The following is a 71937-nucleotide window of genomic DNA, read 5'->3' as shown; positions in this document are numbered from 1 at the left end:
TTTAGTCACCCCAGCCTGGATATTAGATCACTTGAGGGTGTTGGTTTTTGGGCACAGTCTCATTAACATCTTAGTTTGGGTGTTGGTGTTCCTCTCCCATGTTCAGGTGCCTAATATGGGTTCTTATCACCCCAAAACAGTTACTTTGGATCCCAGCCCAGCGTGCGTGGGCATTGGCAGCATTTGGATATTTATAGGGATTTCTACTTCCTTCTTTTCTTTGGGCCACTTTCTTACTACAAGAATTCCTTATTTCTTCCATGTGCCAATGAATTCAACTCTCCTAGGGTGGTGTCTGGGCGGTGGATGTTCTGTATGTACCTTCCCAGCTGCCAGGGCCAGTGCAAACAGGCACAGGACAGCACTCCTGCAAGGCACTGAGGAAAAAAAGTACTACCTTTTTCACACCCTTGGATCTAGTTTTGGGAGATTACTTAGCCTTGTTGATTTATTGTGTCATTATTAAACTCAGACATCTTGACATCTCAAGCACCATTATAATGTGTTTAGAGAGAGAGTCAAATGCCCTGAACTTTTTTCTGGTTGGTAATTTCCTCATGCTCTATAGGGTGGCAGAAGGGTGGATCTTTCAAGCAGTACAATACTGGTTTTGTTTTGAACCATTCTTTGAAAGGTGAATCAAAATCTGATTCTTACAGAAATCTTTACAATTGCCACTTAAAATTTCATCTTACTTCTTAGGTGCTCGTGGTAGAGAAGGGCATCAGCAGAGGTAGTTACTTGACAGCTCCATGTGCGCAGAGTAGCTCAAGGCATTTGCTGACAGACAAGCCAGCTGATGATGGGGATGCAGAGCAAAAAATTCCATTTTGTTTTCCCTTGCTGGTGATTCTGGCTGGTTTTCTCTGTTCCACTCAGATGCCATTTCCCTCAAAAAAACTGTGGGATTCTGGTAACTCTGCCTCATTCTGAAATTCAGTTGAAATCTGTCAGTATGTCTCTGTTGGGAGTTCAGCACCAGAAGTATGATTTTAGAAGCTTTGTTTCCTTTGGAAGCCAGAGGAATAATGTGAATATTAGATCTGAGCTGCTGTAATCAAGATTTAGAAGGACTACGTGGAATGGAGCAGAACCCTGAATGTGTGGCTGGAGAAGGAAAACTTGCAGTGGACATATTTTGAGCATTTCTTATCAGAAGGCACTAAGAGACTAGATTAGGAGCCATTACTTGAATGAGTCCATAGCATCCTCTGTGTCTCATTAACAGATGGTTCTAAAAGGCAACTGTGGAAATGCAAACTCATGCATGTTTGTGCTTGCTCTGCTTGTGCCTCTCCTGGCAGCATTTGCTGGCATAATCTGTCAGAAATTAACCTTTTGCTTGAGGTATTGTTACAGAGGCTGGTATAATTCATCCCATTGCCTGTGACAAGTCTTTGTCAAACCCCTCCACACACTTCCCAACAAGAAGGAATTATGTCAGAATGGTACAGAAATGCTGGATATAGGATCTCACACTTGTGACAGGCAAACTTTCTTCTCCCACTGTAAGTTTTTCTGTGCTTTCATTGCCAGGATTGTCCACACAATCCTCTACCCCAATTACCCCATTGATTAGGGCTCCTCTGGTAATCTGCCAGATGCAGGTTTGTTACCAACAGATGGCAGAAAGCATTTGAGGTAATGAGAGAAAGGATAACGATTGCTGATCTGCATAATAATCAGCTTGTGAACAGGTTTCATGTTTTTTTTTCTGTTTCCACTGGCTCAAAGATTGCACTGTCAGACAACCAGGCACCTTCTCTTGAGTTAAAGAAATATTAAGGGAGGAACCAATTTCTTCCAGCTACTGTTAAGATTTCTGGAGATATGCACACTCTCCACTGATTAAGATTTTAGCCAGAGTCAGAGATTGCACTCAGAGTGCTAGGAATGGACATTCAGTCCTCTTGTGATCAAGACCTCTAACTAACCAATGTGGTCAGAAATACTTCCCTTTTTCTGGGACAATTTCCTCCACTTCTACCATAAGGCAGGAAGCTCCTCCTCTCCCTTGGACCAGCATCACCTTTGCACTAATACCTAGTCTGAAAAAAAAAAGGCTTCCCACTGCCATGTGTTTTGGAGTTCTTCAACCAAATTCTGCTGCTTTGCACATTGAGACAGCCACATGCAAGTCTACTCTAAGCTATTCCAGAGTCCTTGCAGGAAGACGTCTTCTCTGGCATACTCTAGAGCAGTGTTACTGGAGTTATAATGCCAATTCCTATGCTGCACAAGACCTGTAGTGCAGCTTTTTGCTGTTTGAAATCTATATGTATTTAGACTCTATTACTAACTGTCCTTATCTGCAACAAGCCATGTAACACTCACTCAAAAATTGTCTTGGTGCCATTTACTGTGAATTTTGGTGAAAGATTTGGACTGAAGAACTTTTCTCAAAAAATAACCTTATGCATGTGGGTGCTAATGCTGGGCTGTTCTCCATAAATCCCCCAGGTGGACTGGAAGACACAGCAGACAAGTTTCCATCAAACCCCTTTACTTGGTGAAATCCCTTCCTTCATTTAAGGTCTAGATGAAGATTTTTGAAATTTGGACTTGATTCCATGGAGTAGTAAATGCAGATGTTTTCAGTGATAATCCTTGCTGTTTACCCTGGTGCTGATAATGCCTCCTGCCAGTTCTCTGCAAGGATGGTATTTATCACATTCTCAGCTGTACCATGTACAGCCATGCATTTGTCACTAATAATTTTAGCATCTGAATCCTACAAGGCAATCATTGTCTGCTCCTCTCCATGTATTTCAGGTGTATAATCTGGAGGAGAGGGAGGATTTTTGGTTTTGACCTCACACTCTAAAGGCTTCACTACTAAGTCTTGAGGCCCTGCTACAGATATTGCTCTTGGTTACAGGATTTTCCTGTCCTTAGCCTGGTTTCTAAGGAAACAATGCCTGGGCATCTGAGCTCGTGCACATTTGTTATATCCTTTTTTTATTGTGTCTGTGTTTTTTCCTCTATGATTTCTGAATTTATTTGCCAAGTGCAATTTTATTTGATATGTACATTTAAAGTTACTGACTTACTGTAAGTTTCCTGAAAATAGATGATGGGGAGTGGCTCTATAGACAACACCCATGGTGTATGCTCAAATTTTGAGATGCTAGAGAATCTGTGTGAGAAAAATAGGGGAGGCTGTGGCCAGAGGAAAAACTCCTTCTGATGCTGAAGCTTATTGGACACATGAGAGTCCAAATGCTAATTCATGTAACAGCCATCTTCTTTAATTTGACTTCTGCAATTGTTAGTGAAAACTAGTCACAGTAGTTACTGTGAGGGGAAAAAAAGCAAGTTCCTTGTATTTTTCAGAGACTATGTATGACTGTCCTAATTAAGCACCACTGCAACACTACAGGCTATCATTGTAAATGCCTGTGGGACACTTATTAACATGTTCTATTTATTTTCTGGAAAGAGAATGGCTGAACCATGTCCTGTGTTAGAGAGAGTGATGTTTGTGAAGAAAGATGGAGCTTATAGCCATTCTGTCAAACAGGTGACCCCTGATTAAGTTGGGTCTTGCCCAGAAGCCCTGCAGGGAGACAGAAAAGCCTGAGGCAGAGATTTCATGTGCATCTGAGCTGGCATTTGTTTCTTCTGGCTTGTGGATGACACCAGTGGGCAATAAGATCGGACAAGGTATGTGTAGGGAGGGAAAAAGTGAGAAAAGGGAGAAGGACTTTCATCTCTTGGTGATAGTGAGCTATTTAGTTTACTGTATCTCAGGCTGCTGTGAGCTTGGATATGTAAAGATAATGTGTATTCCTAAGGCAGGATCTCTCTTGGTGGAAACAATAATCATGACAAATGGGAGTCAACTGCGAGACTGTGTGTATCCTGACAGCAGCATGCTGGGTGAAAAACAGACTTCTTGGAACTGATCAGAGTGTAAGTAAAAACAAGTGTGTGGGGGGTGGAGGGGAGTTGGTTTTAGTTTTTATGTTTCTTCCAAAGAGCACTGTGTGTTAATACTTCTTTCTTTGCTGGTACCCAGAGAGCTGCCTGGTGTTAAGTGATTGCAGGGTAGTGGGCAGACTTTAAGGTGCAGTATCATTGCAGAGTTAGGGATTCTCTGCCATGGGAAACAGAGGCACACTGTGGCAGGACTGCTTCCTTGGGTCTGCCCAGGCCACTGGGGAGACTGTGACAGCACAGGCTGCTGGTAATGGGCACAGCTCTGTCAGGCAGCAGAGACTGGGGAGGTGTCCCTTGTTCTTAAAGGGCTGTCTTTAGCTGGGTTAAGGGTACGTGTGTGTGAGGAAGGGGGGTTTTCCAGGAGAAGAGATGGAGTCTGGACTGTGTTCATCTCCCCCTACCCTACTAATCTGTGCAAAAGACAGCTGCATTTGTTAGCTGGTAGAGCTGAGTTACCTGACTGCTGGCAGAGGGTAACGCTGCTGAACTTGATTCCTTCTGAGGGACATTGAGCAGGACTGCTTCTGCCACTGAATTCCCAGGGACCATGTGTAGATTCAGGCTGTCACACTAATTACAATGATTCAGAGGTAATTACAGAGGTACCAGAACTTCTACATCAACCTTTTAAGTCAAGGAATGGAGAGTGAGGGTTTAGTTAGGGGACAAATAGAAGTGCATCTAGAGTACAGAAATAAATTCAGAGGGGCTTTAATATTTTTTAAGAACATCCCTTTCCATAAGTTTCCTTGAAATTGTTCTCAAGGCTGCTGTCAATTCAAGCCTGTACAAGACCAAAACTACTTCTCTTTAGCAGGTGAAACAGATGCTCAGATGAATGAGGCTATATTGCTTAAGGCAGCATGTTCAATGAAGTGGTATCCAGGACCTTTCCTGCTGGCAAATGTGAGGCTAAGCCTAGAAGCCACTGAACTGCTGTTAATAGCTTATCACTGTTATTTTATCTGCTGTTATCTTATCTGCTGTTATCCTTGCTTTGACTCTTGGCTTTGACCCACTTAGTAATCCTGTGCATCTCCTGTGAAAGATGTCCCATGCTCTGTTTTTTCAGATAGCAGAGAGGTGCAGAGTTTCCTGCTCAAAAGCAGATGATTTGTTATTGATCACAGTATACCTAACTGCTTTCTCTGGCCTTAGTCTTTTTTTCAAATGAACATAACCAAAAGAAGTAAGAGGGATTGGAGAAGAGGGAACTCACATTTCTACATGTCTCTATCTCATCCTTATTTGCATGTGCTTGTCCAGAGTGCTGAACACCTGTGTTTGCTCCTGCTGAAATTGTTGCTTGGGACTTCTTGGAAACAAATTGCAGGGATTTTATTATTTATGCAGTACACCTGCTTTGACTTTCTTCCTTCCTTCCTTCTATGGGAAGCCTCATCAATGCTACTTTTAAGGCTTCAAACTACCACAAAAACATTGCCAGTGGTTTCATAGAAAAAAGCGGCTGGCACAAGGCATTTCTAATTCCTTGTAGTGCTTAACTAACTAGTCTGAGAATGCTGAGCTATTCATTAGCCCACATAACAACAGTACTGTGTGCTACTTCAAAGGGGGAATTTAAACTCTGCAACAGTCCTACTGAGGTATTTTATTGCCTTTGACTTGAGAGCCTTTATTCCTAGTGAAGATGTCTGGCTTCACAAGTGCAGGTTGCTTTATTTACAGATGGCACGATTTTTAATTCATCTTTAAAGGGGCTTGTTCATAGCAGCCCCAACTCTAGAGTAAATCTGAATGTGTCTTGTGTGTGATGTTGTGGGTGATTCTGAGAGAAGACTGGATACTTGTAGAGGCTAATTTTTAATATGAGCTAGAAAGCTGTGCTGCCATGGAGAGGTGTAAGTTTTTGGGTCCCCCACAAAACATTCCACTTCACTAACATCCTCAGTTTTGGTCAGACTGTGGTGAGGCAGGAGACTTCATAAGTCTGTCAGTGCTCCGAGGATCTAGAGAAGTGCTAAGAGCTGCAGAGTAGGGATGATGCAGGTAGTGTATAGGCAACAGATTAAGCTGAGATGTCTGAACTGATTAGGATCCTCAGCTATTCTGTCCCTTCCCGGAATTATTGCTTTGCAGTGGTGTTAGCTGGGGAAGATCTGACTAGAAGAAAAAAATCAGTGCTCACTCTCCAAGAGAACAACTTCCTTTCTTGAGCCAGCCTGAACAGCCCTGCTAAGTAGGAAAGAGGATCTGGTGGTGAGGAGCATCTTACCCCTCAATCATTAGCAGGAGACAGCAAAAAAGCACACTGTGAACTTGACTTTGATACATGATGGTGGTAGAGGAGCTACTATGCCCCTTTACCAGCTGATCCTGCAATGAGGATGCTGCTTCCCACTCCAAGGAGACATGGTGGATAGTTGTAGGAAGAGGAGGGGGGATTGTTTCATAACCATCATGCTTTAATCTGCCACCACACATGAGAAGTGCCACAATTTGAGGTTTTGTTTAGCAGGGTTCTGTTTTCTGCTCTCAGTTACTGGGTTGACCAAAGGAAAGACTGGGAGTCTATTTTTTACTGAGTATTGATGATTTTTGTCTCTTCCCCTCTTTTTATAGCATATCATGAAAGACTCTTCATGTAGTCAAAACCTTTTTCTTAAAACTGATGCAAACCAGAACCAAAATAAAATAGTTCATGAGAAGTTACCATCTGCTTAATGCTGTTGTTCTTTGAAGGTGTAAAAAACTCAGTACATCTTCCTGGTTCTGATATTTGCCTACTCTGTGGCCTTTGAGTTGCATAATGGTATGATACCTGAGCCAGATGGCTGTGTGGCTATCTCAGGCTCTCAGAGTCCACGGGAATATAAAAAAGGCTTATTTCTGAGTCAGGAAAAGCTCCATCACAATGTCTATGAAGTGGATAGAGAAAAGAAGGCTCCCAAAGAAACTGTGTTGGAGGTTTTCTGTCCTCTGCCTGGATTGCTGCCAGAGCTGGTGATGGAATGAATACTGCAACAGATTAAAGTTACACTAATCCAGATCATCCAGAAATGTGAGACCTCCAATCATGCAAGGGGAGGCCAGAAAATTACACTGTTGTCATTCTAAAAAAGCAAATACTCCTTCCTACTGTTCCACTGAGACTATCATATTGCAATCCAGTGACCTTACAGTGAGCACGTAGAAAGTCCTTGGCAATTTCTTGCTGCTCCTGGTTCGTGTCTTTATTCCTCAGGAACTAAGGAATAATTTAAAGTCTTCCATCTGGGGGCAATGTACCTATTCAGTATTGCATCTTGATTAAGATACCGTTAAGTCTTTGAAAATTGTTATTTATAAAAGCAGCACCTGCAGTGGTTCAGGGTGCAGATATATTGCTTGAGCATTGTCAAACAATTACCAGCACGCAATCTCAGCAGGGCCTGGTCCAACAGAGTGCCTCTGAGGCAGGCAGTGCTTGTATGGACAGCTTTCTTTCAATCACAGCACATTTTAAACAATGAAACAAAGTTGGTCTGTACTGGAATGACACCAGCTGAGCTTCCTTTCCCTGCCTAAAATGTAAGCTTGTGGTCAGTTTGCCCAGCTTGGTTTTTTCCTTCACTTTAGTTTAGCCTCTTCTTGGGGTATTTTCTGTATTACATCAGGGCATCACCTTGCATAATCTGAGACATCTCATGACTGCCCTTTTTTGTCCTTTTTAAATCTGTCCAGTAGAACTATTCTCTCTGGCATGCAGAAAAGTTTTTGTGTCAATTTGGGCTGATGCCACATATGAAATGCAATTGCAGTGAATCAAAATTCAGTAAGGGGGAGATTCTTCTCTGAGGACCAGGCATGCTGGGACTGAAAAACTTTGTGTATGCAAGAAATAGCACTGAGTGATTCACTTGCAGTCAGTCATGTGAGTTTCTTTGGCAGTCTGCTTCTGTTTTTCCTTGTTATAAAAAGTAGCAAATGCACTTCCACCAAAAATCTGTGCAGGAGTGGTTAACTTCCATTTAACTTATAACATCACATTCATTAATCTTAGGTAAAAACAAGAGCAACAACACTCTGGTAAGATTTTTCCCCTGGGAAAAAGACAGCCCTCATGGAGAGTTAGACTATTAATCTCATTTGTTAGCTTTCATAAAATACAAATAACTATAAGAGCAACATTTGTAGGAAAGCAATGAAAGAATGTGTTCCTGCATGTTTGTTTAGATGTTGCAGGTCAGGCAAGCTCCTGAGGAAGAAGCCCTCAGGGCTTTCAAGCAGTGTTGCCACCTGAAGAGCATGAGACCAAGAAATTTTGACACTTACAAAATGAGGTTCTACTGCTTCTGTTTTGGACCTCCAGCATTTTTTACACTTTCTTCTATAGCGGAGAACGACAGGAGCTAACTTTGAAAGTACAAGTATTCCATCATTGTCTTCTTTCAGAGTCTGGGCTTTAAAACAACATTTGAAAAGAAGGATGTGAGAGATTTGACAGTGACCATTCCATCTTGCTTTTTCAAGCTCTTCTGTACAGCTGTCATGTAAAGAGACACAGCTGTGATCTAAAAGTGAGGTCATACTGCATAGCCACCACTTTGCCATGTGGCATGGCTGCACATGCAGTGTGCAGATGCCATGTGGCTCTCAAAGTTGCTCAGGCTTTTCTATCAGGCCCCATTCTCAGAACTTCATGTCTGTTTTCTGTGTAACTGATATCCCTTGCCTTTTGCAAGGAGAAAAGTTAATGCCACTCCTTGTCTCAAGCAGTGCCATTTTTTTCCTCTAGCAAGCCCCTGCCAAATGCTGTATCTGAAAAGAATCTTTATTGTGTGCAAATTTTCATCTGTAGCTCGCAAGCTGATTGATCCCCTGTGGGTCAAGGGGAGAGTGCCAGGAAAGGGAAGAATTTGATTCTGCCTTTTCAAGACTAATCCTGAAATGCAAGTGTTTGCATGCTGGAAAGTGTTTCTGTACATTTCTGAGAATTATGAATATAATCCAATACAGCTGTTGTGCTAGCGTGTTGCTTCCTCTCCTCTGGCACCAGATGTGGGCCCCTGGATTTTGAAGACCTGTATAGGAAACCTCCACACCTGGTTGTACAAAGTGTTTCTGCTGGCAATGTAACTCAGCAGGACTCAATACTCTGTAAATAGCATTATTGCCTCTTGTGCTACAGAAAGTCCTGTTGAATTTTGGCCAAGTGTAGGGCACTCAGTTTGGCTTCTGCTGAAGTGCCACAAAGAAAAAAGAGGTGCTTAGAAAAAAGAACCTCACCTTTGTTTTGTTGGGGGCACTGTAGCTCCTTGGTCTTCATCTGGCATCAGGACAGTGCTACAATTGAGTGTTGTTCTGTCTGCTATAGACTTTGTCCTGAATGAGATTGATTTGCAAAAAGCAATGACAGTGGGGGAAGAGGGAAAGAGAAATAAAATCTGTGTGTGCTATTTTATCAGAATGTATTTGCTACAGTTCTATGGGAACTTCTTCCTTTCCTGGAAGGGAGGAAAGGGCAGGGGATGGGGGGAGAGGGGAGGGGAATATCTACCATTTTACTTTAGTTTAGCCATGTTTTTTAAGCTAAAAGAGAGATTTGGAAAACCTAACTGCTCTTGCAACCCCCACTATATAACAATTCAAGCTGCTCACAGAGCTTACAGGCTCCTCTACCTCTCCAGGGCTGTTTTTTAGCCATGGAGAAATCTATAGTTCTGGCCCTGTGGCATTTTTTAGAGGCATAGGGATGTTAATGCCAGAATCTTGGCAACTTTCCAACCAGAGTAATTACATTCTGCCGACCTGAAATTCTTCCTGCTTCTACACAAGGTCACTTTAGGCACCAACAGAGCCAGTTGGTTACAACCCTGTGCCCTGCTTTGCCCTCCCCTCCATCCCTTTGGTCTATCCTTCAGCCGCCTTCTCCTCAAAGGCACAGAGGGCTCCTTGCTCACTCTAAGGTACCCAGTGCCCCGTGAAAATTGAGCTAAGGAAATGGGTCTGATCAAATCCCCTGAACGGCTGTCATTAGGTTTTGAAGTATGACCTGATACCCTGTTTCCTTTGATAAGTCAGGGGCTGGTATTTTAACAGACAGTGGCTCTTTTCTTGTTCTCCCTTCGATCCCTTTGGAGCCAGTGTGGCACAGCTAATTCGTGGAGGAAATTACATTTATTACTTCTCCTAGCAAATGCGCCCTCTCTGCAATGCTGTTTCGTGCAGCATAGGGCAGATGCAAGTCAGCCAGCCCATTTTCCTAATTTCATTTGGAAGGATCAAGAGACACCATGCTGGTCTCGCAGGCTGGGGGCTCAGTCTAGAAAGAAAAGGCGCAGCAGGATCCCGCATTGATGGAATCTATGGCATCGCCCCAAATGTTGGTTGTCCAACAAGAAAAAATCTCAAGGACAAAGCATATCCTTCCAAAACCAAAACAAACTGCCCCAGCGAAACCAAACCTGCCTTTGTGACAGCCCTGACTGGGAGGAAGGGATCTGGTGTTGAGGCAGTAACTTAGCTGTTGTTTCAGTGTAGATCTACTTGTGCTGACTTTGCCTTCCCATCCTGCAAGGCAAAGCTGACAAAACCCTTGATCAGGAAACTCTGATATTCAAGGCAAATCTTTTCTCATGCCCTGTCTGCACAGTCTCCACTGTGACTGTGAACAGACCTAAATCTCCAGGCACTAATCCTGCAGGTCTTTGTGTATTAATTCTTTACAGTGCCTCCATGCTTGCTTTCCTCTTATGCCTAGACTCTCTTTGATGTCTCAGATTGCAGGTTTTTAAAATGACACAACCTAGGAAGAGTATAAAACACATGAGAGAGACTTTCTGGCCAGCTTTGGAACTGTTTCAGTTGTAAGAAAAAAAAATTGAAGTTTTCCTCATCTACACACACTGTTTTCTTTTTACCCTCCTTTGCCTCTCTTTGTTTTTCTTACGGAGATGGTGCTACAGAGAGAGACACGGTAATCATGTCTGATAAAACTATACAAATGTGGTTTGAAGAGATATCAGGATGGTCCTTCAAGCTTTTTTAATTCAGCAGTGCTGTCAAAACAAATGTTACAGGACTTGGTCTCAAATTTGTCATTCTTATTTGAAAGTGGAAAAACATGAACAATCATTCAGAGCAAACATCTGCGCCAGCTTCACCGCAGACTGAGTGTAACACTTGTATGGGTTTAAAAAACTTCTGTAAAGAGTCAGGAAAAGAAAGTATAATTGCATTTCTACTTTAATCATACCTAAGGCAGGTCTCTATGAAGATTTAATCTTTTCAGTAGATGAGACTAGATTTGAAGCTGTCTCTTGAAACACGTTAGATAGAAGTGCTGGGACAAGGTCTGGTTTTCAAATAACTGTGAAATTGCATGAATAGCATGCAGCTAAATAGCATTGCTAAAGATTAAAAAGCCTGATCTAATAGAGAAAGCAGATGACCACCTAATATTAAAGCTGTTTTTAAAATGTATTAACCCAATTTCTAACCTTGCAGTCAGCTGCCTCAAAATACTACTGCGTTTGGCTTCGAGCCAAAGCATCGCTGTGCTACACAGAATTACAATAACCTATAGACAAATTTAGAAAACAAAAGAAAAATAGAAATCAGCATATTTGAAACCCTGTTTGTGATCTCTTGCTATTGTGTTTGTATCCTCAGTATGCAATACAGTCCACCATAAGCCAAGGCAGAGACAAGTGGTATGGCATTGCTCTCGTTCTTGGGTTTTCAGGTGTGCCCAGCTGTGCCTCTGAGTGCCAGTCAGAGGTGGGGTGTGGACAGGCTTCAGCACATCACACTGTCTTAATCACTGCAGCATTTGGCCCCTTCAGCTCTTCCCCTGATGACACCATGCTTCAACAGAGAATTTGCTTGATAAAAAGCACCAGTTTAGGAAGTGGTGGGGAGACTGCAAGACTGACTAGGTAAAGAGAGGGCATGTCTGCTGGCAGGCAAGAAAGCAAGGCAAGGAAAAGGGTGAAGCCTGCAGATGGGAGAATTAGTGCCTGCTGTTTGTGGGGCAAGGGCAGAAGGAGCTCCTGCCAGAAATCTGGTGCTGGCAGAGGGATACATAGGCACACGCACGCACACGGAAGGAAGCGTGTGTGTATTCGTGGGTGCATATGGCTGAGTCCATGTGCTTAGACATGTGGCATGTTTATGCAGATTCTCTATATGTATAAACACACCAGGAAGAGGTCTGCCTTTTCAGAAGTGATTCACAGTTTGGGGTAAGCTAACACGTTGCTTCCATGCAGCTTGCTTTGTCGGGAAGGGTGTAGTCCCTTCTGCCCCGCAATTGCAACCCTCTGAGGAGCAGGCAGCAGTTACCTTGGAAAAACGCTTGGTGTGGTGTATCCGGTGTGGGAGCAGAGCGCGGAGCCCTCGGTGCTGCTCAGCACACGTGCAGGGAGCCAGCTTCCTGGGAGATGCAATGCTAAAGCTGACACTGTCGCCGCATCGACGCTGAATTTTAAGAGCAGCCTCAAGGCTGGGCCTGAGGCCAAATTTGCCGACTGTCCACACGCGGGACTGGGTTGAGGGTGAACCAGTGAGTGTATTCAAGGAAAGAGCCTTGAATGAGCTCTGTGTATTTACTTGTCGCACAGGCAGGTCCCTGCGTGCCGTGCCTGCCCCATCTGCTCTCGTGGCGATGGCACATGACTGACAGGCACACAAAATACCCCAGTCTCTGCCTCAGTTGTCACCTGCCACGGGGGCAGCTGGGATTAGAGCTCCATTGCAGCTCAAGGCTAGTCCAGCTTCCATCCCCTCCCTGGTTTGGCTTGCTCAGGTGCAGGTTTTTGCAACTGTGTCATGTCAGGGAGTGCTTTTATCCCTTTTGTGTTCATTCACCCCTCCTGAGCCTGGTTCCTACTATCTATCTATCTGCTGCTGGGACTTTTGAGATTCTCAGGTGGAGGACCTGGTGGGACACAGCCCAGTGCCATGGAACCAAGCTGTATCTACACACACACGCAATGTGGTACTTGAATGGCAGGATGCACTGTGCATCAGACAATCGCTGCTCAGACATGCTGTAAAGTTTTCTAGTGACCCAGTTGAAAAGTTTCTAGTACTGAGCTAAGCATGGAAGCATAAATATGGTCATTTACCCATAAGATGTGTGAACTGGAAAATTTGCATGTCAGCCAAATCTTCTCTGGCATCAGCTTGATGTACTGCATCAGCAAATTGCGAAATGAGTTTTTTTCCTCTAAAATTCGGTTTACTTTGAAAAAATAGGCACCATACATCTGGCCACAATTATACTTTTAAGAGAGCAACAAAACAGAGACTTGGTTTTGTTGTTATAGTTATTTAAGCTCAGAAATGAAAGGCTCTAGTTTAGGTGCCCCACTTTTGTTTTTTTAAATCTTTGAAGCTCTAAATGCCATGTATCAATGTTCATATCAAAATGGCATTGCACAGTGTTACACTGGATAGGAATCAGTCTACAAGCAGTTTACTATACTATGATTTATGCAAACACTTTAAATACTTTGATGAACTGGGCCTGAGTTCAATTTCAAGTGCTTGTCCTACAGATGTCTCTAAATTTTTCTTATTGATGGATTTGCCATGAGAAAGGGGAAACCTTGGAGCCAAACACATAGCACAGATTAACAAACACAAACCTGAGCAACACAAAGGTTAAAAGAGCTAAATCAGGAGTTAAGCACCTGTAAGGCAGATGATAGCAATAGGCAGGGATGGCATGAGAATATGTGACACATCCCTTTCCAGCCCTATGATGCACACTCATCCTTTTCTCATGCCTAAATGGAAGCTTTGTCACCTGTCAAGAATCCAGAGAATCCTTGTGTGCTCCAGACAGTTACACTGAACCATCACCACCAGAGTTTCAAGCTGCTTTCTGGATTGTGAGCGAAACTGGAGACTGCACACTCTGCTTGTTTGTCCACATGGAGAATGCAGCAGCAGCTTCCTGGGTCTTGGTGAGATGGGCAGCTCTGAGCTGTCTTAACAGCTGTGTGTTGTGTGGTTGCCAGCTCGTGATATTCCATGGCCCAACAGCCAACTGATGATTGTGAAAGAGTTGTCCCCTCATGAATGTAGGATTGCCTGACACGTGGAGTGCAGAAGGTGCATCCTCCAGCTTCTTCTCCAATTTATGCACACTGTAAAGCCTGTCCTCCCCAGCATCTGAGAAAGCAGTGGCCCCATATTCCATTGAGGGCAAAAACCACAGAGCACCAGCCTGTTCCTGTGACAGTAGAAGGATCAAGGAATTCTGTCAGTCCCTTTTTTCAGGTAGAACTGGATTCTTTGTATGAGTCTTGGTTAGAAATTTATGCTGCTGGTTTTGGTTTGCTATAGGTTCAACTGTAGCATGAATTTGGCCATGTTTATTGTTCTGGGCACAGATTTTCTGGAGGACTGCAAATGAGGGGGTGCAACAGAAAGAATTACAGATGTTACTATACATCTCCTCTAAATATGTGAAGTCCCTAGGGTCATTTGAAAATCTAGAATTAAGGATTTTGTGTTTTCTGTGCCAAGCCTCAGTTAAATTTGCCAGCAAGACCCCCCGCTCTCTGGATCACTCTAGCACAAAAGACTAAAGATGTTAAACCAGTGTCAGAGTGATTTGCAGCAGCATCTGTCTTATACTGCAGATTTGGAGGGAATTCTACAAAATTGGATATTGGAAGTGCTGTAGAAACTGTGAAGAATATTGCCACCCACCAGGCAGTGGGTAGAGTCCAGTTGCTGTTTCTGGCACCTGGCAAAACATGACAGATGCCCTTTGGCCTGTGGGTTCTGCAGGTTCTTGCTTTGAATACATAGGCATTAAAACCTAGTTTGTGGTAAAAAAGAAAAAATGAAAACACCCAAACAAACAGGAAATATCTGAAGAAACTGTTACAAAACAAGTACCAGAAAAACATCTTGCCTGTATTTAAACAGGGAGAAGAGGCCAGACGTTAGCCTGGCAGAGGAAGATATCAGACATGCAGGAAGCAGTGGGAGGCTTAGCAAATTTAAATGGCCAGTGAGCTGGAGACAATGCTGGGCTGAGGGAATGCTCCCACCCTGCCTGGGAAAAGGGGCTTCCAGAGATCAGTGCATCTTTCCCTGTAAAGGGCACCATGGGCTGGATTTCAGGAGAGGGGCCAGAATGGAGTATTGCTTGTGTGGTTTGTTCCTGCCTTTGAGCACATCAAAAGAAATCCCTCTGAAACAGTCCCCTTCTCACTGATTGCCCTCAAGTCAGGGCTACAACAACATATTCTGCCACCCAAGATATGTGTCACATATTTCCCATCATTTCTTCCTCCTCTTTTTCTAGGCTCCTGCCAGCTGTGTCCATTTACTCCCAGTCCCACTCCACAAACCTCGTCTGGGACAGCCAGTATGCCAAGAGCAGCTGATGTGTTCAAGCATATATGCTCCCCCCAGCAGTCCTTGCTTGAACTGGCACCCAGTGGAGGGTGGGATGCAGAGCTGAGAAGTTCCACATCACCAAAAAATGAGACGCTTCCGTTCTGTGTAATTAATCTTATGTCAAACTGGAGGAATGAAGGGAAATTTTAATGTGTAGGCCAAGAACAGATAAGTCTGCAAGTCTCTGCATGACATACTCCCTCCCACAACACATGCACAAACGATTCCCAGATTGCAAATAGAGCTGATTAACTGTACTCATTATTTGTTTGGCCTAAGTAAAGAGTTAGGTGTTTGAACAGGTTGTTTGGTAGAATTCAGTTCAGGTTGTGAACCCAGAATTCCCACTCTCCTCTCCCATTAAAGTGAATTCCACTTTTTTTTTTTCCCCCACCCTTAAAAGAAATCACCGTGCCCAGAAAAAGCTTTGTTTGTGTTGGTCTGAACAACTTAGTACCTGCCTTGCTCAGAGCTCACCTAACCCATTCCCAGGTGTGTGTATTTGCTGAGAAGAGACACAGCATGCTGGGGAGAAGTTTTGATGGCTCCAACTAAAAAAGTTTTACTGTGTGTGAAAGAATCCAATACCCATCAAGCCAGAAGATGAGTGCAAGAGGGATCCCTGCTCTGCATCGTCTTGGGAGCCCAGATCCCCTTCTCTGCTGAGATGCTTTTCTCTGTGGGAAGTGCACACTTCCCCTTTAGCCTGTCTGAGGGGTCTCATTTACATCTGCAAGGTGGAGCAGTCTTGTGAGGAGACTCAGAGTGCCTTCCCAGCCTGTGGATCTGGACTCCTTTCTGGATGCTGGGCTTCAGGGAACTAGATGTGGCTGCACCAAGTCCCTTAACTTCCTTCAGATGGGGTTAAAACCCTTTGCACCTGGTGCTGAGTATACCCTGGTGGCATTTCAGCTGTGTTTTTAATAGTGTACAGGTAATAATAAATCTAAATATACTCTTGACCATTTTTCCTAAATCTGATATGTAGGACCCCTCACCTGTTTCTTGACATTGTCAGCTTCTCCTGCTCTCTCTCTCCCTATTAAAACCCTTCTCCCCTTTGCAGTGGTTTGTGATGAGAGTTTGAAGGGGCTTTCTCATTCTGGAATATATGTTGCTGGAGCAAACAGACCCTTCTCCTATCCCAAAGTAGTCTTAAATCAGGCATACAACACCATCAGATTAATTTGTACATGATAAATGTCATGGAGCCAAGCTCAAACACCGGCCAGGTCTGCAGCAGACTGAATCTGTCCAGAGCACTGTGCTGCAAAGGGAGCCCAGGTACAGCTCTGCCTACCTTCTCCTTTTATCAGACCCTTGTTCTATGCTCATCTGGTCTATAATGTGCTAGTGTGGCACAGCAGCACTGCTGTGTCCACACCTGATGGGACTGAGAGTGCAGAGCAGCATTTCAAAGCAATGATGGATCATCAGAACACTTTGGCTAAAGTCATGCAGACTCCCAGAGCACAGATTGGTGCTACTGAATTTCATGCAAATCACCATGTTTAAATCCAGAAAAAATCAAGAGGAAAACACATGCAATGATATTAAGGCCAGAGGAATGTAGCTCAATTCAAAGTGAAACTTAGAGGAAGGAAATACAGTAGTAGTGAAAAATGAGAAGTGAGTTTAAATTCTTGCAAACAAAGATACCTTTTGTGACCATGGCCCTTCCTTCTGCTATATCAGCACTTTGTCAGTAACAGCTTGGGAGTCTGAAATCAGTTTCTAAACCCTTGACCTCTTAGTGTGAAAAAGCAGCAGCAGGCGGAGGTGGATTTGCTGTGGATAAAGCCCTTTTCCACAAACTGTTTATCATTTAATATCAATCTAGGGACAAAGATAGCCCTAAATCTATGAGAAGCACCCATAGAATGTGTCCATTCTAATACTGAATGGGATGTGTGCCAGGCAAGTGGACTGTGGGTCGGCTGGACTCTTACTGCATGAACAGTGTTGCCAGAAAATCAGCAAAACTGCATTAGGCAAAAGTCAGTTTATTCAAGTAGGTACTATTACATTTGTTTATCATTAAGGCTCAGACTTAAATGTAAAATGTAATCAATCTTCTCAAATTAGTTTATCTTTTAAAAATTGACACAAAAAAGGCGAAGAAAACATGAAATGAAACATTTTGAGATGTGATTTCTCCTGCCTTTATTTCTACTTTCCCCTCTTTGTCTGAAATGTCCTATTTTCCATAGGATATATATATAGGATAGACTTTTTTTTAAATTTGGAAGCATAGAAACAGGATTGAGGACTGGAAAGTTCAAGATCATCAAGAGATCACTTTTTTTCCCTTTGCAATGCTGTAAAATTTCTTGCTCAACAGGGTTTACTCTGGTCCATGTGGATTCTAAAATGTAAACCCCAAGGCAGGTATCATGCTCATTTTTCCTTATGGGCTGCCTATAGAAATGGTTCTGGGGATGCAAACCCCCCAGATCATCAGGTCTGATCCTCTTCTGAAAATTTCCAGTCTCCCCTTTCTTGGAGATCAATAGTGAACTGCACAATATCCACCTCTAGCCTTCAAAGGCCGTTCCCTCTCTTGAGGAGACCTGTCTATCTCTGTTTCTGGGAGTTTTTCTAGAAATATCAACTACTCCACAGTTCTGAGTCCTGTACCAAGGAGGCCTGGATGACTGGTCTGTTTTGTGGCTGGATGCCTGGACTTGATGGGAAGTTATGTGCTAGAGAGCAGGAACTTTGCAGTTCTGGTTAGGGGGTGTTGTGCTTGTGGCATTGTAACATGAATGTATTGCTGCTCTGAGGCTCTGCTTTCCTGAAGGAACTTAGAGCCTCAGAAGAATGGGAGGGAATGTTTTTGAATGTCAGCAGTTGACAGCTGACTATAGCAAGGGCCCCAGGAACCACCTTCAGCTTCAACAAATTCAGTCGCAGTCTCCAGCCTCCCAAAGCTCTATGACAGTGACCACTCTGGGTTTGGTGGCAAGAAATCTGAGCATCAGATGCTTCTTGAAGCCTGGTCTTGCTTTCCCCAGTCATCTTTTTCTTTTTCTCTTTTTCTTTTTGTTTATTTTTCTTTCTTTTTCTTTTTCTTTTTCTTTTTCTTTTTCTTTTTCTTTTTCTTTTTCTTTTTCTTTTTCTTTTTCTTTTTCTTTTTTCTTTCTTTTTTTTTTCCATTTCTTTTTTTTCCCCTAGCGTATTTCACTGCATTACAGGGGAAATATAAGCAAAGTGAGTCTCAGTGATCTTCCATGGCAGGGCAGGATCATTACAGCTTCTGGTGACTGGTGCTGGGCAGAGTGATGCCTTGGCAGCATGGATGTCTGCTCTGACATCTCTTGTCTCTTGGCACTGGTACCAGGGCATTTATCTGCCTCTATGGAGTGTGCTGAGGCAAAGAGTTGCTCTTACAGCACCCTGTCCCTGAAATGCTGCTCTAAATTGTGGAAAAACACAAGTTGGTCATCTGAGGAGAGTTCATGGATTCCTCCTACTGCTGCTTGCCACCTCACGTGACAAAAATCCTTCAACTCCTCCATGACACTGCAGCAGCATTCACCTACCAGCTTGCCTGTGACCAGTGCTGCGTTCTTGTAATGGAATTTCACCAACCCACCTTGTCATGCTAACAAATACTCACCTTTGCCAAATATGCCACGAGATCTGTGATCTGCCTAGAGCTATGTACATCTTGCTTTCCAGGGAGCCTGGCAGGATTTTGTCTCACTTTAGTTTCCCCAAGCAGCAGCAGACATTCTTCAATCTCATATTGCCCCAGCTGTTGGTCTTTCTTGTCCCAGACTCACCTCTTCCCTCCAGGGCTTCACATGACCCCAAACACCTGGGGCATCTGGCACACCCATGTTAGCAAGAGAGGACAGTCCTGGGCTCTGCAGGGTGAGTGTGTTCCTGACTTCTTGCTGCTTAGGAAGCATGGGGCTGGGCTGCTGAATGGCTCGTTGTCTGCTGTCTGCAATGCAAGCAGCATCTCCCCCTCCCCACACCCAGACAGACCCAGATGCCAGGGTCGGCAAGCAAGGGCACCACGAGGGGACCTGCCAGCTCTGCCACTGCAGCTGCTCCCTCTGTTGCTGGCAGCTGGGCTTGAATATTCATGGCAACAAAAGATTAGCGCTGTGTGTGCTTGGCACTGGAGACAGATAAACTTTCTTGAGGTGCCGGTGGCTCTGTTCTCATCCCATTCAAAGAGCTTGCTCTCTCTCCCCTGCTCCACTTGTCTGCTTCATCGACCAGCTGATTCTCTTGCTGTATAAATGGCCTCTGTTGGGAAAGGGAGGCGAGCAGCTTGATTAAGTATTCAGCAAAGTGGTTCGGAGTCCAGACAAACTAGCGTGGATCTTGCCAACACTTGCACTCAATTGGCACTGAGGAAAGCCAGGGAAAAAGCTCATTTATAAATACGAAAAATTTTGCAAGGTATCAGAGTGTACTTATCAGCTGCTATCCCCTGATCAAGTAATTTAGACATTTAAGACTATCATTTCCTCTAACTTCCACTGGGATTTAGGGTTTTGAGTATCTAAAGAATATTCAAGGGAACTTTTACCTTTCAGTTACTCAGAAACTTTTCAGTTTCATCTCACACCATGACTGATAGGTTCAAAATACTGTCTGCCACTTCTTCCTCCCTTCTCTGAACTCGTCTGGAAATGAAAAAAAAAAAAAAGAAAGAAAGAAAACCAACAAAAAAAATCTCAAATTAATGATTGAATGATTGTTATTAAATTGATGTTGCTCAGATGTGGAAGAGGAGAACTTTGTTCCTCTCCTCCTTTTGCCACTAGATTATTATTTGTGAAAAGAGCCTGTAGTCGTGAAGTTGAGAGCACAGGACAACTGGCAGCTTTGAAAACTGTCTCAAATGAAGGGATGACCAACCTGGGCAGACAGAAGATGAGATCTGGGAGTGATGTGCATGCTCATGTGACCATCTAGGAAATGCCCTTACTTACCCTACATTTGAACCACTCTTTGTTCCTTTCTTGGTATATTCCTTGGCAATTTTCAGTCCTCCATGGGCTGGCAGGGCTGGGTCATATTTAGCCCAGAGAAGATTAGTTGCTCATGTTTGGAAGGGAAACCTGGAAATGTTACAGACAAACAGTGTCTGGAGGTTGAAGAAAAATTGGTTACAAATGACTGAGGAAAAACACCAGAGTGATAGTGGTAGCTCTCCAAAAGCATTCAGAAGTTACAGAATCACAGAACAGTCTAAGTTGGAAAGGACCCAGAAGGATCATCAAGTCAAATCCTTAAGTGGATGGCCCATACAGGGACCAAACCTACACATGCAGAAGTTGTTTGGCTATTGGGCTACCTTGCTCTTTCACCAGGTACATCTCCCTTATCCCACCCAATAAAGGTGGTGGCAGCTGGTGGCAACTGAGGTACTTTGGTGCTTCAGTGGTCCTGCTGGGGCTGTGGTGCTGCAGCTCTCCCTTGGGAAGCATGTTGCTCCCATCACATTTTGTGCTGAGAGTCAGGGTGCCCAACTCAGGCTGATCTGCTTCCCCCCAGGACTTCATATTAAAAGTCATGTTTTATGACCTCCAGATGAGTGCTTTGTCAGAGTTAATTCTTGGTAAACAGAACAAGCCTATCCCCCCAAATTTAAGAGACTGTATCTTTTCAATCAATGGAGAGAGAGCAAATCATCTGAGCTGCTCCAGCTCTCTGCTTCAGGCTGAGATGAACCATACCTTAGAAGTGCCTGCATCTTTTCAGGTGTTAGATGGGAGTCTCGTCAATGAGATCAAATATAGACATCTGTGCTCTAGATGGATACAGCAGCTAAACTGATATTCCCCTCAGCCAGGGACAGCAACACCCCAAGGATCATCATCACCTCCAAAACTGTCTGAGGCCAAAGGGATGAACCATATTCATGCTCTGAAGAACTGTGGGTATAATGGCTCAGCAACACATAATGTAGACTTGTGCTGACAGCAGAGTGAGAGGAGTTTTCTACTTCTTCCCCAGGGCACCATATAATGAGGCTTTGGGGGCCCAGCAGTAAATGAATGTCAAAAGACTACCTGATGGGGTCTGCTCAAAGTAGCCAAATAATTATCTTGCTCTGGCAAACCACACAGATCTTCAACTCAGGATAATATTAATAGTTTATTATTTGCTGCTTTGTGGGAAACTGGAATAACTTTGAATTTTCAATAATTTGCTAGGAAATTAAATTCTGATGCCAAAAGCAAGGCTGCTGCATTGATAACCATTCTCCAAGGGGTGACAGTGGGGGAAGAAAAGAGCTTAAGGGCATGGCCACCTGCTCCTTCTTCATCTGATACTGCCATAGTCACAGTCTGCCCAGATTTGGCTTGACAGGTCTCTGCTGAGGACAGTTGGAACAACCTCATTAGAAAAGAAGAGTAAACTACTCAGAAATGAAAGGTAAAATTTGTGTCTGCCACTTTCGTGAGGCTGGTTGGAAACAGGATCCTTGCAATGCATTAATTCATGTTGTAAGGCCAGTGCTGTCTAAAAATCCACAAGTTTTTTTTCTATTACGTGAAATAGAAAATACATTCTCAGTTGGACAGGTCTGTTCAAAGCTGATGTTTTTCTCTCATGCCCTCATGAATGAATTCCTGGTAGTGATGATCACCCCTTGGCTTTTTAAGTGGCTGCCTGGGTTGGGAGACCAGGCCACACTTCTCAGCTACATATTGCTCTCTGGTTTTGCGATTTCACTTGAGGAGATATCACTTGAGGAGATATGACATTGTGCTGGTTCCCAAGCACCAGAAGGACTTTTCTCACCTCTTCCGTATTCTTTTTTTCTCTCAAGCCTCCAGTTCGGATCTCAAGAGTTTCCTTTAGCAGATTGTTACTTCCTTCTCCTTTCACTGTTTTTAACAGAGTTCTCCGTTCTTCATTTGCACACACAAAGCATCTGCCACTCCACACATTAGCTGGAGCCTTCCCTCATCCCATATTGTCACACTGTGCAGCATTTGTCACTGTTACATTCTGGGTCATGGAAATAATGCTCACCTTCTCATCCATGCTGGGCATCACGAGCTACTCTGACTCCTTTATTCCCCTCAGAAAGGGAAAGGAAAGCCAACACTCAGCACACCAATTTTTATTGAATCCAGAAACAGAGACAAGTTGGAATTGACACTTTCTCATGCCAACACAGAGCAAACTGCCACTTCTTTGCTTCCAGCTTCTCCTGAGCTGTCCACCTCTGGGGTCCCTACTACATATTGGTATATGTAGACGACACTGTCTCTGCTGGTACCAAAGCCATGAGCATGCCCAAGCTGTTCACTGCAGCATCTCAGGTGATAAACTGCCATCTGCTTGGGCACCACAACTTTTTCACTGAAGTTACATCTGAAGTTACATCAGAAGAAGAGAAATAAGAAAGCATCTCCTCCATGGCAGCACTGGGACACTGTAGCTCTTCCCCAAAGAGCACCCTCAGGGCAGCCTTGCCTCATTCCTAGATATAATCACAACAGCAAGTGTGTGATTCATATGGAGACCAAAGCCAACTCAGCCTGGCTCCTTGCATGAAGAACTGACCCAGGATATTAGGCCTTCCCCTGCTGTTCTGATTTTAAGTAATAGCTGATAAATCCTTTCCTAATATAGACCGAATGTCTGGGAAGGTCCATAATTATTCGTTAGCATGAGAGGTGTGTAAGTAGCTGGTACAACCACTCCTCTAATGTGTGAAATATATCTGATGGCCTCAGAGAAATGGGCACAGGGCAGAGCTGGGATTCAGGACTCCCTGCTCTGAACTCTGCTCTGGCAGGATCCTTCCTAAGAGCTAACCCTGCTGTTGGTCACTTCAGTGCCACTGACATACCAGATGCTCCAGGATCTCAATGCTCAATAGCTATTGCAATAATAGAACATTCCGGGGGCCCCAATCCTAGGTATCCTTAGAGATACTACCTACTTCTCAGTAAATTTAGCATCTGGAGTTTGTCCCAGGGAATGTGTGTTGTTGCTCGAGTGACTTCTGGATAAAAGCTGTACTGGCAGCTACATCCAGTGCTCTTATGCCATTGTTGGCAGCTGTTTGGGATGCCACTGGAGAAGTAACATCATTGCCTTGCAACAGAAGGATACTTGTACCTCTGAACAGACATAAACAGGCATATTTATTCAGTGCCAGAGTAGAACTCAGTAAGAACGGATTCTTGATATAACCGTATTTTTAAAGCTTCAATTTCATACAGCTTCCATGCAGAGACACCCAAGTACAGGGGTAGGGAGACATTTAAAACTAAGGAGGATCTCAGAAATGAAGATTTTTTTTACATTAACTTTGAATGTTGACAGATTTTCAGTGAAGTTGAGAAATACAGTGATGTCCTTGCTGTTTAGAAGAACTACAATAAATTGAGGCTCTTATTTCCTGAGCATAAGTATGATGTAGAGGCCCAGAAATGAGGGCTGTGCTCAAAAAGCAAAAGACAAAACAGACCACAGAAAGGCAGAGAGACACACTTGCCACATCCCTAGGTATCTCACTGGGGCATTTTAAGAACTTTTCTAGGGACTTTTAAATAGGGCAACCTGGTGGTGTTAATTTGGCCAAAATTATAGAGGCAGAGAGTTATTTGGAACCTGCAAACTAAACAAATTGACCTAGTGAATTTTCTGACTAAGTGCCCCACGACAGTCAGCACAGAGAGACTGCTTAGTCCATAGAAATGGCCTGGTTTGTAAAAACACAAACAAAAATCTCCTTGCAGTCTGCATGAAGATTGCAGAGATAAGGCTCTCCCAGAGTACAACAGGAAGCTCTGAGCTGGCAGCAGACCTTCTCCTATAAGGAATCTTGGAAGAGCTTTAAAGAGGCAGAGTGTTGGGACACAGGAGAGGAAATGAGTAACAAACAGGAACCCTGCACAAAAACAACTGCCTTCTGTGGGCTGTGATGCCATTTTTCCTCATGCAGCATGGGGAGGCGAGGACATTTCATTCTTAAACTTTTCCCTTAGATGACAGCAGACTAAGCATCCATGTTATGTACCAAACCATTGCATTTTACAGCAGTTCTCTCACTGCCTGCCCTGTTTCTTTTGCATGAATCAATTATTATCTGTGAATTCATCTTACTGCGAAAGAGATGATGGTATTCCTACCAGATGTGCATACACAGATGTTTGCAGATTATGGGACTATGTTTTTTTGGGGGTAAGCCCAGAACTTTCCTGGTGATACTGGCAGGCACAAGTGCTTATGTCCCATTAGGACAGAGACCTGAAGACACATGTATTAAATGTGCAGTCCAGCATTGTTATGTAAGCTATGTGGTTGTCTCTATAACTGGAATATGATTGGTTGGGATGAAGAAAATTTACTACCAGTTTACCTGGTGAGGGTAGTAAATTGCATGCATGAATAGAGATGGGGACAAAACCTGGGTACACCATGTAGTCAGATGGATCAGCTCTTGTTAGCCACTGCCTTCTCGTTTGTTTATGGAATGCCTTGATTAAAAATATGAGCATCTACTGGAATGAGGTGTAGTAAAGAACTAGGGATGCACACTTGGAGTACTGGTCTGCACTGCTCTTTGTAGACAATGTTGTTTCAATTGTAAAGCATGTCCTTCCTTGTGAGCCAGCTGCCCAGCACTGGGTAAGCTGCTGTGGCAGCATCTCACTGCTATGATTCAGATTTCAGCTGGAGGACACAAGTCCAAAATGGTCCAAAAAATGAGTCTCTATGTCTTTTACTAGGAATAAAGGGAAACTATCTTCCAGGCTGTCACCTTGATTACACAGCTAGTTAGTCATGTTCTGAGGAGGGGAAGGAATTATAGCAAACAGTGGGTAAGATACAGATCTAGAACAAAGAATGGGCATCTTCATCTGCCTTATGTTCTCCCATAAAGTGCTGTGCTACGGGCATTTCTCATGCCTTAGCAGAGAGGACAAACTACACCATTCTGCACAGCCACAAAATGCTGATTCAAAGGTTTGACCATCAGACTTGTGCCAGCTGCCTGCCCTGCTCCTGTGCCAGAAGTTACCATCCCTACACCATGACATGTACCCAGTTCCACACTGGGGAATATAATGTCTTAGCTTAACCCACACACTGTGGCACTGTGTTAAGCACTGGGGCCTGCAGCAGAGGAACTGGAGAGTGAGGACAGCTAAAGCTTTAACTCCATGCCATGCACCAAGACCAATCACAAAGCCTTTGCTTACTTCTGAAGCTGAAGCTTTAGGAGAGGAAAATCAAGCTCTAGCTAGTCTTTTCTAGGTTTTTAATGGCGACAGTAGTGATAAACCTTGAAAGAATGTCTAAAAATACATAGAAGTAATGAGCTTACATGGTGCAGTTTAATGCTGTGCATGCTTCTGCTTGAAAATTGGAAAAAGCCCACAGGTGTCACTGTCTGTTTCATCCCAAATCAGTTTAAGCAGTTTGACATGAAGACTCTGAGGAATGAAGCTGCGGAGCACAGGCAACAAACCTTATATAGGAAAATCTACAGGAGCTCCACAATTTTTCCAGGCTAACACTTTAAAAAATATTTTCCCAGGCTACCTGCCTCTTACCAATGAATGAAAACAACAACTTCACCTTACAGTTTTTCTCATGGCCAGTATAAATCATCATCTTTCCCTGACTGCATTGAGGGACAATATTTTACGCCAGCCAATCACTTGGGTTTACAGGGTGGCTGGTGTGGGGTCATGAATTGTCATCTTCTTAACACTGATGGATATTTTGTAGCCACAGGAGCATTTCCAAGTTACCTAAGTGACTAAAGACTGAATGAATGGAAGCAGTTTGGGTCAAATGGATTGTTCATTAGTATCCCAAAGGAGACCCTGTCATTTTCAGATCTCAGAAGAGCAGAATCTGGAGCATTTGCGTGTACCGCTTGGCAAACTGTCAGTGCAGCACACTAACAAATTCCTAAGAGCTGCCCTTACGTGAACTATTAGGAGGCCAAGTGATTAATAGGTTGATCTGTTGAAACTGTTAGTTTCCTAAAAGCATGACTGAGTGGACTCATTGCTTACGGTACAAGAAGCTGTTATTAACATTCCAATAGCTGGTTTTCGTTAAAGACATCTGTGACCTAGAACTGTGAAAGCCTGTTTGGTTTTGCATTTGTGTCATAAATAAACGAAACACTGCATTTGTATACCCAGCACATGTTTCCTGTAAGGGGTTTGCTTTCAAAGCAGTCAAAGCAAAATACATTGCCTGGTGGTAAAGGCAGCTGATGGGGTACCACTTCGCAGCTCATGGGCTTTCATCTTCTGTAAGGACAATGTGACCTGGGGAGATTTTTCTTCATGCAATGTTCTTTTTCCATGCCAAGATGGTACTCTGCTTTTGTGCAACATGTGGACCCCAGGCACATAGGAACTGCTTGTTGGCAGCCATATTTCTAATCTACAAATACTACAGAAGAATTTCTCCCCCCCCCACCTACTATGCCACATATGTGTTTTGTGCTTGTACCTCCTTCTCCAGCTGTTGGGGAAAGCAAATCGGAACTGTAATTACCACTAAATTTTGCATCAGCAAAAGAGTTGATTTTTTGAAACTGTCGGCAGCCTAGGAAAGATTATGAAACAACAAATGGCGCAAAGACACAGGATAGCACAGTGGTTAAAGACCTATTTACCCTAGGCAACCTGACTTAGGCAAAATGATGAGTTGCCTAGGCTTGGGTCTAGAAAAGGGCTTGGGTCTGGGAAAGGACTTGAGCCCTCAAGGCTGAATCATGTGCTGCAGAAATCCCACTCAGCCGATGTTGTAGCCATGCCACTGATGTTCTGAGGGCACTGTGCATTCTGATGTATTTGTAAAATATGCGGTTGTCATGCAAAGAGCACAAACTGCTCAATTTTGACTGTCTAAACCCATCCACCACACTTTCTACCCAGGAGCCCTAACCACTGGACTGCTGTCCCTGGTGCCTGCTCTCTAGTCCTTAGTGGTTTGGTCCACAGGACCAGCTGGAGGAGGTTCTCTCTCTCCTGGACCTGTATATCTCTGGCAAATGCTCCACCTCTTGTGTGACAGAGTTTGGAGAGAAAGGGCACTCTTAAATTGTTAGGCTGAAGCTGTTTCCCGTGTGGGACTAACTAGGGACTGCAATGAATAGCAGCATCACACAGTAATTTAGGTCCTCCATCTACAGAGGGATGGGACTTGAAAGAGTTTGGCTGCTGAATCCCCTTCTCCCAGGAATCTGCAATCTTAGCCTGGAAATACATGTGATAGAGCAAGAAAGAACTCAGAAAAAGAAATAAACCAGAAATAAACCCAGAAAAAGAAACAGACCAGAAATAAATCCAGAACCAGGCCTCAGGACTTCACACTGTGATCACAGAAGCTGGGAGATCCTCACAGAGGTCTTTGGGTAGGACAGCTGCCTCCTGCTCTGGCTGAAGGAGTGAAACCCTCTCATTGTGCCCACAGAGGAGTTGTCACAGCCTGATTCTGCATGGTGGGAAGTAAGAGAGCTTTGCAGGGGACTATTTGTGGTTGTGAAAGGACTGGCATTTTACAAGAAATTGTGTCACCCTCTCCTGGGTTCAGGAAAACTCTTGTTTAGGTTAGGAGTTTGGGACCCTCCAGGCTTTGTTATACCAGGACCTCTGTCTACACACTTTAAGCATATACAAACTGCACAGAAGAATGTTGATCCATTGCTTGGGTCAAAAGGGGAAGAGAAGTATCAGACAGAACAAATTTCTTGCAACACTGGGCAGGTCATGGATGGGAAGCTGTTCTCCTGGTATGGGAAGATGTTTTTACTGAAATAGATGAGACTGCCTTGAACTGTACCACAAGACTGTACTTGAACTGGTAAATTACCAGAAAACTGGTTTTCTCAGCAGATGGGATGTCTCATTTCATACTCCCTTTTGTTACGTCCAAATTCAGATCCCACTTAGTCTTCTTTTCGTGAATCATGTTTGTAAACGGTATGGTTCAGCTATTCAGACACTGGGCAAGGTCCTGCCAGTTTCTGTATGCTGGAAGCCTGGAAGCGACTAAAACAATCTGAAATGTCCAATAAGAAACTATTTTATAACCTGCAAATCCTACTGATATCTTCCCAGTTCATCTGCCATAACTCCTGCTTCCATGGGGGAAGTTTTAGATGTGTACTAAAATGTTTCAAATGACCAGCACAGACTGGAGGTACCATGTGTCCTAGCTAAAAAGGTGCTTCAGCATGTTTTCATTACAGTTATTCTGAGTTAGGAGATGTCTATGCAGCTCTTTCCAAACACACATGGGTTGTCTCCTTCTGTGCTGTCAGCTGACTGAAAATTGTGTAAATGTGACGAACATGACATAAGGGCTTCCAGGGAGGAGGAGAGCCTCAGTTCATGTTTGACAATTCTATTCCACACCCATGGCTGCATGAGCCAGATTCCTGCTCTTAATAACCACATCAGGGAGTGAATAAAGAGAGTCTGTGGCTGCTTACAAAGCACCACCTCATGATGCTCTCATCTGACATCCTCCCCATGGATCAACTCTGCCCCATGGGAAGCATGGTGATGAAGCATGCATTCCACAAACTAAGCAGCCACTGTTTAAATTGCAAGGGTCTGACTCTTTTCTTACAGCAGATGGAGGAGAAAACATACCAGTCAAGGATTCAATGTAAACGGAGCTGGCAGTGCTTTCCTGAGACGGCAGACAGCTTGAAACAATGGTTCTGAGAAGTGCGTCCTGCCTTCATTCATCGCACTAGGAGACCTGCCACAGAGTCCCATGGAAACAATGTGAACAGCCATATTCAGGGTTTCACTGCTGATTATTTTAGCAGACAGGATGGGGACAGGGTAGGAATGAAACCCATATGGGAAGTGGGAATTGCATGGTAGGAAGTAGAGAGACAACACAGAAAAAAATCAGGGAAGGGGGAAAGAAACAAAGACAGGAGGGGGTGAAAGAATAAACCCTCAAGGCCAGACATGGCGGTGATAATAAGGTACTTGCTCTTTATCTTCAAGTGACACTAGACCCAGGGTGGCAGGAACACAGCTAACAGGATGAAGATAATTGGGCCACTTCTTCCTCATTGCACATTTCACTTGTCCTCTATGTCCACATCATTTGGGGAGAATTGTTCTCTGGCTGGAGGACGCAAACCACCTTTGGGCATATCCCAGCCCATGAGCTGTGAGAAAACATCCTTTCAACCAGACTCAGATTAGGCATCTAGCAGGGGCCAGGATGGGAGGAACCATCTCCTGGAGGTGTCTGTCCTTCTCCACCCTTCTTCAGGGAGACAGAGCTGTTCTCAGAAGAGGTGAATCCCATGCCAAGGATGGGTAAAAAGAAGTGTGTGCGCTAGATGTGCCTGCACTCCTCAGATGTGTGTCAGTCCCTGCTCTGCTAAACTTAATGGTGAACCACCTTCCTTCCAGGCATCAGATACATAGAACAGGTAACGGGTCTGTATTTCTTTCTTCCAAGAGGCAGCAAATTACAGCTCTGGAGCCATATGGTACATCTGCACTTGTAAAATTAAATGAACCTGGGACTTCTCAGGCACTGAGCCCAGCTAGCATTCAGCCACTCATGTCCATACCAGTTGGGCTAATTCCTGTGCCATGCCTGGAGCTGCTGCACAGCACAAAACTGTGCAAGAGACTCTTCTATTTGACACAGTTGGCAATATACCCAGTACCTGGCAACATTAATTTTACTAGTATAGAGGAGCCTAGATCTTAGATCACCCCAGTCACATCACTGTCTTACAGGCATCTCATATGTGCTGCCCCAACCTACCATTCCCAAAGCACCTGTGGTTGCTGTCCCAGCTACTGACCCTGGAGCAAAGCAAGGAGTGTGTTAAGGAAACTTTCCTGTTTGACCACCCAGGAGCCACTCTGGCAGTCACACTTACACCACCTGAGCTGGGACCAAGGCCCCTTCACAGCTACACCCTCCACACTCACAGTCAGACCAGGTTTCCTTACCAGCTCAGCCCCAGGTTTCCCATAGCAGACTCTCAGAGGACAGGATTCTTAAAATAATTTAATCATGGTGCAACAACAAAATAACAGCTTGAGCTGGGTGCCTTTGAGGAGGGACCCCAAAAAAAGGAAAGCCTTGGCTTTTATACCCTCACAGTCTAAGTGTGCTCAAGTCTGGCATCATTGGTTCCTGCTGTGTCTCTGGGTGTCCAATCATTGGCTGCACTCTGAGTTACCAATACCAAATGTATTCCTCAATAAGTGGAAACATCTTGGCACAGTCCAAGGGGATTCAGCACCATTTCTTCACAGAGCTTTCACTTGTGTCTCATGAGCTCTGAAAGCAGAAGTGATTGCTCAGCTCTGCAGGGTGAGTGACTCTAATTGTTTCTGTCAAGAGAAAGAAAGGAGAACACCAGGTTTGTATCAGAAGTGGTTGGGACTGACAGTCGCCTGCTACCACACAATGGGGAAGCATCCTTAGCACTTTAAGCAGGATGTTTACTACCAGGGATTCACAGAAACTATCAGAAAGGGTTGTGGTAAGTGGATCTGATACATTTTACAGCCCTTGAGGGCCTTTTCCTAATTTGCCATGTGATTTATCAACCTGCTATTGTCCTCTAGTGCTTTCCACATATTGATGGCACTGACCTTGAAAAGCCCATGGCCTAATATGTGAATGATATTATTGTGTGTGGAAAGACAACAGAATTCTAGGTCAGAGACTGGAGGTGGACATGTGAATGTGGAAACTAAACAAGCTGGAGACTATTTCCAAATGCCAGTTTGTGCAGGACAAGGTCTCAGAAGGATTCACCAAGCAATATCCACATCCTGGCACTGCTGTCACTGCAAGCTAAGAGAAGTAACCAACTTGCCTTCTCTTCTGAGCCAGGCACAGCTGAGCTGATGAGGAATCCTGCAGTGTAATGCAAGCTCTATCTAGTTAAGTCACACTGATGTCTTGCAAAACATGGTGCTATTGTCCCTGTTTTACAGAGAGGGAAATGGGAAGGATGCTTAACAAAGTTGTGTAAGATTGTAGAGCATACCAATGGCAGAAAGAAATACAGCAGTCCTTCAAGCCCTGCTCTTGCCATTTCAGGTGGAGTTCTCCAAACTGGGAGATTTGAGAGATGTTCCCACTCTACCAGATGCATTGTCGTGGGATCATGTCCCTCCTTATGGAGTCACTCCCTGGTTTCTTATAACCAGTGCAACAAACACTGACCCAAAAGGTCACTTCCCCTCCTGCTCACAGCCAACGCAACTCAGGATATTTCTTTATACAGGAGAATATGACTTGAAAGCGTTTAATGTGCCAATCGGGCTGCAGCTGCTGGGTGAAATGCAAGCAAGGGTCAGGTCAGCAGGCAGTTTTCCATGCGCTTCCAACAGGACATCCAGTCTACACATCCTTCAAATTAAGGCTAAATATAGAATGGGTTGCTGAAATCCAGAAGCTGCTAGGTAGAGAATACACCCTGACTTCTCCAACTAAAAAAATCCCCTTCAGATCTGAGGAGCTTGTAGACGGTTTATGTTGCCTAAGCATGGGGAATGTTGAAGCTGAATGCCTAACAGGTCAGGAATTAAAATAAGACTCAGCTCTGGTCTTTGCTCTAAACAAAATACAAAGTAAACCCTGCCCCAATCCCAGTTTCAAACAAGTCCTGTTCCACAACAGCTGCACAAATCTACTTACCCTTTGTCATTCAGAGGGTTCCCTGACTTAATTTCTGACCTGTTTTCAACTACACTAAAAGAACCAGGGAAGAAGATTGGTTTTTCTCATTCATCAGCTGAAGGTTTGCTGAAAAAGGAAACACTAATGAGAATCAAGGGGCAGTAAATGAGCATTAGTGTGGAGTCTGACCTGGGAACCAGCCTTGCACAGAAAGATGCATTCTCCCTTGCAGAAAACAGAGCAGCGGCTGCAGCAGCATGGTTTTCGCAGCCCACAAAATGACCAATGAGAAGGGGATGGATGAAGCTTCCCTGTGTGGAGACGTCAGGGTCTGGCCCATTCGGTAGAACATAGACCAGGGACATAAACCAGGTTATAACATTCACTGGTCTCCTCTTAACAAGAGACATCTGAGAGATGCAGCTGTTTGTTTCTGCTTGGGAAGCAGGTAGGATGCTGTAACATCTGAGGAGGTGGTTGGGGTGGGAGATGCCTGTGTTGTCCCAGAGTTGGGGCTGGCAGTGGGTATGTTGCTGTTATCACATACGGCAGGGGAAGCCAGGGTCCTGTCACAATGCTGGTGCAATAGGGGAAGGCCTCTGTGAGCTAAATACAGCCTTGCCCCCATTCTGCAGCTCTTGTGAGGGGAACCTTAGATCTCCTCAGCCACACCAAAGCAGCAGCTCGGGGTGGGGCAGCAGATTTAAGGACAGTCGGGGTGACAGCCTAACCAGGCGCGGAGCGCCGTGCCTGGGCTGATGCTCCTTTAACCAGCCAGGCGGCTGTTGTCTTGTGCTCCTGCCGGCGCTCCTGTGCTTTTCCCGAGGGATCGATGGTGTTTGCAGCGGCGGCACATGGCGAGGCCCGGGTGGCTCGGGGAAGCCGCGGCCGCTAGGGGGGTACCGAGGGCCGGGCCGGGCCGGCGGCGCTGCCCCCAGCCCCGTGTGCGGGCCTCAGGTGCGCGGCGCCTCCCGCAGCCGGGCCGGGCCGGGCCCCGCCGCTGGGCCTCACCAGGTGTCCCGGGCCTGAGGAAGGACGGGACCGAGCGCTGCGGAGCGGTGCCATCAGCCTGCGTTTCCTCAGGAAACGGCTGGGGCCCGTGAGCAGCCCGCTGCCAAAACCTGCTTCGGATTTAAACCTTGCCCTAGGAAACGGAGCCCGGGATTCCCTGGCACCTCCGCAGGGAGCTGGGAGCTCACGTAGGCAGCCGCTGGCGGAGAAGCGGCGGGCCGGGCGGGGCTCTGCTCTGCGGCCCCCTGTGCTCCCTGCAGGAGCTGCAGCCCTCGGTTTGCCTGGAAGTCCCCAGCATCTGGAGGGGAAATGGCCCTGTTTGTTCCCTCCTGAACTCTCGGGGCACTCCTGACTGACGTTTGGAGAGCACAGAAAAGACTCTTTCCCAAAATGAAAATGCAGGGGACGTCATCAGAAATCAGTGTGGTCAGGGCAAAACAGTGACCGCTGAAATGCTCGTCTGCCAAAAAGATCAAAGCTGATAAACCAGGAAGTTTTCAGTTTGGCAAAGGCAACTTTGCTGAAGCCACCTACAGCCTGATACTGCATATCTGCTCTGTAGACAGCACATGTCCCATACAACATCCAGATGTACACACTTTGTGGGGATTGGCTTGGGGCAAGTCAACCTGAACCCAGACAGAACCTCCAAACATATCTTTCCCCAAGGTTTACTGCCAGGACATGGTCCCTGAGCTTCCTTTACACAGAGACTAACTAATCCCATCTCTGTCAGGAGGCCACAAACTTCTAGAAATCAATCTGAAGTAGCAATTCCCAAAGGGAAGTGTCTATTTTTACAGTGGTGATGTGGAGATGGTGATCCTGCTTTTTCTGGCAGCCCTGGAGAAATTCCTCTCACCAGCATTGTCCACCTGCATGTGACAATAATAGCTAGTGACTCAGATAGAATGATGGGTTATGTGGCACTTCCATCTCTCTCACAGTTGAGTCACTGGCTGGGATGGGATGGGCCCAGCTGGGAAAGCAGTGTGCAGGATATGTCTCAAGTGTGCAGCCAAAGTGGACAGGTCCTTGTCATAAGCCTGCCTGTGGGACTGTAGGTAAATAAGGGCAGTTGATGCAAGCCAGAGTAAGTGCATGGCCTCAGAAGGGCTGTGTTTCCTCCCTCTGTTCCTTATACCCAGCCCTGGCTGTGAGGAAGTGCAGCAGCATCTTCTGGCTCCTTGGGGAGGAGGGCCAGGGCGTGTCAGCCAAGGCATGAAGCACAGCTGCAAGGCACTGTATCTCCCTGTCTTCCAGCTCTGCACTTCGCCCCGTGGAGGGCAGAGGCACAGCACCTGCTGCATGGGACGGTGGATGGACACACTCAGGAAATTGTGGTTACTAACACCTTGATCAGCCCATAGCCCTCCACCTGCTCAAGGAGTAGTTGCAGTGAGATAATGGCATTGGAGTGTTTGCAATTCATACTTACCTGATACTCATTTTTCAGGAAAAGTCCTAGAGTAACTTTCTATTTGTTCATTTATTTCACACTCTTCCCTGTTCAGGCATTATTTTGGGGCAGCATTAAGGGTGTTTATGTTTCCTAATATTTGTCATAATGCATTTGGAGTTCTTTCATGGTTTTTAACGTCAAAATTTTGGCATTTCTAATGTGTTATGAGGGTATTTTCTGCAGTTCTCTCATACATTTTCTCTTTGGTCTTATATTATGTAACTTCACTCTAACTTTACTTTTTCATCTAGAAATTATACAGTAGAAAAAATGCACTTCAGCATAATGTTATGCAAGTGTAACAATTAATTCAAGCATTTCTTCCATGAAGGAAACAGAAATTCTTCTAAGCATGTAGAAATTGAAGGCTCAAGTCTGCTTTTACTTATTCTAACATCAGTCAGGAATGACATCAACAAGATTCATCTGGGTGGAGTTAGCAGCAGAGAACTAGTCCTGAATTTTCACATGTGTAAATGTGCACTTTTCAAAGTATTGATCCTTCAGAATATGTCCTCAGATAACCCTGGCTCTAGAATAGTGCTCATGAAGTCAGCAGTGGGGGCAATAAAGAGCTGGGAGAGGGACAGCCATGGGATGAACTCCCAGGTGCTAAAGCCCCATGGCAAGACAAGCATCTAGGAGTAGTTGCACACTGGAGCAACCCCAGCAGCACCACCACACGATGCAGACCTGCCAGCAGCAGTGGTGGGCCGGCTTAGCCAGTGGTAGCAGGCGAGCTGGAGCAACGTGGAGTTCAGCATGAGCTAAACTCCCATAGGCTCTTCCAGCTTTCAAACCAGCTTTTTCAGCCCATGCCAAGCTCCACGTTGTTGCAGCTTTCTTGCTCTGGATACCACACTCCTCCAAGTAACCCAAGTGGAGCTATTGCCCTTACAGCTGCAGCCTGGTTGCAGCCATACCTGTACAGAGCCTTGTGCAAGCCACAACAGCTCCCAGCCCATACTATGTTACACTGACATGAGCCTGGCAGGGCTTTGGTTAGGTAAAACTTCTCTGACTCTTATCTCAGTTCTTACACTGTGGGACTTATGGTTCAAATTTTGGGACTGCTCTCTTGCTCATTCAGCCTCTTGGAAAAGGCATCAGTCATTAAGGCCCAGCTACAGGAAGAGAGGGCCAGCTGAGCTGAGGGCAGCGTGAGCTGGGCCAACTCTGAGCCCCTCTTTACCTTGCTTTGCAGGGAGTAAAATCATCAATTTTTTAGACACAGGAAATGATGGGAAACCTCTTGAGGCTTCTCAAGCAAATAACATGATTTTTCTGCCTTTTTTTGTCCTTTCTATATGTGATTATTCTTTTAAACAACTGGTTTCCATTCTGGTTTAATTTGCATTTTAGGATGCATTTTGAGATTGATTTTTATTTTATTTGGATCTGATACAAATGTCTGATTCCAAGTGCCTCTGAGGTTAACAACATGAGGCAGCTCTCATTTTATCTGAGTGGTTTGGGCTGAGCTGAAATGTAAACTTTGGACAGGACAGTTTACTTCCCAGATGTTTCTGTCCATGTTTTTTCAGATTGTCCCACTTCCCAAAACTAACTGGGGGATGGTCTAAGTGTGGCAATATGGCCAGGAATTTTGATGTAATCCCTTGTATAGGAAAAAGGCAGAAGGTGCCCTTCCAGCATTCTTTATCAATTAAAACCCAGACTCTGTGCAATATCTATCCTAATTGCTCATAACTAGCATAGCAAAAGCAAGGATCAACTCTTTGCTTAGAGGATTAAGGTGTTTATGTTATTTTTTGTGTCTATGGCAGGAGAGGCTGGCTGCCTATGCTACAACATCTCCTGTCTCCACTCTGCCAAATAGCTGCCTATACTTCTCAGGGCAATCCAAGAAAAAAAGCCTTTTTTCTGTTTCTCACTGAATTTTCCTTGAAGTTAAAAGTGATATATTTTGGGTTGTCCTCCTGGCAGAGCTGTGCTTCAGCAATGTGGGATCCCACTTAACAGTTTGAGATAAGCTTTAAAATGTTTTTTCTAAAGCAAATCTCATGTTTGTTTTCCCATGCCCTGGCCCCAGTTGTGGACAGTTTTGCAGGTGCTTCTGCCCAGGGCCAGCTAAGATCCTCATGCTCCTCCCAGGAGCAAATTACAGCCAAGGTCTCTACAAGTGGACAGGGATTCACCAGCTGTCCCACAATTATGAACAGAAGATGGATTTGGGGACAGGAGTTACCCTGGACATTTTGAACAAACAGCAGGTAAACTTGGTGGCTTTCCTTTGCCAAGATGCAGTTTGTCAGGTCTCCAGGAAGGACTGAGCAGGAGTCTAGGCAGCATTAGAGAGGTTTAGGTGTCACAAGCAGAACAAAGGTCACAAACCCAAAGCAAAGGTTGGGATGAAACCCCAGCATGACATCAGCTGATTTCATGATGATGAGCACAAAGGTCACCAGGAAATGTGCCACCATTCGGAGGATGTCACAGCTCCTGCCCTTTTGCATTGACAGTCATTCCTAAGGCTAAAATATACTGGTGAGATAGAGGCAGCAGAGGTACAATTTCCACTGGCTGAACCACTTTACAGGAAATAAGTGGTTTTCCTTCAAATGCTTAGGCCATTTTTCCTTCCTTTTTTACAGGAATGGTGTTAAAGTGCAGTTGTCCTCTGCCAAGTGCTTTTGCATAAATAGGGTTTGCCCAATCTGATGCTTGTGTGCACTCAGAGTCAGATCTGCTGATTTCAGTAACCAAAACCAGAAAAACTGCTTTGTTACTCCCCTAGTCTTTCCACAAATAAGCAAGTGAAGCTAGGGCTCTCTTTTTTTCCCCCTGGACATTGTCAACAGACTCAGGCATGATATGAACTTTGAACAGATGGCATCTAACATAAGAACAGGCCAGTTCCTGATTCCCTCAAGCCAACTTGTTCAATTTCTTTAGACGTGGTATGGTAAGGAGTTGGACTTTGTCTGGATCTTGGCTCTGCTGCTAAACCCAGTGAACATAGTAATGCTGCTTGGCAAACTGAGGACAAGCACCCTTCAAATCGTCAGCTACTTAGACTGGGAAGCCAGTTATTCAAAACTGGGGAGTAGGAAGAGAAGATGAAAGGGGATGCTTATACTGCTGGCCCCAAGCCAAAACGCAAGTGCCAGTTTTAGGAGCATGGTCTCCTACACCTCTCCCTGGGCTCAGCAGAGGAAGACATACACACAGCGTGGGAGCCAGGGGTGCTCCCCGTGCAGATGGGCATGTTTGTGTTTGTCACCTCCGTGTCAGGATGAGCCGGAGGCATGCTCCGCTCCCCTCCCCCTCCGCTTGTATCCTGTTTTCCCCGTGAAGGAAATCTGGGCAAGCGGGGCGGAAGAGCGCTGGGGGGTCCCGGCAGCCACGGCGGGGCTCGGGCAGTGGAGGAAGGGTTTGCTGCTGCACACCTGCCCCACAAGGCAGGTGCGCCCCAGGGGACTGTCTGCTGCCCACGGCCCTGCCACCGTGGAGCAGGAATCCCCAGCCAGGGAACACCCACCCTTAGGCAGCCTCATGTCCAGGGAAGCAGTGTGGGGAACCCAATGAGAACTGTGGGAAGTAACACAGGCAGGAGAAGACCCAAAGGGCAGGCACTGCCCCAGACGGGTGAACTTTCTTCAACCCAGTACCTTGCCTTCCAACCAGCACTTCTCAATACTGTGTGGCCATAAAATTATAAATGCTGGTGCAGTGAGGTCACCAGCTCCCTGAATGACAACAAGAATTTGCAGAAGTGAACATTGTTGTGATGAGGGAAAAGATAACAGATTAACCATCTGAGTGCTACTCAAACCTGGGATGAGGTGGCAGAACATGTTGGCCAGGCAGTGACAGCAAACATTGACTTCCAGCATAGAATAGTTTAAGGAGGACCCATCCAAGTGGGAAAGGAAACCAGCATGGGTGAGCCTATGAGAAGCTATTTCAGACATCATGCTGCACAGGAATATAAGGACTTGGAAAGATACAAAGCAGAGGAAGTCTTTAAAGCAGTAGAGGGAGATGATGAATCCGTGGGGGAAAGGTGAAATGGTGGCTGGTGCCTTTCATAAACTGGTTGTTGAAGAAGTCTGTCTGTTGACCCCTGAAGTTTGACAGGGTCTTGGGCTGCTGTTAGGAATCATGGTAGATGGAGGGATGTGGTCCTTTCACTATTAATCTCTTGATGTGGGTGAGAGGGGAGGCCACCTGAGGGGAGAGTGGATTAATACATTCAGCCTGATGAAGATCTCAATGAGGTCCTTTCAGAAGTTACATAGTGAGGGATATTAATAGAAACATCCAGCTCACCACCTTTTGAGATTTGATTTTATTTGTAATTTATCCATTCATGCACACAGCTCAAATCCTCAGCTGCTGTGAACGTGTGAGCCATGAGCCATGACCAAATCACAGGAGGCGGATATACTTTGTATAAGTTAGCTAAAAAAGTTCATGGCAGTGAGACACCGGTTCCGGAAGTTGTCACAGATAGATTTAACTGTAAGCCAGAGATAAAGCCCTTTATATGAGAAGGATGGCATCTTGAGCGAATACTGGGGTTGCATGGGGTTGTGTTTGATTTCCAGAGGTGGTACAACCAATACATTAATTTTGTTTGGTACTTCAGGTTGATGGAATATCCGTAATAACTGTACTCCCCGCCCCCAGCAGCTCTGCCTGTGTCCACATAGAAACAGGTCTGGGATGCTGTACACAGATGAGTGTTTGCAGGAAGAGGGCTCTTCCACACAGGAAGGATATTTTTATAAACGGGAAGTGTATTCTCTTACCAGATTTACTTCAGTGTCCAGTCCTGGTTTAGGTGGAACTATCTCATCAGGGAGAAGAAAACAAGAAGTTCATTCACAGGATGGCAGAACAAGTTAGCATATGATAGAAAAACGCACATTGGCCTGATTCCATTCTCAGTACTCATTTCAGAGGGGCAGTTATTCCACCAGGTTTAGTGAATTGACTTGAGCTACATTTGGTAGTAAAAAATCAGAAGGATGCCACAGTTTGTAAAAGAAATGGCAATAAGGGTGGTGACAGAATAATGTTCAGTGACTTGCATTACACCCCTGGTGAGTGGTGGTATGTTTCTGCATGAATTTACAGGGTTGAGGCCAAGAGGGGTAACAACTAAAGCATGAGCATCCCTGGTGATGATGCTGTCTCTTCCTCTCCTGGTCTGTCATCCCTTCTCCCTTACTCAGCTGATAGATAAGTTAACCTGATTTTTTAACTTTTTCTTTTTTTTGCAAGTGCACTCTTTGGATGCACAATGCAATGGAAGTATCTAAATCAGAGGAAATTCAGCCTCTGATTCAGTTGTGCATGGCATCAGCCACTTGTATACAAATGGCTCTGTAACAGTGCACATTGGCAGCAGCAGCCACAGCTGCAGCCTGTGCCTGTGCTGTCACTCTCCTCTGTTAGTCTTGGGGTGAGCACTGCCACACAGCCCTTACTGCCGATCACCAGCCCTTGTTCCTGTGCAGAGCATCAGTTCTCATAATGACCCTGCTGTGCCCCACACAGAGGCAAAGCCCAGCCAGCCCAAGACCTGGTAAGACCCTTCCATGACATGGTTACAGCCTTAGTGGATCAGGGAAGAGCAACTGATATCATCTACCTGGACTTACGCAAAGCATTTCACACTGTCGGGGGGGGTACAAGAAAGCTGGAGAGCATCTTTTTACAAGGGCAGGTAGCAATAGGACAAGGGTTAATGGTTTTAAATTGAAAGAAGATAGGTTTAGATTAGATATAAGAAAGAAATTTTTCACTATGAGAGGGGTGAGACACATGGAACAGGTTGCCCCATGAAGGTGTGGATGCCCCATCCCTGGAAGTGTTCAAGGCCAGGTCGGATGGGGCTTTGAATCAACTTAGTCTATTGGAAGGTGTCTCTGCCCAATCTCTGCAGGGAGATTGGGTCTAGGAAATCTTTAAGGTCCCTTCCAACCCAAATCTTTATATGATTTCTGGGGCAACATGAGTCATAGAATCACAGAATCATAGAATCACAGAATCATAGAATCAAAGAATCATATAAAGATTTGTTGGTACACATTTCTCTGCACTTACACAGGAATCGTATGTACATAGCTTTACTGCCTGGCAATGTCAGAAGTGCACTGTCAATATCTTTTCTAAATAAAGATCCCTGAGGAGGGTTGGTCATTTCACTGCTGGAACATGCTTCTCCAGTGAAATGGCAAGTGAAATCCAGATGTGACTGGAATGTGAAACAGCTCTAACCTGTGCCATGATGGGGGTATCTTCCTCTAGCCATTTCTCTGGGCTGCTGGTGCCCTCTTCCTTACTCACTCTGCCTAGCCACCTCCAGTCCTACAAGAGGAACATGTGGTGTCCAGGCCATGAACCTTGCCAAGGATATCTAGTTTGCTCTTCCAAAGCAGTTGGAAATTTCAGTCTGTTCTGTCAGACTATTTTCTGTTTATCTGTTTATGTCTAGACCAGTTTATGACTAGAAAACTTCAGTGGGAAGCATGACGCATTTCTTACATATTTCTCCTGATTTCTCAGAATTTGAAGCCATTTTCCAGCAACTAATGGCATTAGAAATCAAAGCGTATCTGCTAAATTCAGGCTGAAAAAGCAAATTATTTTCTTCAGTTTAGATCTCCTGATTGAATCCTGTCTAGGTTGTCAGCATACTTCCAAGATATATGTTAGAGGCCCAAAAGCTTGGGGAAGAGCAGCCTGATTCCACAGTCTGCCCCAGCCAAGCTGGTCTTCCCCCAAACTAGATCTTACAGAAAACACAAATCTGTTCCCTTCACAACTTGGACTTTCTTCTCCCTGTTTCACCCCTGCCTGGGGCAGAAACTAGTGGTACCAACCACATCTCTCTCCTCTTTCACTTTCCTATTGCTAGCCAGGCCAAATCCTTCTTTTGTCATACCAGGGCCAATCTGCAAGGAGCTTGAAATCCCACTATTGCACACGTGGGCCTGTGAAGAGATAACTGTAGGTGTATATGCATACCAGGATACACTTCAGGTACCCACTGAAGTGGGTAAAGAGCGAGATTAGGTTTAAAGGTACGATGCCCTCTCCTCACATGCAGTGTGCATAATGCATAGCCCAGATTGTGTCAGTCATTACCAGGAGGTGTTACCAGGCATTTGCAGCTCTGATTCTGCCCTGAAATGCTTTTATAGGGGGTGTTTTCTACGTCCAAGACTTTTATCTCTGCAGTCCTCAAAACCCAGTGCACTGTGGGTCTAGACACTGGAATCTTATCTGTAAAAGTTGGTGGTCACTGATAATTCAACCTCCTCTTCTTTAGCTGGCATTTGTCCTTAAATAAACAGTGTGCTTCCTCTTTCTCTCAATTAAATTGTGCAAATCAAGAGCAATTCCGGCTCAGTGTCAGCTTAAAACAGAAACCAAAGGCCAGGAATAATTTTTATTTGTAAGGAGAAGTTCATGGAGGAGCAAGGTGCCAGATCAGCAGCCCAAGAGACTGCAGGATTTACTAAAAAATGGCCTAATTCCCAGCAAAGTCCCTGTTCCTTGTGTTTCCTATTGCATGGCCCTGCACCTCCCAAAGGCTTCTTGCCAATAGGAAACACTAATCTCCTGCACGTAGGTAGGATTTCAGGCAAGAGTGGTGCTGCAAAGCTTTCCAGAACAGGTGCACAGGGAGCTTAGCCCATGGCCTCAACTGGGGAAGAGGTCACTCCACCCAAGCCCACCAGGTATCCATGCTCCCCATCAGCATTATGGCTATGGCCACCCCTCCGGCAAAGAATGGACCAAAGTCACTGAGTCCCTTCCTCAGCTCTCCCCAAAAAGGGAAATGAAAAGAGAAAATAACAACAACAAAGGATGTAGCTGATTCTCTGCACTTATTATTAGCTGAGGAAGGGCTGGGATTAATCACCCCCACAGAAGCAGCTGTAAAGGATGGAAGTAGTTGATCAAAGTGGACTTTGTTATTCCTGATGCATCATTCTGCTGAGCAATGAGAACTAGTGTGAGGCACTAGAGCTTCAAAAAGACTTTAATGACTCCAAGGCTCAAACCAAGGACACTGCTGGAACTAATTGAGAAGGAAATCCAGGGCAAGGTGGAAATGGTGGAAATGAGTGCTTTGGTCTGAGGAATTTTTCCACATCTTTCATTTCCTAATTCCATACCTTTGAGGTAATAAAATTTGTAATGGCGGAAAAAAAATAGTGGGACAATGGGAAATGTTCCTCTGTGGGATGGAGCTACGTGTGGCTTGGCTACACCTGATTGCTGCACTGCTGCCTGAGGGGAACAGAGGGCACAGGTCCACACTGTTTCACACTCCTGAGATATGACAAAGCTGTGGTCCCTTTGCCTCCTCCCATCCCAGAATAACCCCTCCTATTGCTGGGCAATCACTGAGCACCTCTGAGACCTGAGCAGCCTCCCTTTCCTCCTCACTGGACAAACAGATGCACAACAAGCACCTTCTGCGTCCTTGGAGTATGTAGCCTTGGCATGGTCTCTCTGTTAGCTGTGGGCACAACAAGCCACCCTGTGCTGCTGGTGGGGACTGTAGTAGAAAGTCATGATTGAGTCTGAAGAACTTCTGCATTCCCCATGGGAATGAGCCTCGGGGAGCCTGCCTTGTCCACACTCAAATTACACTGACTTGGTGGAGATCTGCCAAACAGCCCTATGTCTGCAAAGCAGTTCTCACCATAGGTTGGAGAAGAAATACATGCTCTAAGGGGTATCTTTGTTTCTGACACATCACCATGTCCTTCTCTCTTTCCTTCCTTCCTTGTTTCTGTGTATAGAGCAAATGGATCCAAAAGACCATTTCCTACTGAATAGTGCTATCTTGTGTGAGACAGTCAAGCACATGCTGCCCAGAAGTAGCCTCTTCTTCTGCTAACAAAGTATTGCTCCTCTTTTGGAAGAAGTCCAGGAGCGTGTTCATATCCATATGGACAGAGTCTATCAGAGCTCATCTTAGCATCCTCACTAAGGAGGATGCTAAGGTAAATGACTTGGTGTTTTCCATAAGTCTTGCCTGCCATGGGGACAGGAAGGCATCTCTGGGGAGTTCAGCTGCAAAGATTCATCTGTAGACACAAACTGCTCTAAAAGCCCTATGCCAAGTCAGCAGCCCTGCAGAGCTCCACCCCTATTCATATATCATGTGGTCCCTCTGCCTTCAAATGGCACATGATTTTGTGAGTGAGGAAAAAGTAAAAGCTGTGGCACACTCAGTAAGCAGAATGGTGGGTGTTAGTGGGTCCTGAATTAATAATCTGGTGGGGGATGTCCTTCTGGCAAAGACCACAGCACAAGGCTATGTGCTAGGTAGGCACCTCTCCTGCCAGGATATTTCAGTGTAATGCTGGGTATGCTGAATAGCACTGGAGCTGTTAAGGTAGTGCCCTTCATGTGCAGTAGCAGGGTTTGGAAACATCAGACCTGATGCCAAGCTCTCTCCTGTTAGCTTTCCACCAACCTGGTCGGACCTAAGCAGAAAGCTCAAATCTTCCAAGGCATGTATGGACACTTGGAGCAACAGCCAAGAAGATGGATGAAAGCAGGAGGCCTAAGGATGAAGTAGACTTTAGTCCACTTTCAAGTCTACTGCTCAGCTTACTGTATGTACTTAGTTGTAGCCCTCTGCTCAGCTGAAAGGAGGACAGCAGTACCTTCTCTTGCTTGATCCCTTGCCTCCTCTCACTGCTGTTACCAGAGAAACACAAGCAGGAGGGCATATATTCTCTGTTATTTCCTCCCTCTGTTTCTAGGAAAGACCTATGGCTCTGTTTCTTGTCACTTTTGGCAGGAAGAATCCAATGTGCATTTTTTGGTTAAAAGTCAAAACTGAAAGCATATCCCTCCCTTCCCTTTCCCCAGATCCAGCAGCTATTGAGTCAGCTGTTTTGCTTTCTCAGCTTTGCTGAGAGTCAGCTTTGCTTTCTCAACATGCAGCAGCATATTCTGAGGGGCAGAACAAATAAGCCTCTGGAGTTCTCTGGGATGAGAAATGGAGAACCAGGACTGTGTGCCTCAAGAGGGAACATGACACCCTGTGTGATGGCCAAGGAACTTGCATCCTGAGTGTCAGAGCATGCTCAATGCCACATGGACTTGGGGACCCAGTGAGCTTTTCTAAATCACTTTGTGCTGGGTGTATTGCATGCAGGGCAGGAGCTGCTTGGCAAAAGAAGAGTATGTACGTTTTTGATGGAAGAGAAGTACTGCAAGGAAATACTCTGCTGGACTTGATGCAGATGGGACTGCATGACCTACCTCCTCCAAAGCTGTTGTGCTTGCTTTTGGCTTTCATGAAGGGATGGAGCCTTGTCTTGCTTATGAAACAGAATCCTCCTGTAGCAGGCGTGCACTGTGACTCAATATGTGCAGAGTCCTGCTTCCTCCCTTCCAGCCTGCTTTTGCACTCCTCTACAATGAGCAAGGTGGACCTGGCCTGAGTGCAGCTGTCTCTGTCCCTGGGGACCTGACATTAGCTGGGGTAGGGAACTGCTCTGGCTGCATCTCCTTCCTCTTGCTGTGGAGATATTCCCTGGGGGAGCACCTGATTGGTGTTGTAAGAGCATCAGGACATACTGATCTTCTCCTCTTATCCTGTGTTCTGCAAATGATTCAGGAAGACAGGTGTCTCCAGCCCCAGTGAGCAAAGAAACTTGATATCTGCTGCTCCCCTCCTGCTTCTGGGGAGAGTTGGAGCTCCAGAGATGGGTCAGAAGAAGCAGAGCCCCACAGCCTCAGCAAGTGCAGCTGAGTGGGTGGAGTGTGGCATGCTGAGAGGGAATTGCCTTTGTTATTTCAACACGAATGAACTCAGACATTCAGTTTCTGGTGATGTCCTGAACTCTGCCCCCAGCGTCACCAGCACCCCAGCTCTGAAAAAACAAATGCAGAAACCTGGCCTAAGAAAAACCCCACGGCCCTCCCCAGCAGCAGCCACAGGCTTGCGCCCAGATTCACACCAGCACTCTCCTTCAGACTCTGGTATTCAGGTGCATGCTCTGTTTAGACAAGCAACTTGGCTAAACTGTTCCACTGCAGAGCCACCAGCTAAGATCATCACACAGGGAGCACTGTAGTCCTACCTCTGCCCCTGACTGGCAGCCCATCAGAGATGGGCAAAAGTGAAAGCAATGTACATGGACATTCCTGCCATTGGTTCCCAAGCAAACACACCTGGACATTAAAAATATTCATCCTGGTTGGAAGCTGCATCCAGGAAGACAGAAGCATTTTGGTCTCTCAGAGCAGGGAGCTTGGGGGGCATCCTGAGGCCAGCAGCTTTCATACATGCCTAAGAATGCTCTCTCTGGCATCCATCCACCTGGATTCCTACACACTTGGAAGATGTGTAGAGCTGATAGAGTTGATTTCTTCCCAAAATAACTATGAGCAGTGGAGCTGCATGAAAAAAGATGCTTGTATTTTGAAAACATCTTCCTGGGAGGTCTTCTTATTTTCTCTTTCTTTCCCTTTTTTTTTTTTGCTTTTTGTTTTTACTTTCACGGTGGTGAGGGCACAGCATGAACCACATGAAAAAGCCAGCAGATCTGAGATGGAAACTGATGGGAAAGGGGAGTATGGGCAGTGAAGTGGATTTTAAAGAGTGAGAGAGAAAAGCAAATATGGCCAAGAAAGTTAATGCCAGTGAAAAACTAAGGCAAGACCAGATGGATCAGCTTCACTGTGTGATCTATGCTGAGAATAACGGGAAATAATAATTTGGGATCAGTTTGGCAAAGGCCAGGCCATATGCAAGTCCCTCAGTAAAAAGGAGACTGCAGCTCCTTCCTATCCTTTGACCAGTGCATACTCCCAAGCTACAGTCTTTGAAACTGTAGTTATTTCACAGTCTGCTGGCTGCCCACCCAGCAGGCAGCTTCCCCAGCACAAAGGGACCTTTCCCAGCAGAGTTCCTGGTCTCACAGAGCAGCACAAACACCCAGGACCCAGAAAGCAAAACTCTGCTGGTTTCAGCTGGCCTGATGAAAGCTCCCTGCTGCTGCTTGGGAAGTCCCAGTGGGCGCAGCACAGCGAGCAGGTCGTGTGGCAGTGTGGGGCAGCAGCGTGAGGAATCTGGGTGTCCGTGCTTTGTTGACCTTTCTCAAGAGGCAGAGTGAGGAGTGGGCATGTGCATGGTTGCAGAGAAGAAGTGAGAGCTGTGGAGGCAGCATGCATAGTGTTTCTGTCTCTCCACAGAGGGGGATACTCAGGGCTTGGGGCTCAGAGGGAGCACAGCTTCTTTCAGTGCAGCTGCAGACAAAGCAAGCAAGGCTTGAATACTGCTGCTGCCTTTCATACCTTATGCCTGCTCTGGATTGCTGTGACAGAGGAAAGAGGGCTGGACATGGTCCCTTGGTGCCAGCAGACGTATGAGCACCCAGAGTGAGCTGTGGCACTGCGTGCTCCCTCCTCTGGGCTGGCAGAAGGCTTTACCGGCACCACCAACACAGCCCACCTCTTCCTAGCTGGACCTTCGCTGTGGCCCACCCTGAACAATCCTGCAGGGCTGCTGCAGTGACCCTGCAGCCTTTCCAGACATACTTAGTGAGGTTAATATTCATGTCCCACGAGGCAGTTGCTGAGTGACTCCCAAAACATGACATGTGATGAAAGCCCAGGTCAGGGCAGCTCTGACCCGGCCACCCAGAGCTCAGGCAGCACAGAAAGACCAAGCCTCCCTTGACTGTGCTGCTGACAGACCCTGAGCCTCCAGCACTGGGGACTGAGGAGGTAGAGCACTGTATGGGCACCTCCAAGACTCAAAGAGAAAAAGACCAGTGCTGTGCTTGCCTAAATACTGCCTCAGCAGAGCAAAGGGCACTGGAGCTACTTGTCCCCATCATGCAGATCCCCCTGCTCAGGGACACAGCACACAGCACCCGCAGCCATCAGGCTGCTGCTGAAGGAGGCATCCCAGAGCTGCTTGGGCACCACACACCAGGCTCAGAGTAATACTGCCTGGCTGACTGCTCACCTGGCTACTTGCCCATAAGACAAACAGGGAGCCTGCTGCTGTAGCAGATATGGTATATCTAAAGCAGGATCCTGCTGGAGAGAGAGAGAGGAAGAGGGTCACCTGCCGGGTTGTATTTCAGCATTGCACACTGCTTTAGTCTCTTATCCCTTGCTCTGTGGCACACCCCCAGCACAAAGGATTTGACACCAGGTGATTATCTGAAACTGGAGACACACAATGTTGGTGTGTCTCTGGTTACAGATATTATACCCAAGCCTTTGCTCTTACTGATCATGAGCGTGTTGCCTTGTGGTTTGGTTTTTTTGTTTTCTTACATAATTAATACAGTGAAATGAAAATACTGTCCACATAACTGTGAGGCTGTCTGATGCCCAAACATAACTATTACTCCATTTTAAGGTGACAGTTGTGTGAGGTAGTATTTAATTTTAATTATTCATGTCTTGAACATGGCATAGCTGAACACATCTGCTTGGGGCTTCTCCGATTATTGGCTATTGTCTGTTTCTGGACCTGAGGCTTCCCCAAGGTTGGAGTAGAAATACTCACCAACTGCCTGAACTACACAGATGTTGCACATCTGTTTGACAGTGTTTACTATTTGCAGGACTCTTTTAAATAAATAATGCTTCCAATCTGAATGTTTGTCATTTTGATCAAGATAGCTTCCCCGAGTTCTGCTCCTAGGACAGGAGGAGAAGCAAATAAAGAAGAAAGGAGGAGAGAAGCAAGCAGGCAAGAAAGGAAGAAAGATTGAAATGAGAGCCAAACTGAGCTACACATTATCCCATGGTTTATTAACATTTGATTAACATAATGAATATTCAGCCCCATTATTATTTTATTGTTCCTCTTTGCATCGTACGTTAAGTATGAGAAGTTTATTCTGTGGGTTTTTTCATTGAAAACTTTTTCCCTGGAGAAATTATTTTCAGAAGATTCTAAGACTAAGGATTAGGTAAAGGAAAAAAAAAAAAAGGAAAAAGGAAAATATTTTGCAAGACTGTTCTTTGCGTGTCTCATAAAGTCCAAAGCCAAACAATTTCTGTCACACATCTATAACTTACAGGGGACCAGGGTACAGTTTTAAAATATGTTTGTGCTCTGAATCTGTTCTTATCTTTACATAGCAGAAGTGCTACATTTCAATGCGTCAATATCTAACCCACTGGTTAAATTTATTTTTAAGATTATTTAAGAGGTGCATGTCAAACTGAAAACGGCACTGTCTTGGAATCCGGCCAATTTCTGTGGATGAAATGCAGATCAGCACAAACGCCCGCGCCCCTCTCAGCCTCGTGATTTGCCCCTGGGGCAGAGCTGGAAAGAGATGCGGGGAATTGCTCCTGAAAGCTCTTGGCTCATGGGATGGTGGTGGGATGCCATGCGGCACCTCGGTGTGGCCAGGTTGGTTCTCCCCTGGTGCTGCCTGGGGGATGCTCCCGGCACGGCTGCCCTGCAGCCTGGACCAGCCGTTCTGCAGTAAATCGTCCAGACCAAGGGAGGGACGGAGGGGGGAAGAAAGAGGAACCACAAGCATTTATTTAATTTTTTTAAGCCCTCGCACTCTGGCTCGAGGTAGCCACGGCCCCACGTGGCGACCCTTGTTCTGTGGAAAGTTGTGCTCCACTCCCGTTGCCCACAATAGGTCCATCAGCCGCCCACCATTCACGACCCCCGCACCGGGATTCTCAGCCTCTGGCTTTTTCACGGGAGAGAGGAACCTGCATTGCTTGATGGTGGCCAAGCACATCGACAGCTTTAGTGTGGGATTGAGGGCGGTACATCCCATGCCACTCATCCCTGCTCCCCACCTTCCCTGCTCCAGGCAGGGAAAGTGGGGGCCAGAGCTGTGCACTGGGAATGTCTTTGGGCGTTTTTTCTCTTCAGATCAATGGGCGCTTTTTTTCGGGAGAAATTAAAAAAAAGGAGCGGAGGAGCAGCTCGCCAGTAGCAGCCGGAGGGGGCCGCGGGGGCTCGCTGCCAAGGCAAACAAGGAAGCCACCTGATGTGACTGGGGTCAGATAAGAGAGCCGTCACTTCAGGAGCAGGTGCTTCCTGCGCTGCTCTGCGCGCCCTGCCCGCTGCCCGCTGCCCCTGCCTGCCGTAGGCAAGCGCCCGTGTTTGCTGGGCTCGTTCCTGCGTCTGCCCTGGGAGCGTGGGATCCCCAGGGAGGGGATGGCCGCACGCCACGGACACCAGCGGTCATGGGGAGCGAGTGAAGGAGCGTGGGTGCGGCAGGGAGCGGTGGGAATGGCGGGCTGGGGATGCCGGTCTGCCTGGCCTCACCCAGGGGTGAAGATTATGAGAGAGGTTTCTGGAGGCATCCCAGAGAAGGAACCCGGGTGTCTGAAGAACATCTGGGGTGTCTCTCCACCTTACACATGAAGTGAACTTTGTAAGATGGTAATCCAGGGCTGGGGCAGCCTGGGGATAGTTTTTGTACCTGTAGGGTCCAGATAAAATCAATCAAAGGTTTCAGGAGCTGGTTTCCCGTTTCTTTGTACAGCTGAAGGAAGTATGGACCCCTGTGCAGGGGAGGGCGTTGCCTGGAAGTGCCTCAGAGAGGCCCAGGTGCATGAGGGAGTGCCTAGGGCACCCAGAGCCAGCCTGGCACAGCCCAGTGTCATTCCTTGCCCAGAGGTAAGGCAGGGGTCTGGCTGCCAGGGCCCCCCCCAGCCATCAGGAGGATTCTCAGCAGGTTTAGGTGGTGCCCCATTTCCTGACAGTAGCCTTCTCTGTATGAGATGAGCAATATAGATCATATTCACAAGGAAGGGTGAGGTCAGCACTTCTTTTGGGGTCCATATGTCAGCTGTGCTTCGTCAATTGTACTCTTTGTTAACTGCCGTCTCTCTTCTCTCCCTCCTGATAAAGCTGCACTTGCTGGAGAGCATGGCTCCCTCTCCCTTTGAATGAACTGAAATGTTTCCAAACCTGTATGAAGATAAAAGGACAGATTAAATAGGAAATCCAGAAGGTGGTTTTCCCTTCCCTGTGCACAGCTGAGAGGGGAACGCCAGCATTTAGGTGAGAAGCTAAGGCCAAGTGTGGTTGGGAGGTTGTACAGCTGTGTGGTCACCCTGTGCCATTGTCTGTAGCACATCATACAAGGCAGTGACAGAACAAGGGGCTGTATGCCCTAGTAACCATGTCCTCACTCTCCCCTCCAAGAAATTCACAGCTGACAGAAAATACATAGGGAGAGAGGGGAACATGTTTGGGAGCATATGCAGTGCAGCTCCCTCCCAATGTAGGTATGTGATGTTGTCCTCCAAGATAAGGAAGGGAAGCAGGCCACAAAGAACAGCAGGTGGCATCTGCTGATGAGTTGTTCTTAACTGGGCATAAACTGACTGATTATATATATCCTTTTGTTTAGCATGTTAGCATTTTACCATGCCACTTTCTAGTAGAAAGGGAAGATCCGTAGTCTCCTGGAAAAGGGCAGAAGGGCATTCAGGAGGTAAATCTGGTCCCACCCATGACTAAAGGTGGGCTCCTGACTGCTGAGGTTATGCCTGGGTTTGCATGAAATAATTAGAAAGCATTTTCTTGAAGAATGCTTGCTAGTGGCTACAGGAGAACTCAAGGTTTGAACACTATGTCTATTCCCCATCTCTGTCACTGCTTTGCCTTGTGAATTTGGATAAGTCAGCTTTGCAAAAGAGTGGGGATAAAATAATTGCCTACCATAATGTGGTAGTTCCAGGCTTGCCTGATTACTTAGTCCCTAGCAGATAAATATGCAACTCATTGTGAATGGGAAAGGGAGGTTTTTCAGAGGTGAATGGGTTAATGCTATAAAGCTGAGAGCCCTTGGTGATTAATTAGCACAAGATGAAGTAGTGGAACAGGGCAGAGCTAAGAGGAGATTTGTACCTGGGGGCTCTCTACTGGCTGATGAGCAAACAGATCAGAAAGGCCAGATGTAACCATTACAAATACAATTGTACTTAGAATGTCAGAAATTTCCAAAACAGGCAGAAAGGCCATTGTATTCCAAATAGTGCTCAAATGCCACAGCACTCGGGAAGCCCTGCATGTATTCCTCTGATCACGCAGGCACATCAATGGCATCTCTGCTGGATCATGTTTCCTAAGGGGTCTACTTCAGCTCTAGAGCACGCTATTTGCCTTGGAGAGCCTCAGGGGGCCAGCAGTTTTCTCTATCAACCCATCAGCCATATCTGCTGTGTGCATCTCTTGCTTGGGGTGGGCTGGCTAGTGCTGTGGCTGAATGTACTTTTTGGTATCAAGTTCTGGTTGACTTTCCCTCTGAAGGCAGCAAGTTCTGTGTCCTGTCTGCAAACAGCCTTTGTAGCATAAAAGCATGCAATTGGCAGAAGAAAACTTCCACAGGGTACATTGTATAACACAGCACAGAGCAGAGGCACCTAAGCAAGTTCCAAATGTATAAACCTTTGTCAAAATGCAGCCTGAAGGAAAGAGCTTGGGGTTGACTCTGGGCAAGTGGACTCACCTAAGATGAAAGCCTCAGCTTTTTCACCCTAGGTCTGAGGAAAGCCTGTGCCTCAGCCTTCTCCACTCTGGCTTTCCACGCCTGTCCCTTGCTCTAAACTTTTAGTACATTGGTACCTGATACCCCCAGCTGTGCTATCTTCCCCTCACAGTCTCTCCTTTAAAGAGTTGGTCCTGTGTATTATCTGTGGTCGCTTCCTTTTTGCTCCGTTCCCAAACACCAGGTCTATTCTTGGAACGTCCGGCTAGAGCGCTTGTATTGACGTCAAAATTACTCAACAGTTATTGTCAGGAAGGACTTGATTTGCATTTGAATAGGGTGGCTTTTTAATGTCTCAGAAATAAGATGCTGTTGGGGACAATGTCTGGAAAGATTCCCCAAGGTAAATGTAAGGAGGCAAATTTCATGCACGTCTCTTCTTCTAAAGACTTCTCCAGTGGAATAAGAGTGGGGAATAAACCAACCCATATGCAGTGAAAAAATATGGCTGCTTTCTCCCAAAACCCCCTTTCTGCACTCTGTCCTCAAGGCCTGGCAGAGAGACCACAGTGCTGCTCTGGCTTCCTGCTTGGGAGGAGCTGCAGAGCTCACAAGCCCCTCTTGGAAATACTGTGGCAAATGTGAGCCAGTCACTCATGGATATTCTTAATGAGGAGGGGAAATGGAGGTTGAATGGGGATTTTCCTGTAAAAGAAGTGACCAGCATCATTCTCTCTTTTGACACCAAGAACCTAGGTTTGGATGCACCTTGGTGTCTGTCAGTCTGTCTTCCAGAATGGTTCCCCAGGTAAAGGGTGGGCAAGGAATCGGAAGGTCTCGGCAAGAGGATCGCTGTATCAACACTCAGATCTGGGACTGTGAAGTCTCTTCAGCCTTTCACTTGCCTGAGGAGTCAGTGTTATGGCCCTTGCTGTTTGCTGTGTGGCTGATGCCTCGGATGAAACCTTAACACCATGGTCTTGTCCGTGCATGAGTTTTAAGACAGCCAATTATCAGCATTTGGCAAATCTAATGAATGCAAGTTGTAACTTAAAGCTTGCTAACTAAAAGAAATCGCTGCAGGGAAAACACTAATTCAACCCATGGGACAGGATTGCAAGCTTTATCATATCAAGGATTTTTTTAATTACACTTACACCTAGGTTTTACTATGTTCTTATAGCTGGATGTCCAATGGTTTTGTCTGTGTCCATGACGATAAGTAGAAAGTTTCTCACCAGCTAGAAACTGAAATGTCACTTCTCCATCAGCAGTAGGGGACTTGGTGCTGCTCTGCTCCTGCCAGTTCCCTGTTCATCAGACAGTCCTTTAATGCAGATATGCCCACATTTGGTGAAAAGGAGCAGGGGGTTGCACAGGGTTAAATGAATTAATATCACCTAACTAATAGCCTGGGCTTTAGTCTCCCTAGTACTAGAACTCAAATAGATTCTGCACTTCTGCTGGGGCAGATTACATCCTGGGACTCACACAGACAGCTCTGATCTGTGCTAAGCAGCTGTGCCAGTAGAGATTGAGCCTTTGGCTCTTGCATGATGATTTGATCCTGCTGTGCATCATGTCCCCACTTGTCAGATGGGGATGACACTTCTGCCTGACTTCTAAAGAGGAGAAGGACTTTTGAGGATTCTTGTACACAAGAGTAAAGGATGCCTTGTAAGTACCTGTGGTCAACAGAAAGTACCTTCAAGTGGTACCTGTCTGCCACCTGAGATGTCATAGGCAGCTCTCCCCAGAAAGCAAGCAGCATGCTAGGTAGCTCTTCAGAGCTGTCCTAGGACTCCGCATCCTCCCCAAACACTCAGCTCTAAGGGTCTCCCTTGCTGGGACTGTCCAAATTACATTGTTGAGGTAACCAGAGTTGAAAATCAAAGCTCAACTTTTCTGTTCCAGCTCTTCCTTGCTCCTCACCCAGCCATTTCAGCAATGTACTCAGGGCAACAAGCCAAGGTCTTATTTTCTATCATGCTGTTACCAAAAAGGATGTGAAGCTTCCCAAGCCCAGGCTGATTGCTTGTTTGTGCCCCTGTTTACAGATAAACAGACCACAGTCCCATCTGTGTGCTCTGCGCAGAGTGGCGTAGGCTGGGCTGACCTCCTACTGCACCTCCCAGGTCTTCCGCTTGCCTGCCTTTCCACTGCTGGAGGTATTGCTATGTCTGTTTTCCCTTCTGAGTGTCTCTGGGGAGGTGAACTTTAAGTCCTGCCTAAATTGTGCAGGACTTGCTGGCAGAGACACTGCCTTGGCTCATTGTCCAGCCAGACCCTCCAGGCAGTGTCGTCAGTCAGTGCTGCCCATGAGAGTGTCGGGAGCTGCCCCTGGCAGAGGGAGGGCCACGCACTCACAGGGTCACAGGACTTCCAACTGCAGATGTCAGACCCATGAGGGACACCAAAATCAATGCCACCATTCAATTAGCAGCCAAGAGTCAACCAGCCTGGCTCACGGCAGCTGCTCCTTTGAAAGTCCCTCTGGTCTGGACAGAAGGGACATCTGATGTGGCAGGCAGTATCTGTACCTCTGGCTCCAAAGGAGTGCTCCAAGAAAGCTCCTTTCCTCTGGTGCTGGGACACCTCTAATAGCTTGTATGTGACTGAGGGCACTTCTCTGGGAATGGGGTGTCTCCAACACACCCATCACCCAAATGTCTTTGCTATCCTTCCCTGACATCCCTAGGTTAACTACTACTTGACTAGAGGCCTTAAAGGCATCTTGGTGAGGACAATCCATGTGGCAGGGGAAGAGGAGCACATTCCCAGCTAAAACATCCATGTTCAGCCCAGCTAGTGGGAGAAGGATCCCAAAATGCTTATGAAGAACACATTTGACTGGCTAGACTCAGATCCCACTTGCAGTATCCCTACCATCTTTGGAAAATGCACCCAGCTCCCTGACCCATCCTGTCCTTAACACTGGATTCATTAATCCACGCTGTGTCAGCAGCTACAAACTGGGGGATGAGACATTGCACAGCCTAGAATGTGCTGTGCAGATGGGAAACATTTACTGCTTGTTAAACCAGATCCTTTTGTTTTATTTCAGGCCTGAGAGGTTCTCATCCCTAACCTCTTCCTGTACTTTTCCCTGGTAGCTGTGTGTCATGTACAAAGAGTGCAGCGCTGTCAGACTGACCACATGCAATATGTCAGGGGGAGGTTTTGTTTCAATTTACCCTCTTTCATAGCACAAGGTAGCTCTGGCTCAGGTTTAGCTGTAGGAAGCAGATACACCCCATCCCAAGGACAGAAAACAGCATGCTTCACCCCTCTACTGTGATCAGCAGGTGGATGGTGTGAGCACCCTGACTCATGGTTTGGAGATGGGATGGGAACTGAGCCTAAATACAGTTTGGCTCACCCAGCTGGCCCTGGTGGGGCTGACATGACAGTGCTGTGGGGAAGCCAATGTGACGCTGCTGCTGGGAAGCTGACATGACTGGGGTCTGCACTGGCCTGGACACAGTGGGCTTTAGGGGAAGGCCACATTTCTGGGCTCCCAGCAACGTCTGAAGGGGCATCACCGGAGGAATGCTGCAGCCTGCACTGACACTGGCATTGGCTGCAGGGAAGTCCAGGCAGCCAAACTTTCTGCTGCCATGGTTGGTGCCTTGCATGCAGGACAGCTGAGAAGCCTGACTGGGTGAAAGCCAGCAGGATGGCACTGGAGCAGGGGAAGGCAACAGAAGAGAGCATCTAAGGAAGACCATAAGTGGACGAGGGATGTTCACTGACACTTCCCGTGCCCACGGAGAAATCAAAAGGTGCCCCAATTCTGCAGCAGCTGGCAAGCCACTGTGAGTTTCCCAACCCTTCCCAACTAGTATTGTAAATACGAGCTTGGGAATTGAGAGGTTTAATGTAATCTGCCAAAGCAAGCAAACTCCACAAATACCAGAAAATAATATGTTGCATCATTTTGATTAGGAATGTGAAACTAGCGCCCAAGGGAGACTTCAAAATGCTGCAAGAATTTTTTTTCTGTGGTTTGATAACTGTGTTGGTCAGATCACTTGCTTATCAAAAGCTTGAGGCTACAGGCAAGCCAGTGAAATGGTATGTTAATCCACTTGAATGTCTTGCTTAGTCGAGGTCAGAATCTCAAACCCCACTTATTTGCTTACTAGCTGCTACAGTAAACCAGTTGATTGAGCTCATTTGAGTGACTAGAATAATGATTACTTGAAAGAGGAGAATTAGACAGGAAGGAAAAGAAGTAATCTACTGGTTGTGCAGTTTTATACCAGTTGAACATGTAACTCATAACTCTGGAAGTTAAAAGTTAAGGATAAGTGCTCTATGAAGTAATTAATTTATATAACAATGGAGAGTAGTTTGTAGACTTTCAAATATCTTCTGGGAACATTGCCAAAATCATGCACTGAAGACTTATGCCTTCAAAGGCTGCCTGATGTCTGAACCAGGCTCTAGGTGTCTGCCCTGAAGGCTTTTCAAGAGGGGTTTGTATTGTCAAGCCCTGGGCCATTGCTTTTCCTTCTCCAGCACAACTTAGGGTAGGAATTCCCTCAGCTGGTCTTTCTGGCTAACCAATGTCTTGGATGATTAGTGTCCTAACTTTTCAAATTTGCAAGGAAGGCTAGCAAATGATTTCTTATGAGCAACAACAATGAGTGATTTCCTCTATCCTGTGCTCTCTTTGATGAATGTTTTTAAAAATGTAGTCAGCATGTGATCTTTCAGGTCAATGTTCAGCCTGCTTTTCCTTTAATTTTGCCCAAATCACTCCTTTGGTGCCCACAAAAACAAACTGCAAAAAGCTCTGAAAGACAGCTGGACGTGTGTTCATTCAGCTTTCCTTTGTAATGCTGACTACAGCAGCATTCTCCCAGTGTTCATGAGCTTTTCTCCAATGGCACTGAAAGGTACAATGGATTCACTGGGGAATCCACAATCACAAACTTTTCAACAGGCCTTCAATCAGTGTATTTTAATTTTTGTCTTGCATCTCCCACATCTTTGCTTACAGAGCAAGCCATTTCCAAGGCTCTGGTCCTTTTGTGTTTGCATGCTTGGTGTCTCCTGTGCATGCCCTTCTTACATCTTTTTTCTGGATTTATGGTATTTTTAGTGTCTCTCCTTGTTCATTATTAGTGATTTACTGTAAACATTTCTGCCAGAAACAAAACTGGGTGAAAAAATTCTGAAAATGTTTCAGTTTTGTGTATGCAAATGCTGATTGATTAAGAATAAAGATTTGCAGAGCAATTTGAGTTCCAAGATACTCTATGGTGTAGATTTCCCAAGTGTCTGGTGAAAACTAGCTAAAAAACCTACATGTGTTTTATGTAACTGAGAGGTGCTTTTGAAGTTCCTGAGTCTGTGTAGCTCAGATGCTTGGAGCTGTTCTGACCTCTTCCCCTCTGCTGTGGTCTGCTTTAGTCAGGACTCAGGACAGACAAGCTGGGCTGTGTCCAGCTCTGCTCCTTCTTGCTCCATGAAGCTGAGACATGAGGATCCCAGAGCATGTTTTGACATACTTTAACCCTTCAGTCTCTCCAGTTGCATCTAGGCTTTCCTCAGATTAGTAAATGGGTTAGTGGTTGGGGGTCAGTGCATTCACCTCATTCTAGGACATGAACCCAAATCTCAGTCCCACATGCATAACTGTTCTCGTCTTTGTGTTGAGGCAACAGAAAGGAAAGAAGGAATTGGATTCTAATTTTTTTTCTGACACAAATAAGAATAATAGCATTTTTGAAATCTCATGTATTTTCACAAGAATGTGAAAAACTCTGTCTCCAGTTCATACCTTGCTACTGGGAAAATTTATTCTTCTCAGCTTTCTCAGCAGAGCATTGCATTTTTGTAATGGCATTGTCTGAGGGTCTCTTGTCACCTCTCACACAGGTATTACTTTAGTTTTTTTGAACAGGGGTTTTTCGATCTCTTTTTCCTGAGCGCTCCTCCTAGGGATTGTTGTTTGACTTCTTTCCATACTTTCACCAAGTCCCCTGTATTTTAGTCATCCCTACTTTACCTTTGTTTCTTGGGAAACCAGATAGACATACCAAGTTGTCACTGATGCCATCATGCAGAAGGAAGTGTGATACATGATGATGAGTTCTTGCTGACTTCTTGAAATGGCTTTACGTCTTTCAGCAGCTAAAAATTGTTATTCAGTCTAATTTGAACTCATTGTCCCAATGGCCTGTATATTATTTTTTTCTTAGCAGTTTTCCTGGAGGTTTGAAGTGTTTTGTTGCACTTAAATTTAATCTCCAGTGTTATAATACATCAACTGCATATCCTTCTGTACCCAACTGGCTGTGAGCTCTGATATCCTGAAGAGCTGATGTAAATCTATTTCAGTACATGAACGACCAGTCTGGATCCTGCCCCCTCTGTCTGGAGAACTCCTGCCTAACCCTGCTGTAGGGGTGCATTTGGGGAAAACAGTGCTTGATGTGATGTCCTTCCAGACGTACCTGTCCCATCTCTCCAAGTCTGTTGTGTGAGGTTGCACTTAACATCTTCATCTTTGTAATTTGTGTTCCTATTATGGAGCAGGTGTCCTTCTTAGGAATATTCCATTCAGGTTATGCATCAGGCTATAGAGTTAGTTTCTGAGCTCATTCTTAGAGCAGGCTCTCAGTGTGCCACATTCAAAATGGCCATTTTCTTGAAACTTTTAGGAAATCTAGCTCAGAGAAACCAGATACAAGTTAGCCAGCTGATCAGCTTGTTACCTTGGAAGCCCAAATGAATGCTGAGCCTTAGGCATGGTGATTGTCTTACCTCTCGATAAATTATGACTCTTTTTCCCATTTTTTAAAATCCCATTAATATTAATTTACTTGTGTGGTATCAAGATCTGATACTTTCACTTTGGACTTCGCTGAATGAGCAGGGTTTAAAAGGGAATGGAGACACCTCTCAGCCCCCAAAGCCCTCTCCATCCCTAGAGGAGATTGTTGCAGGTGGGGGCTGAGCCTCACCCCTGGGGCCTCATTCTCCAGGAGGCAACACCACCAGAGGCCCTGTGACAGCACACTGTGCCCAAAAACACAGGTGGGAAAAGAAAGCCAGCTCCTCTGGCTGCAAACACGGTGCTTTGGAGAATTCAGCACCTCGACAGTTAACACTGCATGAACAGTTCACAACCCCTGGTACCTTCCAAGTGTGGCTAATCACTCACAGCCCTCCTCAGCCCTCCTGCCATTGACATGGCCTTTCTCTTTATAGCTCTGCTAGAGCGTGCTCAAGTTTCTGTCAGAACCAGAAACATGCCACACGCTGCTTTAATCCCTTTAGCAGTGCACAGACACAAGCAGCTCTCCAATGAAAGGGTGAGTGCCACCCTTGAACTTCGCTAATTTGTCACAGTCAACAGGATTTTTTTGCCTCTCTTTCACAGCACAGCAGTAACTTAACAAGCCTTTGATGCACAGGCTGGTCCCTGTCGCATCTACAGGCTGATGGAAGTGCTGAGGGCGGCAGCAGACAAGGGATGCTCAGCTAGAGAGTGAAAACAAGCTTCCATCTGAGCTGTCCCCATCATCCCCACAGCAGAGGAAGAAAAGGAAGGGTGAGGAGGATCTCTTTCCTAAACCACCCTTGAGGCTTCCCCTAAATGCACTTTGGGTGCTTCTATTTGGGTGCTTCACTTTGAGTGCTTCCTACAAGGCAAGAGGCCACCCACATCCCTCCATCTCCATCCTCTGGCAGTATGGCAGGGGATAAAGTGTCCTTGGTCTGGTTCTGTCAGCCTGGCAAAGCAGCAGGGCCTGGGACTCCCCAGGTCATCCCTGTTAGGTTTACAATTTGTAAACGCTTAGACAGATGGGCCTGGCTAGTTCCATAGAAATGCCGTACAGGATACAGCAGGAGCCCTGCTGAGCAACATGTTTTTTTCCTCTGCGCCTTGCAAATTGCAGCCAGCAGTGAGTATGAACAGGTTTTTTTCCTCCTGTGTTTAGGAAACCTCTGCCATGGCTGGTGGAGAAAGAAGAGCTGGGTGTACTTTGGGTGTCAGAATGAAGGTGCATACTCAGCTTAGAGCAGCTTCTCAGGCACATGAAATAATGTGACACAAACTCAGACAGCGAGTGCCTCGTGTTCAGTGATCCCAGACAGCCTTCTGAAAGTAAAAGGGGGTTGTGGGCTCACTCTGCCTGAAGTCCTACAATAGGTCCCACTACTTGTGTGCATGTTTGTGGGAATAATGGATGTGATATCTGGGAGGCCAAGACTAACTTTTGTGAGGCCATGCCTGAAGCCCCATCAGGGCTACTCGCACCAGTCTTGCTGACTCTCATCAGCTGCCAGTCTTTGCCATCTCCCTTCTGCTTGGCAAACCCTCCAGGCTTATATAACACCTCTCACTTGCCCATGAGCCTTGTTGGCTTTAGGAAAAAGACAGAAGGTAAAGCTCAAGAGCAAATTTCCCTGTGGATTTGGAGGAGAGAGCACAAAAAGTGAGAACAGAAACCTTCCTGGTTAAAATTGCTACTCCCACATCAGGTCTCAGTTTGCCAGGGTGCCCCTACAGGGATATTTGGTGCTCCTCACAAACAACAGTGGCAATGGATGCTGATAAATTCAAATGGCACAGCCCTGCTGCGTGTGTGTGCACAGCTGTGCCACAGGAGTGGCCGTGAACCTGTTGGGGTGTGCAGTGAGAGTCTGCCTAGTGCCCAGGAACCAGCACCAGGGGTTGCTTGGAGCACACACACTGGTTTCTCAGAAACAGCAATGCAAGTTCCACTTTCAAGCACTGTCAAGTCCCTTTTAAGGGCCTAGAAAGAATTGTGCACACACACGCTATGTTTATTAAATACACATACAGTTAAACACAAGTCAGGATGGCTCTTTTCCTTTCAGGATGGTGACCCTGTTCGAGGGAAACTGATGAAACCCTACAGGAGGGAGATCTGAGTCATGAGAGGTTCTCATGGAAACTTACTTCCTGGCCTCCTTTTTGCTGTGTACTGAGAACAGGAGATGAACTAAGGCATGGTGGAGGGAAGCTGCAATTGCATGAGCTCTATGAAGCACGATAAGCAGTTTTTATTCCTATGAAACATATGGTCTTCCAGTATCTACAGTCTTTCCTGCTTCTTCTTTACCCCCTTTGCCCTCTTTACTCCCTGTCCTACTCAGGGAGCAGCCTGTGGTCTTTGGTCACACATCCATTCAGTAACTTGCAAGGTCCCATCATTTATAATTCTTAGACACACAAGCTGCCACTTTCACATACGGAAATTCCCAAAGGTCAGAGAAGGGAAATGGTTAATTCCTTTTATTCAATGCCTAACCTCCCCCCTCATCCCCCACTTCCCACCCCCACCCTGTGTGAACAGGAAGCTTGAAAAGGAAAAGCTTTCTGAATCCAGCAGCTGGGAATGGAGGAATCCTGGAACTTAATGCTGCAGAAGCTCAGAGAAACAATAAAGGTTTCCCCACCGTCCAAAGAGCAAGTATATATATATATATAAAAAGAGTTATCTCTTCAAACAAACGCATGGGGGATGGGAGGGGTCAAAATCCCGGCAGGCAAATACTGAATTGGCAAAAGCTCTAGCAAGCATTGGGAGACCTGAGTGCATCAGAAGATCAGTAAACTGGACAAGTTGAGAAGCCTAGCCAGGTGATGCTCATAGAGGTGCGATTTACATCTTTCTCAAATAGTTTTTGCACTGCTGAGAGACATTATTCCAAAAAAAACTCTTTCAAATGCTATGTGACATGGGGCGTGGTCCTGAAGGTAGGGTGCGGGGATGTTCCTCCCTGTAAGACAAGCCCCAGAGATGGGGAATTTGGGGTGGTTGAAATCTGTGCTATCTTTGGATTTTTGCCAACCTGAGTAGGAAGATGAGAATGAGCATGATTTGCTTAGAAAGTACCAGAGTGCCTGCCAGGACTGATGGGAAGCCAGACTCGTGCCCCAAGGAGTTGACTTGCTAATTGAAAGCAGAAGCCTGTTAAAACAACTTTCCAAGACTCTGGTACTGCAGAGCACATGCCTATGCTTTTGACACTGTGGTAGAGATTCTCAGAGATCCTTATGTAGGGTGTTAGGATGCCACAGAGTTTCTATGAGTAATGTGAACAAATAATCATCTGAGAGGAAAAGATAACAAGCTCAGTCATGTATACTGCATTGAGGGTGAAAGGAGAGTGAATTAGGCATGAATAATTTGGAAAATATCCTTCCTCTTTCAGAGCATGTAGCCCCAGATCAAAGGTCTTTAGGTCTGATGGTCAAAAGGAGTCTCTAAAGTTACTCCTGTGTCCTCTCTGTGGGTGTCCACATGTACTTGCCCATATGCAAGCAGGGGCAACCTCCAAGAGAGGTATGAGACCAACATACCAACATACCATACCAACATACAGCTTTATAGGAATGAAGATGCTTTCGGTGGAGTTTCACCCAGCAAAGATGGAGTCTGCTGCTGTGACTCTGACCTGCTGCAGCATGCTGCAAACCTCGGCACCATGACCCTTAAACCAACTCAAACATGAGCAACTACAGATTTTATTTCAGAGTCTAGATTAAAGCACTCACAGATTCTGTAGACAGCCACCAGACTGATGCAAGCAGGAGCAACATAGCCTGGAAGATGTACCAAAATCAATTACTACTCATAAAGCCTTCTCTAGGCTATCTTGGATGAGCAGTGGCAATTACATGGCAACAGGAGAGGCAGGGACCTTGTATTTTATATCCCTGCTGATCCCTTGAACCATGCCAGTGCTCCATGGGGTTGTGAAGAGCTCAGGGCTCCTTGGAGGACTAAGGCACCCAGTCAGGTGCTATTCCACAAGCTGGAGGGCACAGCCCACCCAAGGGCTGCTCCCTTTTTCACAGCACTTTGCTCTTTCACCATTCAAGATCTTGGGAAAATGAGGGGTATGAAAACTACCTTTATTCAGCCTTCATGAAGCATACAGTAACAAGTAGATGCATGCAACCATTGCCATCAGTGACACTCAAATATAGTGAGCCCTTTGTACTGTGACACACAGGGTCCTGCTGCTCCCACATTTATTAAGGTCTTCCACAACTGGAGGAGGCAATGGTAAAGAAAAGAATTATCAGTGTCCTGGCTATACCATCCCTCTGCATTTGTAACCCTAAATCTCCTTCTCAGAGATGCAAAGTCATGTTTGTACTTGGCTCACAATTAAATTCATCGCAATCTTCAGATATTTCCCCTTTTGAACCTTTGGATATCCTCTCCTATTTACAAATATGTGTTACTCAAATGCTGCCACTGCTAGGATGAGATATAATGACCAGACTCCCAGACCTGCTGTGTCTCAGGGCACCTCACCCTGGACTCTCCTATGGTCTGTGCCAGACAGCCTTGGTGCCATCCCTCTCACCACTGGCAGGGTGGAAAGGGGCATTGGCAGCGCTTGCTCCCCTCCAGCATGCCCTGGCTGGGGTGGCCCCGGGGACTGTGGCCAGATGGCATAGCTTAAAGCAATCCCACCCTAGCCCCAAGGCACTGCTGGCACTGCACCAGCCCGGATCAGACCAGTGAATTCAGTGCTCTACAAGAGCTGTCAGGCTGGGAAACAGGAGCACATTTTACATGGCTGCAGAGCCCCTCAGTGCAGAAATGTCTGGAGGCTTTCTGCCCAGCACAGCCATTACACCATGTACTTGTTTCCTACAAGAGCTGTCAGGCTGGGAACGAGGAGCACATTTTACCTGGCTGCAGAGCCTCTCAGTGCAGAAATGTCTGGAGGCTTTCTGCCCAGCACAGCCATTTCCCTTGCACCAAACACTGACATGGAGCTGTGGTTGCTGGTCTGCATGCTCTCCCATCCCCTTGCCTGGTGCATTGTTTTCCCTTCCATTCACCAGCCCTGGGTCCATCCATCCATCTGGAGGGTTAGGATCCACAAATCTCTGAGGGCAGGCAGTGTCCTGCTGTGTTTAAAAGGGAAATAGTAAATGCTGCCTGAGTCACTGTTGATGTAAATAACACATCATATTTGACAACTGCTCTAAGGCAAGGCTTCATTAGTAGTATTTTGCGATCTGACTTCAGGGACTGCTTTCTGAAGTTCTCCTTTTTTTTCTTTTCTTTTTTTTTCCCCCACTGTCTTGTTTGTAACATCCCCTTTGAACTCGTGACAATAAAATTTCCTTCCCCACTGATTTAGTCCTTTTCCACTTGGCACGCATGGACATTTTCCCTGCTGTTTCTATGGAACCAAAGTCCCCATGAGTCCCTTTTGTTTACTTCCTTGCAAGTAGCCGAGCATCGTCAGTGAGGTCAGAAGGAAGGTGCATGGCTCTGGGAATAACAAGAGCGATGCTGCCAACACCAATAGGCTGTTAAATTAACCTGCTTTGACACCTCTCCCATTTTCAGGCTCTCACTTTGAAGATACCGAGGTTTTATATATTTCTACCCACCACAACACTTCCCAATTTCAGCTGGCACCTAAAATGAAAGTACCAAAGTACTGCATGAAAGTCGTAACATTTGTGCAGTAGCTGAGCCAGTGAAGATAAGGATGGTAAAACTTCAGGAACAGGTCTGATTAGCCTTGGGCTACAGGACTCCTGCTGTGCCCTCTCTGGCACAACATCGTGGCACTGGCTGGTTATACTGGATCAGCTTCTGCCTGTCCCACCAATGTCACCACTCCACAGAGGCTCATCAAGCTCAGAGACCAGGAGAACAGCTCAGACCACCTTCATGTACAGCCAGTTATTTGGTTTGTGGAAAGGGGAGATATTAAATGGAGATGTTTTTCTGAGGCAGCACTGTCCATTGCTGGAAAGGGAAAATTGGATTTTTGGGATGAGTGATTTGATCCCACTTTACAGATATTACACTTCAGAAGGATCTTCCCTCTGCAGATAGAAGGAGCTGCACAGCCAGGTGGCACCTTGGGCAAGAGCCTCAGGACTCAGCTCAGATCGAAGCTGCTTGCTGAGCCATGCCAACCACTGTACACCTGGCATAAGCTTGATCAATTTTATTGTCAGATTCATCCAGGAGACATTCCCACCTAGAAATAGTCCAAACAGAATGAATGTGAGAAAACATAATTTCAAATTACCTCTGCCACCTGAAATGATCTGTAATCCCATCTCAAACTGTGCACAGAGAAAGTGTTGAATAGTCAGGTGGGTCTCAGTAAAACAGGTGAAGGGAAATGGGGTGGTAGCAGCCTGCAGGGATGATGGTTTCTCGCCCACTGTACCACGTGGCTGCACAATAGCCCTGATTAGCACCCAGCGCCCTGCCAGGGCCTGCTGGCTGCAGGGACAGGTGACTGGCTAGCAGGGAACCCTCACATCACCTTGGCTCTTCTTACACAGCAAGGTCTTTATTAAACTTTTGAAGGGGGTTGTGCATGGTGTTTCATTGTGTCCCTGTTTGCAGTGCTGAAGAATGGAGGGTGCCTGGTTTGCAAATCTGCAAGCAGAGACAGCTGTTGTACCTGGCTAGTTTTAACCACTGCTATAGTTTTTATGATCTCCTGTTAGCTTTTAGCCTGATTTCCCTCATTCTCTTCTTCACATGCCTCAGACCTTGTCCCTACTTGCCTTAAATGCAACTAAAATGAGCCTACGCCCATGGGAGTCGAGTCCTGAACATTTAGGACAGTCTCCTTCTCTCAGATCATAAATGAGAAGTGGCTTGGCTGAAATTAATGGCCCAGATATGGAGATGCTTTAAGGAAGACGGTGACCAGTGTAAAGGTGCCTGTGCCACCTTTCCTCTGCAGTCCAAACCAGGCTGGGATGTACTCCCCAGAACAGAAATGGGTGTAGGAGCAGATGTGCTGCCACTGCCAGGCTGGGTCCCTTACCATGGAGGCAGCCTGGCACAGAGCCAGCTTGTCTCCACTGAGGACATTGCCTGGCCTTTTCAATTTGTGTTCCCATTTGAAATATGCAAACGTTTTGCAGAATATAGTGAAGAAAGCTAAATAGAAAATTTCCCTTTGGAAACATTTCTGTTTATGATCTTCCTCACCTCCAGCTCCAGTTCTCCTGTCCTTCACTCCATCCTCATTTTTTAAAGTGAAGGAAAAGAGAAATAGCATGAGAGAAAGCAGAACATCCTCCACCCTTCTGACTGCAATGTTGATAAACACTTTTCATTGAAAATCACCTTAGAAATAGACAGTTGTTTTGACAATAAAGAAAACTCTTTTTGTAATGTGTTTTACTGTTGAGACTGAATCCCTGCTGTCCAGAGAAGATATAGGTAAATTTAGAAACCCTGATGATTGCTCTTCAGCTCTGCTCCAGGGACTTTTTGGCTCCAGCCACCCAAACTCTAAAACCACAAGTGTCTGGGCAGTGTTCTTCACAGGGGCATGAGGGCAGGCATAGTACAGAAGCATTTACCTCTAGAATCTCTGGGCACGAGAAGGGATGAAGAAATAAATTCTCCATTTAAGAGAAGAGAGAGTTGGACCAACCCCTGTTACACGCACCAAAATGGTCCTAGAAGTGGAATTAGTTTCCCCATTAATAACAGTCCAGTATTTTGGCCTTAATGTTGTCAGCCTGGCTGAAAGCCGGGATGCTCAGGTATAACACATCAATAGGCTCCTCATCCTATGGTTAAGTAGCACTGAAAAACAATAATGAAAATGCAAGAAATAACACCTCTACAAAGAGATGCTGTGGCTGAGGTAGACAAAAAGGTAAGAGAGCGAGGGGGGTGGGTGGGTGGTGTGAAAGATATCTCTGAAATCTGATCTCCACCACATCTTCCATACTACACCTGTGCACAGAGACTCAGTTGGACACAAACTGCGAGGCGTCAAGTTCGTCCAGATTAACTTCAGAAAAACAGTGTTTAGTACCATAAAGATTAAAGCAGTCTGGTGATGGAAATAGGAAGCTGCCAAAGAACCGACTAATCATGTTGCTTTGTATTAGCTCTTGCAAGAATATAGCAATGAAAGACTTTTCACTTCCTGAGTTCCTCAATATACTTCCTTTTACCTAATTTCTTTGTTATGTGAATACAATTTTTGTTCCCATGAGCAAAGAGGATGCTTCATTTTGGTTTCCAAACATTATTGTGAAGGTGGGCTTATAGTTTCATCAGTGAGTACATTCAAGTCTGGTTGCTGTGGGATAGAAATTACTTCTATTTTTCTCATTACTGTCCTCAAATTACCTGCTGTGTAGGGTGGGACAGGAGGGACAACACTGGCATTATCAGGGTACCTTTGGAATATAGGGCTTATTTTTAGAAATGACATCGCTATTTGCAGACCTAAATCCAAGTGTCTTTCTTAAATTATTAAAACCAGATCCTTAAAGACAGTCAGATGTTTCATTTTAAATTAAATCAAGGGGATTATTATATACTTATGTGTCTTTTAATATGGTTGGACATAAGTCCCTCTTGAAAACAGAGCACAAACTCTGAATCTCATAGGCACATTCGCAAGCAGAAGCTGAGAAGCCTGATGCCAATCTCCGTTGTATCAGCATGAGGCCAGAGTAAGTGCAGCAAGGAGTTGGACCAGAGCTAAAGTTAAAGGGAGGAAGTCCAACAGCTTGTTTGTGTTCTCCGGAAGGCGAGCATAACTCACTAAACAAATGTCAGGAGGGGTCACATCCCGCTCTCCTAGAAGCCAGAGGGAATTAACCTGAGAAGAAACCCATGTCAGAGGTGAAATACAGGAGGCTGAGTTTTAAGAATATAAATGGACCACTGAGTGCATAAAAACAACAGAGGAAAACATCCAGGAGCTGTTGCATCGGGTTCTGCCACTTGCAAATTGTGTTACTGAGCATGCATGTCTCTTCCTTGCAGGACATGCATGCACCTCAAAGGTTGCATTTGCCAGCCTGTCTTTGCAAATGAGCTTCCCCCACAGAGCTTCTTGGAAAATATACTTTTGCTCAGAGCCCTTTCCATGGCTTTGGCTCTCCCACACATTTGCACCTGCCTGGCCATCACCTTTTCACAAACACCTCTGCACCTGCAGAGGCTTTCTTACAGCTATTGTCCCTTTGCACTGCCTCAAGGGGAGCAGGGTGGCAGCCATCCGTGGTTATAGCTGGGGCAGTCGGGCTGTTGTGCAAGCACACACACACACACGATGCTCAGCAGGGAAGGCAGCAGCAGGGCTGAGGGAGAAATCCATTTTACACGCCACACCACATCACAGGCAGGAGTATTTCAGTGTGAGGAATCAGGACATCACTGTCACCCCCACAGCCATTTTCCCTCACAAGGATCTGCAGAGGACAAGATCAAACTATTACACCTATTTCTTTTTGTCCACCACAGCTGAAGGAGAAATAGCTCATGGAAGAGTCCCAAGTTCCCTCCAGGGCATTGTCTGGTTGGTGCTGCATGTGGGTGGAGCTGCAGCTGGAGATAGAACATGGGAAATGCAGACAAGGTGACTGGTGTGGGCAGCACAGGTGAGTGAGGACGGAGAACTAGGACTGATCTTGGGCCTCTGCTCTCCTGCTGGCTTCTCTGTAGGACTCGTTTTGTGTTGTTGCATTGATAGGTGGGGAGAGGGGTGGTTCCCCAGAGGCTATAGTGTAAAGGGTGGGTATTGAAGAGAGGTGATCTGTTTTCTGATTATCTTTAATCCAGTTCAGCTCTAAGTTTCCAGCTGACCTGTTCGTCTCCTGCATCATACCTAGGGGCATTGCTGTGGTAGTGATTTGGATTGGCTTGTTAATTCTACAGAAAACCACTTTACTAAAAAAGAAAAGAAAAAAAATTCTATTGGTTCTTTCTGTAGCCTCTAGGATCACAACTTCCAGTGCAAGGGAGGTGCCAGGAACGCATAGGCAGGAGCAGGCAGGAAAAGCAGGACCACCCTTTCACCAGCAGCCCATGGTCAGATCAGATTAAGCCTAAATGGGAAACTGCACCCTGAGGGTCAACAGATATTATTCCTGGTCATTGTGCAGCCCTGTTGTCCCCATTGTTCATGTCTATTTTGCATGGGTGTAACCCTCCTGGTATGAGCACAGTTACTTGTGCAACATCTGTACAGGTCTTGGAGAGAAGCTGAGGTTCACTGATTTAAAAGCACATCATCCTCCCAAGGTCTGAGCATTACCTCTGAATTATACAGAGGATCAGCCACAAACAGGGTCAACATGATCTATCTGAATTAAGCCATCCAGAAGAAAAAAACTTTCTAAAAATCACCACACCTCCCAATAAATAAAAGGATAAGTTTAGAAGAAGGAAAGGTTCTGAGCATTGGTAAGGAAACAACATCTCACTGGGTAAAATAATCAGAAATATCCTTCAGCAAATTGCAGCACCTGCGCTTTATCAACAGATGGTGTTATTCAGGTCATGATGAACTATCAATCCTGTACATAAGATCAAAAAAGTGAACCATCAGTATGAACTGAGAAACCCTGTCTGTCCTCAGTTCTGGCTCGCAGTACAGGTAATGATTTATTTTCATTTCTGTGTATTTCATATCCACCTGGTCAATATTCCTGAGAATCAAAACCTGAAGAGGAATTTCAATAATAAAGAAGTCAGACAACAGAGTAGGGGTTAGGGCCCCCCTTACTTATCAATCCCAGGGTGTTTGCTGGTGGAAGGGAGGTGCTGATAACCTGGACAGATATTCAGGCTTCCGTTTGTTTTGCTGCCCCACTTAATCCTCACTGTGGCTGAAGCCAGCAATGCTTCAGTTAGATTAATGAGCTGAGCTAAAACAAACGCGCCAGCTTCAAGTGCACCTCTCCTGTTTAACACTGTGAGCTCCACTACCAACAACAGCAAAGTTCAGATACAGCTTGCCATTAGGAAACCCTCTTTATTCCCCTTTTGGTTTTCCTGCAGCGATTAAGGAGAGGCTGTGACCTGAAGCCCTGGTGATGTCTCCCCTTAGGCTGGGCAGAGAAGAGGCTGAGCTCATTCAGCTTTTTGCCTGCTGCTGCCACCACAGTCTCTGTTCCCACCCAAGGTGGGGCTGGGAAATGAACAGCAGCTCAGCTGGCTTCAGGAAGAAATGTCAGGAGATACCCAGGTCAGAAAACATCATCTTGTCCTTGGAGGTTTACCATTAAGTGAAAACATTTCTTCAGGGTTTTTATTTTGAAGTAGCCATGGCTGTACATTCATGATAATAGATTTTCTCAGCATTTTGTTTATTGTATATTAAGGGGGCTAAATGTCTCCCTTCCTTTGTACCTCAGAGATTTTGCTGAGATATTTTAGGAAACCACAGCATTGAAGCTTCATGAAGAAGAAAGCTGAATTACAACTGTAAGAAGAAGGGATGTGAGTAAAGGCTGTGAGTAAACAAAAAGCCATTTTTAAGAGAGACTAAAAAAAATTCAACGCAAGGAAGAAAGAGGGAAAGAAGAGGAAGGAAAGGAACTTCCGTCCTGCCAAGTGCACATGCCAGCCCCCCATTCTCTGAAAAACATAACTTCTCATCAAAGCAAAAATGACAGGCTCATGACTGAGCTAAAATGAAGACTTCCACTTCTGAGACAGGACTCTGAAAAATGCAAGTCAACTGCTTTTCATGGGGCTGAAGAGAGACTGACTGCAACCCAGGAGTCAGATAAACAGGTGGAGAGCACAGAAGAGGCAACTGTAATAGTTGGAGAGCCTCTATTTAATTTTGACTATAAAAAGGATTATCCCAGCTTGGCAAGATTGCTGTGATGCTACAGAAATTTTTTCTCATTTTTGAAAGTACATGAGAAGGGAGCACAGTTCCTTTCCTCTGTAAATAGGTCATTATCTGTGGCAAAGTACTGCCAGGTGCTCTGTTACTGCAATCTTCTTGCCTAAAGTGAGGGACCCAAATCCACAAATCCAAGAGAACAGAAATTGGCTTCTGTCACAGTGAGTGTTTCACCTACACTCAGAGTGGGAATTTCAAATTGTGCTGCATACAATTTCCATGCATGTGCTGTGAGCATGCTCTATCTGCCCATATCCATGTTGGAGAGGAGACTTACCTGTGCCAGGGTCACCTTTGTGTGGTGCCCACAGGATGTGTGTCTCATCAAGAAATGCCTGGAGCCAAAACACTGGCTCCTGGGCTGCCTTTCAGCTACCTGATGAGGCTGCAAAGGGGCTGAGGAAGGAAACAGAGGGAAGGGAAGCAGCCCAGACTCCTTGTAACCCAGAGACAGGAAGGTATCAGTAGCAGGAGCTTAACTAGAGCTCCTTCAGAGCCCATTTAGGCCATGACAGCAGATGGGACTGTGTCAGCTGCAGCTGGACGTGGGAAGTGTTATGCTGCCCACATAGCTTGTTAGCAGTAGCCCATGAGCCACTGTGGTGGAACATTTCTGCCTACTCCTCATGGTGCTTGCTCCCCCAGATCTCACCCCTCCTGGATCCACTGGGTCTGCATTACCTGCAGCATGCAGATTTGAGAAGTTCAGCTGTAAGGGAGTCACAGAAATGAGAAGTTGGGAAAGCATCACAGTCTTTCACCAGCAGGGAAATCCCAGGAGTTTTGAAAAGAGCAAGAAGAAATCTTCTGACATCTCGTGAGTTCTTTCCTCCCTCATAAATTCTTTGCTTGTAAACTTCTCCAAAACTGTGAGAATCTGTGAGTCTGCCTTCTGTTAGAGCAGTAAAGGAAACTTGGGGGAATTTCCCCTGTCATGCTGAAACTCAGGGACAATTTAGTGTGTTATGATTTGGCAAATGTCACTGTAAGAAAAGAGCTCCTCTTTGCAGATGAGCGTCAACTCATTGCAATTCCACTACAGCCAGAAGTATCTGGAAGAAACTGAAATGTGAGGCAGGCCAAAATTTTCCTACAAATGGAGCACCAGGATTGTTGGACAGTATCTCTTATTTGCTCTGGTGTAAATCAAAATATGTATTTATTGCAGATAGCATAAGGAGCCAACATGGAGGAAGACCAAAGCCTGGATGTAACTAACACCAGAAGCTGCATTTACGTCAGAAAAGGGTGTCTTTGCCTGGATATTGTGTTCAGGGTTTTCTGTATCTCTAAGGTTTTATTTCCTTTTCCTAATCATAAAAATTTAAAGAAATGTGATTAACATAAAGATAAGAGGCAAGTAAGCAGTGCCCTGACTGAGCTGAGAGGGTTGGCACTGAATAC

At 45.7% G+C, this 71937-nt stretch overlaps 1 long non-coding RNA gene across 3 annotated transcripts; it reads right to left on the bottom strand.

The window, feature by feature from the left end:
* Positions 1–30305: 30305 nt before the first annotated feature.
* On the bottom strand, positions 30306–33270 carry LOC146436395 (uncharacterized). 3 transcript variants are annotated; one of them, XR_014852652.1, is made up of 3 exons: positions 32959–33270; positions 31966–32073; positions 30306–30647 (listed from the first exon to the last, which is right to left on the bottom strand). It is a non-coding gene; the product is annotated as an uncharacterized LOC146436395 (long non-coding RNA). The 3 variants fall into 3 exon arrangements; XR_014852653.1 differs by lacking the exon at positions 31966–32073; XR_014852651.1 differs by lacking the exon at positions 32959–33270 and having other exon boundaries at positions 31966–32937.
* Between the last annotated feature and the right edge of the window lie 38667 nt (positions 33271–71937).

Source organism: Lichenostomus cassidix, chromosome 5 (assembly GCF_008360975.1).
Source record: "Lichenostomus cassidix isolate B80296 chromosome 5, HeHo_3.0, whole genome shotgun sequence".
Lineage (NCBI taxonomy): Eukaryota > Metazoa > Chordata > Aves > Passeriformes > Meliphagidae > Lichenostomus > Lichenostomus cassidix.
This window is presented reverse-complemented; position numbering and strand designations above follow the sequence as displayed.